This window comes from Erithacus rubecula (genome assembly GCF_903797595.1).
Source record: "Erithacus rubecula genome assembly, chromosome: 2".
Taxonomy (NCBI): domain Eukaryota; kingdom Metazoa; phylum Chordata; class Aves; order Passeriformes; family Muscicapidae; genus Erithacus; species Erithacus rubecula.
In genome coordinates this window covers 95549000-95621088 of record NC_136685.1, presented here as the reverse complement: position 1 = coordinate 95621088, position 72089 = coordinate 95549000, and the positions used below count along the sequence as shown (strand labels likewise).

The 72089-nt window shown below is 41.5% G+C and overlaps 2 protein-coding genes across 3 annotated transcripts; one reads left to right on the top strand and one right to left on the bottom strand.

Moving 5' to 3' along the window:
* Window positions 1-31656: 31656 nt before the first annotated feature.
* On the top strand, window positions 31657-54539 carry LHCGR (luteinizing hormone/choriogonadotropin receptor). Its single transcript, XM_079298659.1, has 11 exons — window positions 31657-31812; window positions 39031-39102; window positions 41595-41669; window positions 43962-44036; window positions 44572-44646; window positions 44739-44816; window positions 47213-47281; window positions 47916-47990; window positions 48868-49053; window positions 50886-50966; window positions 53169-54539. Exons 1-11 carry the CDS (start codon window positions 31667-31669, stop codon window positions 54388-54390), a joined length of 2154 nt encoding a protein of 717 aa, XP_079154785.1. The 5' UTR covers window positions 31657-31666; the 3' UTR covers window positions 54391-54539.
* A 3071-nt stretch (window positions 54540-57610) lies between these two features.
* GTF2A1L (general transcription factor IIA subunit 1 like) lies at window positions 57611-69586 on the bottom strand. Of its 2 annotated transcripts, none has more exons than XM_079329661.1 (9): window positions 69551-69586; window positions 67709-67810; window positions 67316-67439; window positions 65918-65973; window positions 64843-64936; window positions 63031-63626; window positions 61245-61517; window positions 60390-60479; window positions 57611-58574 (listed from the first exon to the last, which is right to left on the bottom strand). In XM_079329661.1, exons 1-9 carry the CDS (start codon window positions 69569-69571, stop codon window positions 58467-58469), a joined length of 1464 nt encoding a protein of 487 aa, XP_079185787.1. In that variant the 5' UTR covers window positions 69572-69586; the 3' UTR covers window positions 57611-58466. The 2 variants fall into 2 exon arrangements, with proteins under 2 accessions (XP_079185787.1, XP_079185786.1); XM_079329660.1 differs by lacking the exon at window positions 69551-69586 and adding an exon at window positions 69498-69528.
* Between the last annotated feature and the right edge of the window lie 2503 nt (window positions 69587-72089).

Genomic DNA, 72089 nt, shown 5'->3' with positions numbered 1-72089 from the left:
CCATGCTGGAGTAAATACACATTTCCACCTCGTTTTTTGACCTGAACAACAGAAAAAAAAAAAAAAAAAAAAAAAAAAAAAATTAGCCATATTAAATGTGTCATTATCTTCTGCTAAAATCAGAAATTAGAGCATCTGGACAGTTACATCTATTGCTTCCTCCAAAGATTTCACCAATATCTAATGAAAAGTGCTGGACTGAGTGGAGGTTTCAAAGAGGAAAGTGTTATCCCCAGGATTATGCTCTTGTCTACAAGTCCAGGTTTTTTTTTTTGTTTAGAAGTTCAGAAGCAGCTAAGGATCTTTGACATTTGTTTTCTGGAATACTCAGTTGGAAACAGGTCAAAGGGCTTTGCTCCTTAGAGACTGGATGATAAAATACATGTCAAAAATACAGCTCCCCTACCACATCTCTTCATCTGCACTGCATAAAGCAGCTCCTGCCCTTCCAAAAGCTTGGCCCTTGTGTCTCACACAACAACCACAAATTCCCAGTCACACCTCAGCTGCACCCCTGCTTATAGAGCTGGACCATGGGGTTGATATTTGTGCCTACAGACCAATGCTGGGCACACTGGTGCTGTGCAGAAGGGAGCCCTGCCCTCCCAGCACACACACAGAGGATCTTCCCATCCCTAATCTCTCTGGAGGCCAAATGAGCTGGTTAGAACTTTCCTACAATTTTCCACAGAGCCTCCCAGAAGCTGTAATTCACCCTATAAACCCAGTAAAATAGAGGAGATCTCTAGCTGTAGGCAGCAAGTTGAGGCACATAAATCCTGCCCCTGCAACACACACAGTAAATGAGTCCATCAGGAAGCAGGCTGTGGAAAGTCAGGGGATATCACCCATAAAAAAATCTGAGACAGCAGCAGAAAACCGATGGACCAATTACAAAAAGTGGAGAAAGAATAACTTCACGGCACTTCAAAGTGCTTCAGTTCATTTCAAGGAGAGAAATCTGAAAAAACAGAAGGGAAGAAAAAAAACACCCCCCAAAAAAGCCTAAATGATTCACCCCTCTCCACTAAATAGTATAGTGATTTAAGTAAAGCTCTATAACCCATTTCTGAAACTATTATTTCCCTGCAAAGTTGCATTGTGAGATGGGCCTAAGAGCCATCTGCTTGATTTTCCCTTCAGATCATTTATCAAAAGACATTTTTAATGTTTTAGCCTAACTAGTAAAGACTTTTGAGCTCCATCCAATCGGGGAACCCAGCTGAGTAATAAGGTGTCGGTGCTGTGCATAATCCTTCCTCATGCAAAAAAAACCTGCTTTTAAAGTTAATAGCAGCTGAAAATAGAGGAAGGAAATGAAAGTTTGGGAATTAAACCCTGGGGGCATCCCTACCTCTCTACCTACAGAGGAGGCATGGGCTGGATAACGATCATCTTATTGCCATCCACATGTGTATACTGAGGTCCATCCCTGACAGGCTGTGCAAATCAGGAAAAACCCATTCCTCCCATTTAACACTTCCCCAGAAGTACACAGGCACGCTTTATATACCTTCTGTTCAATCAGGGAAGACACAATTAAATTGAAGTATCACGCAGAATATCTGGTAAATATTTCCCAGCTATCCCTTACTCTGGAAAAGCAGATGCAGGGAAAGCTTTGGGAAACTACAATATTGTATTTTGCTGCCCACAGAGACCCAGGTTGCTGGACATTACACTTGGGTGCTCTTTAGCCATCTGACAAGCACCAGTATTTTCTTTCAACTCAATGAGCCCCCAAATGATTAAACTCGGCACGCCAGGGCACAATAATGTGAATCAATGGAAGGATTAACATGTTGCAATTTTGCATTGCTTTCCATATGAGCCTCTCAAAGCATATACAAAAATGTTTAATTAAGCCTTGCAGTGCCCACATGAAGTAAATAGGTATAATTAATCCAATGTGAGGCTTCATTACTGAACTCAGATGCAAAGGGCACAGCAAAATATTTTCTCCTGAAGATTGAATGGGGCACACTGAAGATAATGCCATTCCTCCACTGATGAGCATCCTTCCCCAGCCAAAACATCAGCTCACAACTGGTGGTGTGAGTGTGAGGACCACTCACCACTCATGCTGTTCAAAGGCCATGCACCTCCACATCCTTGCTCAGCACACAACAGCAACCACATGGTCAGTAGCCAGCAGAAAGAGTGAGTAATTTCATATCAGCATCAAAAGTCCCACCATCTGCTTCCCTGGGATCACAAGGGAAACACCTGTGACCAGCCTAACACTGCACATTCATCAGCTAAATTGAAAGAAAGGTGTATCAGCCAGATAAAAAAAGTCACTTCACTGTAGCTAACCACATTTCACACTCAAACAGGGCCTTAAATCCCAAGCAGCTCTGAAGAATTCAGCAAAACTCACAATCATGCAGTGGGCCAAAGTGACACTAACTTGGCAAAGCAAGAGAGAGCCCAGGAGACCCAGAACAGCTTGTGCCAAGTTTGTGTACATTCATATAGCTACAGGTGCATGCACAGACATGGACAGCTGTGGTTTAGCAATACACTGCAAGGCACAGCCACAATTTAGGACAGAAAGAGTAGAGCAAACCCACCAGAAACTCCATCCCCATCTGGGCATTTAGGGACATAATGCAAAAAGGAATCTGGGCACTATGTCTGGCTCTCTGCTGCTCCTCAGAGCAGGCACACACAGAATCTCGGCTTCTTCTGTCACCAGTGTCCTTGAAGATCCAATTCCATGCAACTAATCACCACCTCCCACCTTGGAAAAAGATTTTCAGCTGGAATATTTTCTCCTAAAAAAAGCATTTTCTTCAGTGCCTGGGAAAGACTGGCAAAAACTGCCCTGTGATATTCTTTTTTAGCTTGTGATTACCAGACTCCTCTCTGGGTAGAGACTAGCTAAGGTCTGGAATCCCTGGGACAGTTCAGCCATCCAAGGACTCTGGCACCACGACTTTTTTCATCTGCCTGATCACCACTTAACATCAGTGCTGGAGATTGTGGAAATTGTGGAGGCTGTGTCATGTGTAGTTTAAGAAAAAAGATAAATCACTGTTTGAAGCTGTAATTTCAGCCTTTAAGGATGCCCTTCAGTATCCTTGCAGCATTGCAGGGATCCTAGTGTTCAAGGAAGATATTCCACTCCCTCTGACCTGGCAGTTAATTAATCTTTGAAGAAATCTAACCCCACACACATTGAGGAAGAGCCAAGAGTTGATGAGGACAAAGATCTGAAACCAGGGTCTTCCTGGTGGGTGAGGAAATGCAAATTATTCCCAGGTGGTGGGTACAGAAATGAGGCACAGGTTTTACATGATGCCTGAGTCAAGGTAATATTTTTTATTATTGGACAAAATATAAACCATTTATTTAATTCATCACTCACCTTTAGAGAAGGGGAGATTTGTGTCTGTTCAATTAAAAAGAAACAAAAGAACATAGTTTGGTAAGAGCATGTGCAGCCCCACCACAGCAAGTCATGCAGTCATTTTTGTACATTGAATAAAATATCGGCCTTTTATGAAGTCTATTACATTTCTTAATTTGTTTTAGACTGTGTTCACTTCCTTGTTATTGTTTTAAATTCACAAGGGATAATTTTAAACTAATCTTCTCATCTTTTGCAGAAAACCCTCATCAATAAGCACTGAAAGGATGATTAAAATATCACTCCATGTAGAACAAACTAAGTCAAAAATTACTGTGGGGAGTAAATTACCCTAACAGAGATGTAATGTCAATGCCTTAATTTTATGAAAGATTTATTATTGGAGAGGAAAAAGAAAATGAACCCGTAGTAATGTAAGCAGGTCTTTGTCAAAACAGCTTTTTTAAAAAGAGAGGGTATAAAATATTCTGGCAACAAGGCTCCAAAGCTGAACAGTTCCTGGGCTCTTCTTCCATTCTCATCCTTGCACTGTGTTATTTTTGCTCCAGCTGCATGCAACAGCCTGTAAAGCAGGGATTTTTCCTTTTTGTTACTTTGTTGTTTTTCTTTCTATGTATCTTTTCATTTCCACCCAACAAATATTCATTTATTCTCTTGAAACTCTTCCAGGAATTGCCTGCCTAGTTGTTTACTTTTGATTTATGTGGAATCAGAGACACCAAGTTAATATGCTTGTCAAACTAATTTTTGGAACTTGTTATATTAACCTATAATCCTTAAGGATATTTTGTTTCTTTAATCTAGAGATGAATATTTGAATTCTGCTGCTATTACACCATTTTGTTCTCAGGTAAATTCCTTAAGGACACTTCCACATACCTTCCTGGTTCTAAGTGACAAAAACAATGACCACACTGAGCAGGTCTTTACTGGTACAAAATAACACATTTGGAAGTTTAGATCTAAAGACTCCTCCAGTTAAATTTTTATACCTTGAGTAAAATTTTATTCAGATCTGATGCAGCTTGCTTTATTCTGCTGCACTTAAAATATATTTATGACAAGAGAAAGTCAAATACCTAATACATTTCCAAATCTTGCTAGTTGCTGTGTTTGTAAACTGACCAAGTGCTAATTCAGCCCATCAAAGCAATTTTCAGCAGACTTTTCTTTTGCTGTTATGCAGTTGAACAGATTCCTCTGATGGACAGCTGATAAACATCTAGGGCTGGACTGACTCAAACACTGTCAAATATCTGTCATGGCAAATTATTCTATAGGATAAAAGCAAAAGGTAGGGCTGCCAATTTTTTTTTTTTTTTCTACATTTGCAGTCTAAACTGAATAAGTTATTCCATTATTCTAATGGAGTTTATTGGTGAATCAGTGACTATAGTGCTGCAGAAGCAGAACAGGCACTCAGGCAGATCCTGCCTCCAAACACTGGACAAAAAGAGCAGCACCTTGGATGAAGCACAGAGAGATAAGCAGACCAATTATGCACCACAGAGGAAATTCCCAGGAGAATCATCCATGGTGTCCAGTGCTTGTCTCAGTGGTGTGCTTCCTCCTCTTCTTCACCTCTTGTTCCACATGGATGTTCCTTGCCTTGAAACCTTCCTTCTTCTGATACATTGAATTTTCCCATTCTCCTCTGTGAAAAGACACACATAATTCACTTATTTATTCAACAATGTCTGCTGCTTCTGCTGCAAAATTACCCTTTCCATTTTGCAGAATCCTGTTGCCTCATTCACTTCTTATTCTTTATCCACTTGAAATCCCTCATTTATTTCTACTTATTGTCCAATTTTCATATTGCCTTCTCTTTCCTATTCTTATGGCTCCTTTAATATTTTCCAGTTTATCCTTTAATTTTTTCAGATCACCTCTAAGTTCAATCTTTCATCATTCATGTGTCCTTCGCTGCCGCTCCTCCTGCTTGAAAGTCACAGTTATCTGCATCCTTTTACTTTCCCAGCTCTCCTCGCAGTGCAATGGCAAAACTCCTATTGATTTCAGTGGGAATGGGTCTCTGGGAGTATTTATGGCTTTGCACAGCACACATAAGCCCTGGGCAGGGGCAGACAATGTAATTAAGCAATCGGGGGTGACAGCCGATTAATGGGTGTGCAGCGTGTGTGATAAACGTGAGCCCCTGGCACACCCGAGGTGAGCATTAATCAGCCCTGTGCTACCACCTGAAAGCTCTGATCATTATGAAATGGGTAGTTAAAACATTAAAATGCCCTTTTTTAAGTGATAGAAAGCATTAATCAGAGCAGAGATCTACTCCTGTGTCCATGGCTCCATCAGGCTGCAGTGATTTTCCATCGCTGTTCCTCTTTATGCTGCAGGAAGGAAGGTGGGACACAAGAAAAAAGGCAAAGTACAAGCTGCTTGCCCACTTCACCTGAGAAGGGATCTGTCTGAACCCAAGGAGGGATCACTTGTCCCCTGAGACCTACAGGAGCTCCTGCCTTGTACCACCATTCAGAGAAAACAGGGTCAAGTCACAGCCCCCAGGTGCTCTGGTCACACTGGGTCACTCAGAGAGGTGCACTGAGTGTGACCACACTGCAGCTCAGGCACTGCCTGCACTCTTGTTTGCACAGGACAGAACTGATGGCTGCTTTCAGAGTCAATCACTGTGGCTCTTAAATTCATTTAGCTGGGAATCACAGTTCTGCTGAAACAGTATTGAGCCTGCTTTGCACTAAGGATTACATGAGGCACCTCATCCCTGTTGGAAAACCCAGTGCTGCACGCCTCTGCTGACATCCCATTCACTCTTCTCCCACGTAGCTCAGGGCTCACCTGTACCCTCTGGTGCTTTTCTGACCAGACACCTTCAGATTCACAATCTAATATCATTTTCCTGTAGCCTTAGCCTCCCAGATGCCTTTTGCTGGGCAGACTCCTACTGCCTGCAGGCTCTGCTGTGACCATCTGCAGAGGTGGTGAGGAGGAGGGAATCCAATAAAGGGTAATGGTGAGCCTGCAGGTGTGGCACCTGCCAGAACACCCTCTGCTCCATGTTGCACTCTCTAACACTTTATGATAAACCTTTTCCTACCTTCCTTCCATCTCCTGCAGAAAAGCTGCACTCAGATGGTAAGAGAGGCTGAAACCCACACCCTGACACTGGGGGCTGAACTGCTCTCACTGGTAATTCTGATAATTCTGCTTTAAGCTATTAGACCTCCTCCTGTGAATCAGCTTTTGAGTAGGGAACAAGATAAAAAGCGAGAACAGTAACATCAGAAACCAGCCAAGAAGCAGGTCTTGTTCAACAAAGACTGAAGTTTTCTGTTGTCCAGTGCTTTTCCCCAGCACACAGAGCAATGCAAAAGACCCAGTCCTCCCAATTCCACACTTCACTAAATAGCTTCTTTCTCTCCATTCACTTTGGGAAGGGCAGTTTGATGCTATGTTTGTTTTCCAATTTAAGGCCCACGCCAACACTTTCCAAAAGTGTTGGCATTTTCATTTTGTTCAACTTAATGGAGGGTGACTCAAACCTTAAGCTGTTTGATTTTGGAAAGCAAATCAAATGTACAGTGCAGCAGAGGGTGAGGAATGATGCAGCTCTGTACCAGAGACATATTTAAAAGCAAATTTCTCTGTTTCCTTTCCAGAACAACTCAAATTCCTGTTCATCTCTGTTGTATCCATACATTTCCTTTTGGAAGGGACCTACCACAGACTTCCAGTAGCTTCACATGCCTGTCATTTCTTTCCTTTTTCTCTTTTTTTCACTTCTGTGAATCACTGACAGTTCCAACTCCCTCAAAGCCAAACTGGTGTGAGTTTCTCTATCCTTTCTATGGGTAAGCACAGCCAGAATGGCCACAGAGCACAGCAAGAGGTCTAAGCACTCCTATACATGGAGATGTTACTTCTGAGTGCTGCAAAAAGAGCACAAAAACTCACTGAGGCACAAAAACCTGAGGTTTTTGTACATATAGCAGGTTTTCTACAAGCAGGACACTGAAGTATTCCACTCCATCACTTTGTGTTATATCATGCAGGTGAACAGGTAAATTGCAGAGAGCAATCATTTTTCTAATTGGCTTTGCAGACCTGTATCACAATTAACCAGGCTGGATCCCAGCAGAGATTTTGGGGTATATATATATATATTTTTTTTTTTTTTTTTTTTCCCCATTTGCAAACTGCAGTGTTCTGGGGAAACAGTGGAACATCAGAGACAGGCACCAGACATTTTGTAACTAGACCAAAGCTCTCTGCTTTCATCAGGAGGAGAAATATTCTAGAAAAAGAGTGTGTGCCATAATTCTTCACTGTGACTGTGGTGAGGCACTGGACTAGGTCACCCAGAGAAGTTGTGGATGCCCCTGGGGGTATAAAAAGTCATGCTGAGGCTTTGAATACTAGACCACCTGGTTTAGTGGAAGGTTTCCCTGCTATGGCAGAGGGGTTGGAACAAGATGAAATGTCCTTTCCAACCCAAACCATTCTATGATTCTATGAATCAGAAGCAGAAATCTAAACATTCACTTCTGAGAGCTGAATTTAGCTATAGAGAAGAATATGATATTGTATTTCTTACAAAATAAAACCAGAAACAGCAGCTTTTGAGTGCTCAACTGAACTTTTTAATTTCTAAATGACATAACCAGCTGGCAGCTCTGTAGCTGTGCATGAGGGGCAAAACTTGCCACAGTGCAGATGGGCAGTATGATATTGAAACCTTCTCTGGAGACTCTGCTCTGGGCACAAAAGGAGCTGCACACCCAGGCACGGCCACAGCTGCTGGTGCAATTCAGAGTTATCACTAAAAAACACTGCACAGAATGAATGCAAATCACCAGAGGCCTGTCATTCAAATGGCAACACGGGAGAAAATAAAGGCTGGGACAAGTGACTAGCTAGAATTAGATCTGGGAGGATTAAAGGAGAAGCCCTACTGAAGAAGACAATTTCTGAGTGTCTCTTTGTTCAGCCTTTACCCATTTAATTTGAAATACTCAAGCCTGTTTCAAAGCATTCAATTTTGGTTTTATTTAAAAAAAAAAAACCATAAATGACTCACTCTTTTGGCTGTGACAGTCAGCTCTCCAGCTAGTAAGAAAATTTCAGAAGTTTTTGTAGTAAATAGCTTCCAGCAGAGAATGATTAGCATGAAGATTGATTGTGTGATTTGCTGTAGTATATGGTAAATGTTTTCTGCAACAAAATAAGAAGAGCATGATCCTACTCTGTGGGAGGGCTGGCTTTAACTGCTCAGAACATCCCAGGGAAAAATAGGTGCTCTTAAAAAACTATAAAAGAAGTACTAAATCGTGTTTTCTCTTTCCACCACAGAAGGTCAGCATGACCTAGCACTGTTGTGGTAACATTTTTAACTTAGAGGATGATAATTACAGGTACATTTCCACCTCCAGTGCTGAGAGAAAATGTCACACTTGGTATAAATCACACCTTCAGTACCAAGCAGCTGTGTGTGTGGCCCCCAGTGCCTTTCTCTGGCACCAGCAGACCCGTGGCAGTGGTGAAGCAGCTCATGCCTGAGCTCTCAGCCTCACACAGCTGGGTTGTGCTTCCACAGAGCTACAACAGGGCTGTATTATAAAAAAAAAAGCTGATATCTTCAAATGCACAATGAACTCTTAGCAATAGATCCTATTTCTCACCTCTTTTCACCAAAATTATAAAAAGCCTGTCTTCTATGTACCAAATACACAATTAGACACGCCCATCATGTGTCTGCTCAGCCTAGTTTCTTTAATGAAAATATATTCTGGAGAAAAGGCTCCCACACTGTTTCTCAGAACAAATATGCAAAATTAATAGCATATTTCAAGATCTTTGCAGACACAATCCCATTTTCTGTGATGGAAAGGGCCTATTTTGGAGGAAAGCAAGAAGTGAACTTGCCTGGGGTCCAAGGAAAATGTGTGAACCCTCCAGAGTATCCTTGAGAGGAGAAAAGAACCCATCTGTCTCAGGTCTCCATTTCTCACAGTGCACAAATATCACTTCTAGAAGCAGCATGGTATCATCAGAGCTGCTTTACTGCATCACTCACACTGCAACACTGCTGAGGAGAGAAGTGAGGCAAGGCAGAACCTCCAGAGCAGAGCACCTTCTGAGCAGGGAAAAAAGGTGGCAACAAAAGAGTCCTTCAATTTCTCCTCCATCTCTCTCATATTCAAAAGAGAGGGGAAGGGGAATGCTCAGACTTGGGAGAGGAGATGGGATGTGGGCAGATGCTGGAATTTACAGCAGTTGTTTGCCAGCAGGCAGCTTTTTTAAAATGCTCCATGACTCAGTCTCATCTGAGGTTTTGCAAGCAGAGGTGACACTCAAGAATACTTCAGTCATTACTTTGGATTCCCTGACTTTCAGACAGATGCACATGCTCAAAAATCGCACAAAAACATTATAATCAGTGCTGCAGAGACCCTATGGGGGATACTAAGGATGATTTCCCTGTCTGGATTTTCATTTCAGTTATCCTTCTCTAGCTGGTAGTATCTATACATTAACATTATTCTCCTTTCTGCTTTAATTTGGGCTTGGATTTGCCTTAAACTGATTTTATGCTTACTTAAGAAGCTGTGTTACTTTCAGCAAGAGATGGGTTTTACTGAGAGCATTTCCCCCAATGACTTTTTAATCTTCCTACCCTTGACCTTTCAGTTCAAAATATTAAACAAATCACAAGCTATTACTTGTATTTATTAGGCTATTAAAAGCCAAACCTCTTCTGTGCAGCACACAGAGAAATGCAACAGGTCAAAGATCTAGAAAGAATCTTCAGAAAAGAAGCAAATAAACAAACAAGTTAAAGCCACAAAAAAACCTACACAAGCTTCCAGGAGCAAGAGGTTTAAGACCAGCTGCAAGATTTGGCAGTGTTGATGGTATTTTAGATGAAGTAGCTATTGCAGAACAGGACAGTTTACAGCAATAGATAGCACACTGGTTTCCTTCTCTTTCTTCCAGTGACTACATTTCAAACAAGATTCTATTAATTTACTCTGCCATCATATTTTTTTTAAGTTCAAGTGGCCTGTGGAGAATGTGAAAGGACACTGTATATCAGTGTACTATGACAAATTCTCCCATGTCCCACACTGCCAAATAGCAGCATTTATTCACCTGCTTCTGCTCAACCCTTATATGAGGAGCTGCAGCACATTAACTTGAAATGCTGCATTTGAGCTGCTGTTCCAAAGGGCAAGAAGCTCATATCTGTGAGGGAGATGTTCTGGTGCAAGCCAATATATATTTAAGAGCATGACTTCCAAGAACAGAATCAAAGAAGGTGGGAATAAAAACTATATTTGAGGGAGGTCTTTACCAGCCTTTTAATTTGCAGTGGAGGAAGCACAGACTTTCTCAGAGCTCCTGCAAGGGCCCAAGGTGACAAGGAGCAGGTGCCTGGGTGTTTCACTCTTCCTTGCAGAGGAAGGCCAGCTTGTGGACACAAGCTAAGGCTTATTTTACAACAATACATGCTTGGTTCTCAGCCCAAAGAGAGATTTATGAGGTTTGTTGTTCAGAGGCATTAACAGATAAGGAAAGGGCTGGAATGCTCACAGGCAGGGAGCTTCCAAGTGGCACTTTCACCCAACCCCTGAGTGTCTGCAGCCTGTCCTTCTTAGCAGACTATTCACACTCTGAGGTTACCAAGTTTTACAGCGAGCCCCTGGTAAAAAGATGAGGGTGATGAACATTTTGCTTCTAAAGCAGCAAACTCAGTGTGGCACTTTCACACCACTCAGCTGAGCACACGTTACAGTGAGGTCTTGGTCTCTGTTAACAATCATAAAGAGATATCAGACATTTCCTAAGAATCAGGTTACAAAAATGTAGCTGAGAGACATGCAAGGACATAAAAATTCCAATGAGATAAAAGCATCCCTGTTTACATAGCAATTCTGCTTCATTAGACTCAATGTTGCTTCATTATATTCAATGCCATTTAGTTTTTATGTTCATTTCAAGGCTGCTTATTTATACTGAGGCAGAGAAGGGGAAACACTAAAAACTGGGCTGAATGCAATGTTGAAATGGATTTTAATATGCAATAAAATGTATATTACATGTTCTAGTTAAGAGAGCATCACTATTTGCTTACATATGTTACTGTACAAATTATATCCTAAAAATTAAGTTTGCCTTCACCAAATCCCATAAGCAGAGAAACTCTTGATTGAAGCAGCTTGGAAACTATTCAGAACAGAGATATCTTTTTCACCTATTTATGCATACTTTCTGCTAGATGACATCCACTCCTATTCAGGGCTTCAAAGGAACATTTTTTTCTCAGGGATGAATTTCACTTATTAGTATTGATGCATAAGTCCATCTGGAGTCTTTTGCCAATGGCAAAAATTCAAGGGGCATGGGCTGGTACCTTTGAGGCAGAACAGACTACTTGCCACACTGTAAAATTGCCTTCTTTCTTAAAATGCTTTTTATCAAATTTCTAATATGCAGCAGCTCAAACCCTCTAAGGGCTTAATTTTTCATTTTATTGTATGCTATTTTGCACATCTTGCTGTAGGGTTTCCCTAAAAGTGCATAAACTCATTTTAATTGTTCCCAGTGCTGACTCCCATTTAATTAAATGGTAGTACTCCAGCAAGATTTATTATACAGAAGCTAAGACTTTTTTAAAGCTGTAACAGAACATATAATAGATGTGTCACATTTTAAAAGCCTAATTAAATCTATTGTTTCTCTATGTCCTCAGCATGTCTCTCTCAAGTGCAAGGTATAATTTTAAATGGCTGAGATGTTTATTTCCATGATCATATGATATGGATCCACATTTTGGGTGGCTGCTCCTGGCAAAGTGAATGGAGGAGTCAGTAAGAGTATGTGTGGTGTGGGGCACTGAATATAACCCAGATAAGTGAAAGGAGGAGAACCAGAGCACATGTTTTTCCCTTTGTGGGTTTTATCTGATGCCCCTGGATGGAAAAGGGTGCTGAGTAAGGCTTAGGGAGGCAGGTGGAAACCCAGTCCCATTTCCTTCCAATGTGCACAGCTTTCTGGCCTTCTACACCCCCAAACTGAGCCTGAGCCCTGCAGAGATGAACAGGGAGAGCTGGACCACAGGGACCCTTCCCTGGTGTCAGCCAAGAGCCTTTACAAGCCCATCACTAGCATGGTGCAGGGGCTGGGCTTTACCTGCCTGCAGCAGGGAGCAGGGGTGGGTCTAAAATCAGCAAGGAGGACACAGAAGGGTGCAAGGAGCCAGTGCCAGCATGGGAGAGAGTAGGCATGGAATGCTTTCCTTCAGTGATGCCTCCCAGGACAGGCTGTTCTGAACTGCCCCATCCTCAGGGATGTGCCTCATAAATAAAAGGCATTTGTCTGGAGCTGGATGGGATGCCAGCTTTGGATGGCATGAGCTTCCCCCTCCTAACTCGTGGAATTCTGGAGTCTGTTTTCCTTAACCACCTCATGTGCCAGCTCTCAGATGCTAAAAGGAAAAAAATTGCAGAGATTATTAGGACAGAGCCAGGCAGGATTTTTTTCCAAAGCACCCAGCATTAAGCAGACTCTGGTCCCAGAATGGAAGCTGCACTTACAGGGGTGATTAGGCTCCTTTCTAGGAGAAATTGCCCCTTACCTGCAATCTCACAACAGAAGGGATGTGCAGCATCTCAGAGACACACTGAGCTCCAGCCAAGGCAGGATGTGAGCCTGTGAGGCCAAACTCAGCTGCCCAGTGGTGTTTGAGCAGCAAAGCAGAACCCAGGGCTCTCCTCAGAGCCATGGTAGAACCACTGCACCCCATGCCTTCTGCCCAGTTAATACAATCTCAACTCATTTTAAAGGCAATCAAACAGCCAGCCCCTAAAAACGAGAATAATAACAGGCACCAAGGGAGGCAAATTCCCTCAGAGATCATTGGAGATTATCTTAAGAGAAGAAAATTCAGTACAAGCTTGACATGAGATGTAATAACTCCTGAGAAACACTCTTTTATGGAGAATCAGAAGCACAGTGGTTATTTAGTCTTTGGCATCTATAACCTCTTATAGTGAAGAATACATTGTAATTATTTAGTCTTAAATAAGTAATCACTTTTTTCCTGCTTTAATATTCTGAAAATAATTATATTACTTGAGGTTCATTAACTGTTTCCAGCAGAATAACCAGCTTTATTTAATTAGCTGGATGAAGCTTTTTAGTTACTTATTTTCTTTCCATCACTGATTAAACATTAGTTTCAGAAGATTAGCAGCCATTTTCTTCCAGTCAGTATGCTCTCTAGTTTATAATCTTTCCATAAGAGAAAAAAAAAATTGCAGTAAATCAAACTGAAATGCTGTGCTTACTCAGAAAAGACATCAGTGAGGAATAAGGTTTGCTGGGCTCTTTCATCTGCTATCCCATCCTTTGCAGTGGAAATGGTAAAATGTTCAAAAGCAAAACGAATAACACCTTTAAGGGACCAGATTCTCTTGCTACACCTTTATTATTGAGCAAGAACTGTGCTCTGGTTATCCTCAAAGGGACATGGCCACAACATTATGCAAAAACCTGATTTAAACCCCAACCATGAATTCTACTCACCTAGATTTGATACCAAAGCACATCACTTCACAGATTGAAATATGAACTGTTGCTCTCCCAATCCAATTCCAGCACATTATGGGCATCAAACATTCAGAATTTATTCTGCTCCTTTAATCTGACTTGAGGCAATTCCTGCAACAGTCAGTTCTCTGTGTTTTCTGTAGAAGTGAGTCAAACATGCCCCTGCATACTTCAGCTGACCAAAAGGGACAAAATAAATAAGTGTGCACATACGAGACCTTTTTGGCAAAGTACAACTCCTTGTATGCTACCCTGGAAGAAAAGGGGTGTGGATGGGAGGGGAATGGTGAAAGTAAGGAAGAAAATGTCTTGGAAAGAAGCACTGCCTGTGTCTTGACCAAAAGCACCATCCAGGCAGCAAACAGCCCTGCCATGTGCAGGGAGAGGAGGGCTGCAGGCTGGGAGTAGGACCCTGGGCTGTGGGAATCCAGCACAGGCTCAGCAGGGAAAGAGCATTTTTATCAACAATTGTAAATTGTAAATTCTATGGAAAGGACCAGTCACTGCAGAAATCATCACCATCTAAACTCCACAGTGACCAAGACCTGGACCACCAAAAACAAATGATCATGTGATAGCAGCACAACTTCTGCTTTAAGAAAATCAACAGCTTTGTAGAAACAAGATCCAACCACATCAGCTGTCTACTACTGTCTTATCTTTTCCAAATTTTAGCAAACAGAACCTCCACATCTGCAAAGCCTACAAAAACAAGCATGAAATTTTACATCTGTCCTTTCAGTAGGGAAAGAAATACTGTCTCAGCTTGCTTAGCCAGTTAATTTTCATGCCCTGCACAAACTGTGGCAGTCTGCAGCAGCAAAGCCAGAGCTTTCCCACTGTCCCTGCAGCACATTCCCTTGGAAGTAAGCACAGCCAAGCAAATGCACAGCTGCAGACTTCAAAAAGATGCACTGCTTCAATTGCCATGGGCTTCAGGTAGTGGGTGTTAGCAGGGGGGTCAGGATTGGTGTATGGATCTTTAGTGAGGGCATAAACCTATTTCATCACCAGTAACAGACATTTGAAATGAAAATGCAATTTAACTTAAAATTGCAAATTTCTATAGATTTTAATATTGAATAACAAATCACTGTTACATTTCCTGTGCTCAAGGCCTTTTTTTACAAATATCATACAAACAGAGACCTAAACTCTCAAATCTCTTTACATTTGCCATCCCAAAACAACTTTACTACAAATTGTGGCTCCAGGAGGAATTCAGTCTAAATATTCCTAAAGCAAAGGATGTCCATGTAAGGACTCCTGCAGCAGAGGCAGTGGTACACCATAAATGACTGACAGGAATATTTTGGGAAAGCCTTCAGTTTATTTGCTGAGTCAATACCTAGCCAGCCAACAGTCAGAATTCAGACACCATTTAACACCTATTGCCTGTATAGTTGTTTACATTATCTTTTTGAGAGTTACATGCATTTTCATGGTAAAATCTGCCCAGATCTCAACAAAACATGCCCATTTATTGTCTAGGTGATGCAGAAGAAAGATGCAAGTTAGGTAGAGAAATGGGTTTGCATTCTTTTCAGGAAAGTGATGGGGTCACAAAGCAAAAAAATGGTTTCAGCCTCTCATTTCCTCCCTGCATAAGCAATAGTAAGTTAGAGAAAGTCTCTTTACAAAAGAAGGATTTGATGCCTGCATCTATAAAGGATTAGGGAAAACTGATAGTAGGTGCCACTTTGGTTCCCATATTCCCAGAGCAAGATTGATGTTGGAGGATCACAAATTAAGCTAAGCAAAGTTTCTCCTTTACACATAGTATAACTTGGCAGGCATTAAAATTCCCTGCAAGAGCAAATGTACTGGGGTAATTTAATTCTTTATTAGTAAAATTCTTCAATCCAAGATAGTAAAAACAAAAATTCTTCAGGATTAAAGGACAAAAATATTTTCATTTTTTTTGTAAACCTTATTATGTCAAGCATGTTATTCCATTTCCCTGTCCCTCAAAGTCTGGTTTGCAACAAAACTGAAGGAAGAAGCCAACATCTCTGAATCAGATACAGCACTGAATTTAGACACCAACTTCATTGACTCCAGTGAGTCACTCTGGGCACTACAATAAATTTGCACCAAGAGCAAGTTCACTGCTGCAGTTTAGCCAGTCTCTGAGGACAGCTCCTCATTAAGCAAAGGGATTCCTGTTTAAGAAGGACAACTAAGATCTTGATCCAGCATTAACTGGCAAAGCTTTACTAACTGCAGCTCTACAGACTTCCAAAAATTTCAGACTTGTGGCTTTGACAGCCATTCCACAGATGCTCCTTCCCTCCAGCTCTGAGCCTCTCTGCTGGCTTTGTCCTGCTTTTCTGTACTTTGCTGGCACCTCACAGCTCTGAAAACTATCACTTGCTCTAAATTCTCTAGTCCCTGCTCATAGCCAGCAACTGTGATCACTGTTGCTCCTTTTCAATTTACAGTTGTCACCTTGATTGACTAAATGGCAAATCTTTCAGTAGCTGACAAGTTTTTCAACTCACCATCCACAAAATAAGCATCTGGTGCTCAAGGTCACAGAGAGAAGATGGGAGAGCAGGAAAAAAAGCAACCCCTAAAAGCCAAACAATAGGGAAAAAAAAAAAATCCTAGAATTTACTCTTTTACATGGTGGACTGGTTTGCATGAGAGCTGTATGTGAGTTTTAACTACTGGGACTACTTCTCAGGCTGTAGATGGGTGGCAGGTTTTGGCAGCACAAAAAGTCATTACAATAAGTTTGCCTTCACTGTCCACTCAACACAACCCCCCACTGAGGACAGCTCATCTGGAAATTGATAAAATAGCTTGTCACCAAGACCAGTTCTCATCTTCTCTTTTAAATAATCGATAAAAATTGTTCTCCAACAATTTGCACCCTGCAAGAGGATTTCATTGCATCTTGATAATTTAGGATTTTCTTTCCCTGCTGTCTGCAGTTAAGGACTTTTTTTTATCTGTTCCATCTGTGAAGTGCAATGAATTTCTGATAGACTTTATAGTGACTGTCCTTACAGTTTAAATCTTCCCAGAAAACTTGTTTACCTGTGTTTACTAACCAGGCTGTGGTGCACTAAATCACTTAAATGGACTTACAATTTGGTTGTAAAACATCAAGGGATGCTGACCAAGAACACTATTACATTATAAGCATAAAACTCGTGTTATAAACATTGTTCTCATGCATTATACACAGTGCAAGTTAGATATTTTTTGCAGTAACAGAGGCAATAGAGGCATTTTTTTCTAATAATATTGTCATTCTCAGGGTAGTTCTGTACAGTGATAATGTCTTGAACCTCACAATGGGTCTGATTCTGCCCTGAATTAAGTTGTTTTCACTATGGTTCGTTTCAATTTTTGCTGTAACAAGAAAATCTGGGCACCCCTTGGGAGCTACACACATGTGTATACATTGGGTTGTATTTTAGCAGCATTTGGACAATATTACAAACCTGATACCTTTCCATGGACTCCTCCAGGGCTCCCTGGACATAGAGAAGCTGATGGGACTTGTGAATTATGCATGAAAGCCATATTCTTCCATTGAAGTAAGACCTAGAACATCCATCCAGAGGCCAGGGCATCATCGTGGCAGCTATTTTAAAATCATAACATAAAACCCCAGAAGTCAATGGCACAGAGGAAAAGGTGTTACCATCTGATCTGACAGAGGGGAAGAATTCAGCTGGCAGGCTGGGTCATCCACCCTCACACCAGGATGTGCCTCCTTATTCAGCTCAGAGTCACTCTTCACTTACATAAAATGGCAAAGCAAACACAAACACCAGTCCCTGAAACATCCCATGAATGCACTTGCATTACCCAGGAGGATGGAGCTGTCACCTCAAAGGGTGACTTGGGAGCAGGAACTGGGTCTGTATGATGTGAATGTGACCAGACCCCTGCTGAGTTACAGAGATGACAGAGCTGCACAATAGTTCTGCTCAGCCTAGAAAACTCATGTTTATGCTGTTTAACTGCTGACAGCCCAGGATCCTAGAGAATTTTGTGGAATTAGGGATGATATCCTACAGGGAAGGCCCCCTGAGATATCAGAATGAGTGGCAGCACACTGTGATACTGTGCAGGAAGGGTTTCTTAGCCTAGTTAAATTTAGCCTTTTTCTTGTGCCTATCAAGGCTTCACCAGCCATAACAGAGATAGGATTATAAGCCACAGGCATTGCAAAACTTCATCTTAAGGAGTCAAATGAGAGAATTAGGTCAAAATGATCTGAACCAAAATGGCATGAAGGAAGGAGGGCAAAATAGAAAGAAAAACAAAAAATTCATACCACACACATCTTCAGACACTGGGAAAGAGTCATGGAGGGATGAGAGCCAGCCTCTGAAGTGTACAGCAGACATGATGAGGAGATGCAATGTGGAACAGGTAGTTTTGCACCTTCCATCTGTTTCTCTGCTGCCAACAACCACCAAATGTGCATCACCACGTGCTTGTTGTTACCCTTCTGCTCAAAGTTTCCACAACATGGTCCTACAACCATTAGTTTTACTTTGGACATGTAGATAAAGATTACTACAGACTTCACAGTGAAGGGGATGAGGAAAGTTCATCTAATCCTTTACACTGACTCCAGCACATTGGCCTCAGCAGTCAGCTGGCTCAAACTGGCATGTTTATCAGACCCAGAAAAGGATATATGCCATCCCCCAACATTGCCTTTGTTCTTTATAAGCTCTGTGGACACTCCAGCCTGAATGAGAATCTGAGAGAACTCAAACAGAATAGCAGCTCTTCTTGATGAGCAAAAGTTGATTTGATTTACAGTTCTTCTACCTGAATTATAGAAAAAGCATAAGAATGTGCTAATGTGGGGTCAAAGGATGATCCTCTGGGTCAAATTCTGCTCACAGCTGTATGAAAACAAATTTGTACATCCATTTAATTGGTATTTACATCAGTGTAATCAAGTGAAGAAATTGTCTAGTCAACTCTGATGTGACTTTTACACGACGAAAATTCAAAGCACAGAAAAAACTCTTATTTAAATAGCTAATTTTATGCAAAGGGATTGGCAACCTCTGCATCCTTACAAGTCAGCAGTGCCACCTCTTAGACACCCACCATTCCTTTTTAAGTATGCACTTCCATGCTTTGTCCAATACCCACCTTATCTTAAAGGGGGATTTTCCTACACATCTCTGAAAGCCTTTTGTCCTCCTTACAACCCCATCCCAAAACTTTCCTACAAAACTGGCAGAACTAAGGGAAAAAAAAAAAACAAATCACAGCTGCAGTGCAGGTTCTGGCAAACCAAGGTCCCTGCTGCCCATGCACACAAACCATCTCCTGCAGCCATTAGCTCCTGCCCACACCTCCCTGAGCTCACTGGGATCTGTTTGTACAGCACTTGGGTACGCCAGGTCCATGCCCCATACTGAGTGTTCCTGGGCACAAGTGTAACAAGACCACAAAGAAATCATTATCAAATCACAGGGAAGCAAAAAAGAAGCAGCTTTTCACCCACTTCCAGCAAACAAGAGGGAACTCAAGCTTTCTGAAGTTCTGCTTGTACAATTAACACTGCTTCGTTTCACTTCATCATCATGGGGCATTTTCCTATTTCGAATTGTTTATTAACCTGAACCAATTTTTTTACTGTGTATTTACATTTAATCATCCAGCAAGCCTGATTATCTTGAGTACTAATAATAATCAACACATTACTAACATCACTTTAGTTTTAAGCCTTATGACTAAACATTGCAAATTAATTCCAAGTTAATCAGTTTCATTAGCTATGCAAATATGTCTTTGGCTTAAAGCATTAAATCAGATTTAATTTGCTAAGACAATATTCTCTGGGAGTTTATGCAATCCATTCTTGCTTTCTGTTAATTAAGGCACATTACACTGTGGGGTCTCTATGCAAAAAAAAAAAAAAATACTGAAAAGACAAAGCTGTAAAACCTGTGCCTTCATTTGCAACTTTTGTATTATGACAAGATTGGGGAAAAAAAAAAAAAAAAGGAAAAAAAATCAAGTAAAGGACACAAAAATTTCACAACTTCCTTGTAGCAGAAAATAGAATGGATTTAGATGCATTTAAACTTATATACATCATAAATGTTTTGTCAAGATCAATGTGTTAGGTTTTTCTTACTGCAAGAGTAGTAAGACAACATCACAGCATATAGGAGTGATCTCATTTGTGCTTTAAAGTATTTCAGTGGAAGACATGAAGAAAGCTCACTGAGGATGCTGAGGTACAGAATTAATCCTTACAGAATATGGAGATGTACAGACACAGTAGAGTTTGTGAGCAGCTAGCACTGTAGACAAACAGAGTTGGTTGATTCTTTAATTTATTTGGGTAAGTTTCCTTTGCATCAGTGGGTATTTCTCCTGTGCAGAAAAACAAATACCAATGCCTATGAGACGGGATTTGAGTACCTGGCCTACTGGGCAGGAAATTAGAGAGATTTCTAAACACCAGGTTCTTGATAGTAGAAACTATCTGGGAAATTGAGGATGTGAGAGCCAGATGAATCAATGGGCTACTCTGGAGACCTGAAAGGGCTGCAACAGACCCAGCTGTGGATGTGCTCCTTGTTGCATCACATCTGAGCCTGCAGGAGCAGAGCTGAGCACCAAGTACCAGCTCACACAGAAATCACTGTTTACCTCTGTACAATAAGGAAGAGCCAGGGATTCAAATGTTACTTGCACACCCCATGCACCATTGATGAGTGAGTTGGCATCCAGATGCCTCAGCTCTTTAACTTTTAGGTACACTGGCCTGGTGAAGAGGGATGCTTGAAGGACTGGAAAGTGCTAAATATGAAAGCACTATGGAAAAGTTTGCTATCATTTTTCAATCTGTTTAGGTATTGATAATGTTGGATTTATCCCAACAGCATTGTGGAAATAGTAGATCCACATTGGGAAGTTCTGTTTTCAGGAACACCTTGATGGAATTCTTACTTAGTCTTGTGAGTGCTGATTTGAATGGCAGCAGGGTGACAGGGAATGGTGCAAGTTATTGGTAATTATTTGCATTTTACATCACACCTTCATGTTTCTGCCCCGTGCATTTCTCACTCTTTGCAATGTTAGACATATCTGAAGGCTGGCCTAGAGCCACACAGAGGATGTGCATTTGTGTACAGCTTTAGTGCTAATGAGCAAAGAAAGAGCAGGGGCAATTAAGGATTGAACTTAGAGCTAACTTTCATTTGGATGGACTAAAACTATTATGGTATTTCAAAAGATTTTTCCATTTCAGATATATCTTGGCCTGATATGAAATTGTTTTGATTTCAGTGACAATGGGCTCTGCCTCTCAACTCTCATACTCAGTCAGACCATGAGTGGATGCACGAGGAGCTCCACACTCCACTCGTGCCACAGATATGGCCAAACTCTGCAATCACTCATCATCTACACTAACAGTGCCCTTCCATGACAAGATCCTTAGGGAAATGGATCAGGTTGGGTCTGCCTAATTTGAGAGGTGACAGAGGGATCTTCCCTTTGCACTTTTGGTATGTGAACAAGTGAAATAATGCCACATTTGAGCCCCTGTGCTGAGGTGCAGCTCTCCCATGACATCCCAAGCCAGGGGCAGAAGGGACAGGAGAGCCTCAGACTTCTCTTCATCTCCCAACCAGCTTGTGCTTTTCTTCTGGAACACAATTTCTGAATCAAGACCGAGCCTTTCCAAACCAGTGAAAAATTCCTGCTGTTCTTTTCCATTCTGCAAGCCATTTCTCACAGGCCATCTGCCTCCACTTTGGCATGAGGACAGTCTGGTTGGATCTGGGTAGGCACCAACACAATTCATTAAACCAGTGCTCTCTCAAAAATGTGTCTGCCCAAAAGGCATCTTCCTGGACCACCCATAATTCAGCTTTCTTTTGCACACCTAGACTACATCAGTTACTATATAGAAGTAAAGTCTGATGCAAGACTACACCATGGGACAAATTCCACCCTGTCGTCACAGCTATGTGAATTTGAAGTAACTGAATGCAGACAAATGGAGTGGGTAGTGAAAGTTGGGTTTCACAGCTTCATCTGGGGAGATGGAGGATGGGATATGCACCTGCCTCCCATGGCAGCTTCAGCAAGTATTTACCTCCTTAGCAGACCTTTTCAGGACAAAAGGATCCACAGGTAGCTGTGTCTTCATCATTGTTCTGGTTTGGGAATCAATCCAGGACAATCAATCATCCCCCTAAACTCAGTGGGATTCAGGCATACAACAAACTTCAGCCCTATGAATGTGCTCAGCTTGCTTTTCATGAGATTGCTCACACCCATGCAATTTCAATAATTGAAAGGCATCCCAGATATCAGATATTTTATTTTTTAAAAAAGCAAATATCTTCTTGTTGTTACAAGTACTTCACTCTTCATGCATGCTCACAAATTTAAAATGTATAGAATTAAAAAATCACTCATCTGCTTTAGTTTTTACTTATCACACTTTAAAATGTTTTCTTTTCTTTTCATTCTGAGGCCCTCACTCCCTTTAGCAGAATGCAAATCTGTAGAAAGGTTTCATGGACACATAAGGAGCATTGAAGCTCCCTCCATCTTTTCAGATTTGGCAATCAATTAAATATTTATTTAATAAAGATCAAAGCAACAATTTTTTTTTTTTTTAAGAGAATATTTGCTTATCTTTTTAAAGTTTCTCAGTTGCTCATCTAAACAACACACACATCAAAAAGTAATGAGGAAAGGTGTGAAAAGGGACTATCTTGACCTCTACATTTTTCACAACCAGGAGATGTTCTGAACAAGTTTCATCCGTGGAGCTGCAGCAATTACATATGAGCTCACAAGAAGTGCACCCTGTTCCCATTTATCTGACCCTAAAGCAGCTGAAGTGGAGGCTTAAAGCAACCAATATCCCAGAGTGGCACAACCTGGCCCCATTCTCAGAAGTTACACCAAGGAGTGCCCTCATGATGCTCTAGGATCCTGTGGCCAGCCTGCCCTTGGAAAAGGCACACAGCACACTGAGAAAGAAGAGAAAAAGCAAAATATGCAGATCCACGGAACATCTTTCTGATATTTATCCCACCCATATTCTCCTGCTTCATTTTATCTGGAAAGCACTCTCCTCTGGCAGCCACGCACACAATCCCACACTCACTCTGAGCCAGCAGGAACGAGGTGGGGACAGGAGAGTTGAGCCAAAGGGTGCTTGCTGTGTGATCTGGGCAGGCAGAAATGCTGGCTGCCTAAGGCAGAGCTCCTTCCAGCTCCCCTTCACACATGGGCTCCATCTGTGCTCGGGGGAGCCAGCAAGAGGCACGGCAGGGCAGCTCCAAACCTGCAGCTGGCAGTGCCTTTGGCTTCTTGGGCTGGTGTGGGGAGCTGGGAGAGTGAACAGAGCAAGCTGGCACTAAAGGGAGTAGGAAAGGATGCTGTGTGGGAGCTGGAAATAGGCAGGAAGTATCTGAGGGTGGCAGTGAAATGTCTCAGGGTAGCAGTGCCTGCTAGCTGAGAGGTTGTACATGGGAGAACATAGCTCAAGAAGGGCAGTGGGATATCCCAAATTAACATATAAAAGTAGAAAATTACTCCAAATCCAAACAAGTAAACAATCAGATGCACTGCACTGAGATGTCATCTGTGGCCCTTCCCCACATCATTGGGTTTGGTGATGTGTGACACCATCTGAGGGCTCAATTTTAGTCTCCTTTGGCTGGTATTCAAACAAGACTGGCCCTGGTGAGCCTGACAAAACACTTCCTTTATCCACAGTAGGCTAAGCTCAGTGGGAGAACAAGAGGGTGTCCTGATGAGAAAACAAGCTGAGAAGTGTTCTAGAGACAGCTGGTAGAGCACACATCTCAGAAGGACATTAGCAATAATAGCATAAAACAGAGAAACACAATAAAGCCACAGAAGCAAATATTTCTCAGCTAATCTGAATCAGAAATTGTAGAGAAAAAAAAGAAAAGCAAGCAAAAGTTATAGCAACCTATAAAACATAAGAAAAACTACCTCTTACCTTCCTTTACTGCAGGCAAGTTTGCAGGTGCTCAAGCTCCAGCCAAGAGCTGCACCACTCATCTGGAAGGTGGGAAGCACAAAGCCAAGTCCCCTATGAGCAGGAAAGGCACCAAACCCAGGCTCTCTTTCCCTTACAGGCAGCAGCACTTCTGCCCTTTGTGGAAGCTCCTTAAAAGCCAAGGATGAGTTTGCAAGGATTTCCTCCTCCCAAATGATAGGTGTAGTGCTTTGCAGCTCTGCATCCTGAATGGATGCAGCTGTTTGCTTCCAGAACCCAGCTCCAGGGTGAGCTGGACTTCATATTCATGTCCAGAGCTCCCTGGCTTACCCTGCATGGCTTTTTACCAGTTTGCATGACATGGGACTGTTTTTTTGGAGGGGTTCTTGTTCTTTCTGAGCCTAACAAGAAGCTTACAGACCAAACCTTGGACATGGGTGCTGCTGCTGCAGTGGTTGGATAGGTAAGAGTAGGCAGAGAATTCTGGTATCAGCCCCAGCTCTTCAACTTCAGGTGATACTATTGACTTCTGCAAAAACACATCACAGCTAAGCCCTGGTACAAAATGAAAGAATTGGGGTCAGTCATCCCTTGAGGCTGTTTCCAAGCATCACACTAACTCCTTACTCACACCAGTGAAACATCACTGAAAAGAAAGAAAAAGAAAGAAAGAAAGAAAGAAAGAAAGAAAGAAAGAAGAAAGAAAGAAGAAAGAAAGAAGAGAAGAAAGAAAGAAAGAAGAAGAAAGAAAGAAGAAGAAAGAAAGAAGAAAGAAAGAAAAAAGAAAGAAAGAAAGAAAGAAAGAAAGAAAGAAAGAAAGAAAGAAAAAGATAAGAAAGAAAGAACGAAAGAAAGAGAAGAACGAAAGAAAGAAAGAAAGAAAGAAGAAAGAAAGAAAGAAAAGAAAGAAAGAAGAAGAAAGAAAGAAAGAAAGAAAGAAAAAAGAAAGAAAGAAAGAAAGAAAAGAAAGAAGAAGAAAGAAAGAAAGAAAGAAAGAAGCAAAGAAAGAAAGAAGAAAGAAAGAAAGAAAGAAGAAAGAAAGAAAGAAAGAAAGAAAGAAAAGAAAGAAAGAAGAAAGAAAGAAAGAAGAAAGAAGAAAGAAAGAAAGAGAAAGAAAGAAAAGAAAGAAAGAAAGAAAGAAAGAAAGAAAGAAAGAGGCTAATCACAAGAAAACCAAAAGTGCCTATCATTTAGATCTTGGTTCCAATCTCCCTTCATGTTGGTGTAAATCAAAATGTCTTTTTCTTGAATTTCTGCCAGCAATCATTAAAAGGTTTACAAAATAGTCTTTCTTTAGGACTACTCTACATACAGGGAGATAATCTGGTTATCAGGATGGTTGAAAGTATTAATCTTTCTGGATTCTGGCTGGACAATGCAACACACCCACAGGTCTCCTCCAAAAATATAATATCTGCTGCAGCTCATTACCTAAACAGCTGACAGACTCTATTAATTTGACATTGATTTGGGGCAAAAAGAGCTGAATACTTTTTAAGTTATATAAGGGCAAGCAGAAATATTTCCTACATGCTTTATCATTATAATGCATTTTCTGATTGATTGCCAATTACACAAGGTCCTGCACTCTTGGAGAGCATCACTCTTGGAAATACTGATCTTGAAATAATGTAACCCTCTTGGGTGTCAGTGGAAGAGGGGAGAAAGATAAAACAAACTGAAGATGGATAACACAACTTCTTTTTGAAACGAATATCAGGAGTTGGAATTATTCTCCCTTCTAAGTCTACATATCTTTGTCTAACTCAAGCACTTCTACTTTAATGAACTTCCAGTAAAACAGAAGGATTAACTGCTTTCCAAACCATTTCATATTACAAAAAAAAAAAAAAATTAAATCAATATATTACATTTATGCATTTCTGATGTTTTAGCAACAGTTTGTGAGCTACTGTTTTTATCTAATGAACTTGTATTGACTATTAAACCAATACTTAATTATTGAAATCATTGCAGTCTTTTTAGACTGTTCTCTATCCATTTCTGCATGGGCAGAATCTCACAAGCTGTCCTGCCTTATGTAGCAATTGAAACTCAGTGTAATTGCAGCCCTTTTGAACCTGAAAGTCCATGAAATACTTGAACCAAAATCTCAGGATCGAGGCAGCATGCCATTATTTTTTTCACTCAGTATGCAAATATCATGGGAATGGCAAAGTGTAGCTCAGTGGAATTTTACCAATCTGGCATCTACTGATAGAATATAAAAAATACCCATTCTGACTCAGACCACTAAAAAGAGACCAAATTTGCCACAGGTATTTTTGTTCAAGGTGGCATCCCACAGCACAGAGCATACATATCTAAGATTAACAAGGCTGGGTGCAAAACTCCGTCTTACCTCATGAACTTTGGAAGTCAATTTTGGTCTCACTTGCAGCAATGTTAATCCAGAGTTCAATCAAATTCAAATTTATGCCATGACAAACATGAGCAGAATTTGGCTCTTAAATTACAGCAACTAAGCACAACAGATTTTGTTCCCCTTGGAGTGTTTTTAAGCTCCTGATACAGAGACAGCTTTTATGTATTTAATAATGCCTGCTTCCTGAATTCAACAAGGTAAGCATCAAACACAACCCAGAAGAGCAGGGCTCCCTTCATTTCTCACAATGCTTTTAATTTATTTTAAAATAGTCTTTAAATCAGTGCATAATATGTGCTAAAAGTGACAGAGGAATCAGGCTCAGACCTCATTGCCTAGATGAGGTGGAATGGCTCAGACCTCTTTGCAAAAGGCTGCTACACCCTCTTTTGACATTTTGAGATAACTGACAAAAAAATAAATAAAAAGGTGAAAGAAAGTCTTAGGAAGAGTGACTGTAAGACCATGCTGTACTTAATTATTGGATTTATCACCCAACTGACACATGGATTACTGGATCAAAGGCTGAGGATTTGTCATCTAGCGAATAAAACTTACAACTCATCCTACTTCAAAGCTTACCCAGCCTTTAGGCTGTGCTGTGTAACTGTACCTGGATGAATCCACAGTCTGCCTTTTCCATCCAGTGCCCCTTTCAGGCACTCAGACATTGGTGCAGACAAGGAGCCCCTGTGGCCACATTTAGCACCTGTAAGTGTACCTCACACACAGTTACAGATAAGGCAGACTTAACTGATAGGTCAGGCACAGAACTAGTACTAGGCTCAAGTGGGAAAAATCCCACTCCCCTGGCTCTGCTAATTTACCCTCCACTGCAGAGTGGTCCCACTGAGGATTAACTCCCCAGTGCCCTCACAACCTCTACATGAGGATGCAAAACACCAACAAAATGGTTACAGTCCTTTAACTCATAAAGACACGAGCACTAATCCTGTCATCATATTAATGAAGAACTGACAGCTCTTGAATTACACTGAAAGCACATACAGTGAAGTCCTGAGGCACAGAAACAATTGTACAGAGACCTGAACAGATTTAGATTATTTTCCAACTGCTTATAGATGAGCCACAGGTCTCTTTCTCTCTCAGCATCCTTCCTCTGGCCTTTACTGGAGGTAAATCACTGATTTATATACCCTAGCCAAAGCCCTTCCCAAAAATGTAATATATTTTTTGGTCAGAAATAGCCACAAATCACAGCTCAATGCTGCCAGACAAACTAGGAAGAAAGCCAATCATTAAGTAATTGGCTAAATAACAGAGACACACTTTTCTTGTTTACTTTCTGTAAACAAGCTCTCCTATTAATCAGTACTCAGGAGGATGGATGTGTTCCAAAGTTACTTGCTACTTGCTGCTTTGTGGCTGTAGTGACATATTTTTAACAGCATCTTTACAAACACGTTTCTTTTTGTAGTTTGTGTAGAACTGGAGGTTTGCATTACATTGGAGGCAGTACTTGACTAAGCTGGCTCGATCGTTGTCAGCTCTAATTCAACAGTAATTAACACAGCTCAGCACATTGAGAGGTGTATTAGTAGGGCTATATCCACTACTCTGGCCAAGTTAATCTATAGGATGGAAAATAATGAGCCACTTTAGATTTAGTTCACTAAACAGAACACAGAAAAGCACTTCATCTTTCCAGTACCACAATGGAAAAAAAACAAAAACCCTCACACAGAAAGCAGTGAGCACAAACTCCTGTGATGTGCCATGCTGCCTGTTACCTCTGTGCTGCTCCTGGTGTGGCACCTGCCCTTGGGATGAAGTGTGCACTCAGGAATTACGGGATCTCAATCACCATTGCATCTTTGTAATTGTCTGCAGCCGAAAAACCCAACATAATTCCTCCTGACAGATGTACACAGCATCAGAGGTCTCTAAGAGAGTCTGGGTAGAAGAAATACTGGAGCATCTGTGGGCTGCTCTGCTTTTCAGGCAGAAAGCACAGTCCATGCTCACTGTTATCTTCTGGAAACTAGGAAAGCATATGTTACAGCAGATGCTGCACTATGATTTCCCCCCTTGGACTCTGTTAAGGGCATTCAGCTAATTGTAGTACTGTAATTAGCTGTGTTTCGTGTCTCAGAAGCAATTCTTTCTACACAGGAGTATTCCACTGGCACCACTTCTCCAAAGAACTGTAAAAAGGCATGTTAAGGTTAATAAATGGAGAAAGAGAAGGAAAGATAGTAAATTAGAATAACTGACCTAAACTAGGTCTAAAATAACTGCAAGTTCTGGGTTATTCCTGGACAAAGTGAGCTGCAGCCCTGAGTGAGAAACCTTGTACCAGCTCCTGCAGGCAGGATCTGCCAATCCTTGCTCCACCAACCCCACATTTCAGGTCAGTGGCAGAGCCAGAGGAATAAGGACTGGGGGGGGCTTTCCTGTTGGCATTTTTTGTCAGTGCAGAGCAAACCTACAACCTACAGCTGCAGCTCTGGCAGCTGCTATCACTCCTGCAATTCCTCTGTGCAGCAGGGCTCACGTACACTTCTGCACAGTGGCCTTGAGGCAAGGATTCAGGAGAGCACTCCAACATGTGTAAAGCAATCCCTGCCTCTGCCAGCACTCCAGCAGAACACCAGGCATATCTGAAATTCCCTGTAACTTCAGTGAATCTTCGACCCATTGAATTCAAGCTCCCACTTAAGTACTGCCAGAATAAAGAGGGTTCCTTGAACCATAAAATATATATATATTGTCATTCATTATGATTATATAGCCACATAAGAATGTAGGTGTGAAACACTTTGTAGTAGTTTTGCAGTTGTTACAGAGCTGTAGAAGGTTCCTCCATGTATAAACTGTGTATAGTCCTGGATCTTTCAGTTTAGATTAAACACCTAAACACCTATGAATGAATATATGCCTATACCACAGATAATTACTGCTTCATCTTGAATAGATATTAACTCAGAAAGAGATCTGCACACAGCATGACTAATGATCGTGTCTTTCCATAAGAAATAAAGTTTTTTTGCTTACAGTTCTAATTTAGGTGTGTTTAAAAAAATTGACATCTAAACATTTTGATATATATGGGCAACATTTCACAGTTTTGGGGGCACTTTCAGGGGGCTGAATGCAAATAAGTAGACTGAATGCAATTAAGTATGTTTGTTACAGATTATTAAATGTCTTTTGCATTTGATCACAAGATATATACTCTAACACACATGAGCTTAATGGTACATATTAAAAATATAAGATTTATAATTAAGCAGCTAACTGTGATGACAAACTTGCTGAATGGGCAGGAGGAGGCTCAGAGATCTGATACAGACACCACACACTGTTCCAACACCCTCATTAAAAATATCCTCAGAGGCATCTGAGCATTAGTGAAATCCTGCAAACCATCAAATGGTGTGGATAAAATGAAGTCAGCCCATGACACCTGCTAGGCAAAGAGTGACAGCAGGGGTCACTCAGCCATGCTGCTGCCCCATGGTCTTCCAGGATGGAAACTAATTTTCTTTGTAATTTTGTTAGGTTTGGGGTATTTTTTAGGATGATACGCTACTTTGCCTGACTTTGGGAGCATAGGCAGTTTTGTGGACAGGCAAACTGTCCAGCAGAAGGGAGCTGGCTTCTTCACATCAAGGGCATGTGCAGTCAATTAGTAACCAAGCTCCTTCTTGGGACCCAGTGACTTAGCAGAAGGACTCTGGGGATGGGATTTTCTTGCTTGCCTTCTGACTGTCCTCCCCAAATCAATGTATGTGGGCACATGTAAATAATGCAAGAGTATAACCAGATTTTGCCTTGCTGATTATTCCTCCTGTAGGAAAGCCGCAGGAGCCCAGAAACCTGCTACTGTATTGGCAGCTGAGTGTCAGGAAAGGGTCAGCAGTGGCACACAGACAGATCTCAAGGAAATTGCAGGTCCTCACAAGAGCACAATGTTATCTATCCTACATTTGCCAGCTGGCACAGTTAGTTGATCCCTTGATTTCAAAGATGATGGGCAGTGGGGGGAGAAGTAGGAGAGATCAATTCAAATATACATGCTAGCTGGAATTAGGTAGACATCAGAACAACACTGCTGTAGTGTTGGATAAAAGATAAAAGGGTGTGCCAAGCATCCCAGAATACAGAGCACACCTCATAACCATTGCAAGGCCAGGATGAAAGCCAACATCACCATCAGCTAGCAGATGTGGAGCAGATGACACTGAAGGAAGAATGTTGAGTGGATGGGAGGGGTCTTGAAGGGACAGCAAAGCAGGACATTGCCACCCTACCCTCCTGTGTAAGATTTGGTTCCAGTTGCTGGTCCAGATGGACAGAGGTCATGCTGTTGAGGGCCAGTCCCAGGGAGTTCTTAGCAGCTGCTAGCTATTGCCCATGACTCAGTCCCTGCTGAGAACACATGAATGCTCCAAACCACACGCCTCATGCCTCCGTCCTGTCACATTTTATTCCTGAAATGTATAAGGCCTTATTATTTGATTCCACAATATTAAAGTTGGAAGAATTGTTGTCAGGCAAATTTCATGTGGTGCTGGGTCATTCCCTCCTTTAATCTGGCTTTTCCTGGATACACTGGAAGAGAGAGATAGGATGATGTACCCATTCATACCTTTATACTTATTTTACCAAGTGTGAGCTTGCAATTATCTTTTTGGTGGCTTGCTCCATCACTTGCCATAAATAAGGTCCTGACTTCTAACTAGCTTCTAACTAGCTTCTTTCTAGATTCTCGAAACTACTGTTGTAGTAATAAAAAATAATAACAGCAGCAATAATGACAATTTGACACAGACATTTATCCCAACCACTTCCATCTTCTAACAAGGCTGCTTGTTATACACACAATAAGCATTTATCCTGTTAAGAGAAATGCAGCATATTTTCCCTCAGGCACAAGCTCTCAGAGACGTTCACAGACAGATAAGTGGGTGCTTGCAGGGCCCACACCTCACATCTTCCCCGCTAGTAAGAGGGGCACCGGGCAGCTTTCCACTAGGAACGGGCAGCATCGCTCGTGGTCCCTCCTAGGTACAACTGTGAGGACCAGAACTTCTGAAAACCCTCTGGCTGCAAAGGTGGCTGGTAACTTTCCCAGCCGTGTCAGCCGAGCAGGACGCTCCCCGGGGAGCGCGGGGGCCGGAGCGCATCCCTCATCCCGCATCTCGCATCCCTCATCCCGCATCCTTCATCTCGCATCCCGCATCCCGCATCCCGCATCCCGCGGCGGCGGGCGGCGATCCCGCCCCGGGGCGGGCGGGGGCGGGGGCGCGGGGCCGGTGAGGCGGGTGCGGGCGAGCGGAGGCGAGCAGAGCGAGCGGGGCCGGCCATGGGGGCCCGGCTGGTGCCGCTGGCGCTGTTGCTGGCGCTGGCGGGGCCGCGGGGCGCGGACGGGCGCTGCCCGCTGCGCTGCGCCTGCAGCCACGGAGCGCTGCGCTGCCCGCCGCACCGAGCGCTGCCCGCGCCCGCCCGAGCGTGAGTACCGGCACCGGGGACCGGGCAACCGCGGCGGGACGGGACGGGGAACCGGGGAACCGGGGAACCGGGGAACCGGGGAACCGGGGAACCGGGAACCGGGGCGGGACTGCCGTGCCTTTCCACCCGCCGGGCGCGCTTGGAGCATCCCTGGCCGCGCCGAGCTGCGTTTCGAACTTTCAAAGTTCCAACAAACCCGCACGCGGAGTTTTCCCTTTGAGAAGGAGACGCGCATCCTTTCGGGACTTTTTCTCAAGTATGTCAGGGCTTTCTGTGCGCTCTCGCTGTGGCAGGAGGCATAAACTGCCTTTCCTGCTCCAAAACCAACGCCTCGTAGTGGCATTCTTAGATTTAAAGAAACTTGATTAAAATCTTGAGAAGTCACCTTAAGTCTTCTGTCAGTTCTAGGGTTTGTTGTTTTGGTTTTTTTCACAACTCTGTTGGACTTCTTTTCACCTCTTCTCCCAAAGTTTTTGCAATTAATTTTCCCTCTATCCTGAAGCATCAAAATTCTCTTCACTGTGCTCATTCTTGAAGCTCAGCTCGTTGACACATTATTGACTATTTTCTTTCCCCCCTCTCTTAGTAAAAAAGTTTTAACAGCTGTTTAGATCTCTGCGGGGTGTTCCATCATAACGTTCTGCTTAATGCTTTGCTTGGAATTTGGATTAAATTAAAATAACAAGGCATCCCTTTCCCCACTCACATACCATAGTTCAAGCTCATGATCTAGTCAACCAGATGAAATAATTGATATACATAGGTATTCAAGTGTTGTGTTGTTTATGGGCTCAGTTACAGCCCTGATCTAAACAATAATGGCGTCAAAATATGGGATTAGAGGAGCAGCTGATAGGATGGTTGTCATTTCCAGGATCCCCTGGTTATCTCTGCTTGAATTAAGATTGGGTTTTCATATTATGACCCTTTTGGTATCAAAGCCTGTGTTTTGCATTTTCATCTGACCTGTTTGTAAACTTAACTTGCTCTTGAAATTCCCTAGGGGTGACACTAACCCTGATCTCCCTTCCCCTTTCTTCCTAGCTCAAGAATGGATAGGAGCAAGAAAACCTAATTTGTATTAATCTAGAGCCGTGTGAACCATACCTCAGACATTCTAGCAAAATCTGGATTTGTTGCCTCCTTATTCTCCTGTGTGACTTTAGTGTCAGAGAAAGCAGAGCCCCTGGGAGCAGGAGACTCTCCCATCACATTTCTTCCCCAGTATTCACAGCACATGCAGAGCAGGCAGTGGATTAAGCATGTTTATTAGGACAATGCACATCACAGTACAGAGAGGTTTTCAAGAGCCCTAAACGTATGTGATGTTATTCTTTCTCTGGTTTTGTTTTATATTTTATTTCTCCCTTTTCCATCTGTCACCCCAAGAAGAAACCACATCTCAACCTCAGTGATCACATTAGGGCAGATAATGGGTTTATGGCTGCTGCCAGTTCTGCCTCACTGAGAGCAACAGGGCTAGGTAATGGACCTGAAGAGAAAAGAAGAGAAAAAAATTTTCCTTTCTAGCTTCAATATTACATTTAATCCTGGTGATTGTACACAAAGTCCTGCTATTAGGCTGACTGTATAAACCAACTTTACAGTCAGAAAAGAGTTCAACCAAGATTTAGCTTGATACTCCTACAGAAAAAATTAGACTCAAAAAAAATTCCTGTCTTTCATAGACATATCCAGCTCCTTTTGCTTCTAACCTTATTTATATTGAACCTGAACCTATGCTATTAAAATTTCCATTTCTTTGTATTTTTTTAAATAGAAAGCTTGCATTCATCATACAATTACAAAGCTGTACATATGAATGTAGTCACTAACCCTACAGGTGTACATGTGTTCTCACTCTTTTGTTTAGTTGTTATTCAACCTCTTTTACTTGTCTTTCATCTCTTCCTTTGGTTTTCATAACAGTTTCTTCTTATCCATTTAGCTGTTGCCTTCCCCTCACTCTTTCCCTTCTCTCTTATTCGTGCAGTTTTTGGAGCTTTGTTAGTGCTTATTGCCTCTCTTTCCATAATCTCCCAGTCCTCCTAGCTCTCTTCTTCCCCTGCACAGCTCTGTGTATGAAAGAGAAAGAAAGAGAATGTTAATTTTGTCCCCTCATGGCCACATCTGTACCCACCTGCACCAGGGGAATCACAGCATGGTGTGTTAATAATTTGGGATGGAAATGTTGGTTTAGGTTGTTCTGGCACAGCCTGGTTCCTGGGGTGCCACCCCCTTCCATCAGTGCCACTGTAACACAGAAACCAGACCTCAGAAAAATCCTTCTTAATTGTATGGTCAGTCAAGAAAATAAGCTCCAATATGTAACTCCAGCTATATTATCTGAGTAAAATCTGATGATCTGTAATGGTCTGTGCTTTCAAATGTATTTTTGATACTTTGTTATATCCATAGTATATATGCCATAGGGAAATGTCAGCTGTTTTTCTTTACTAAAGTTATTCTTGCCATGTGACATTGTTGCATAAATACTTTTTCAAAATTACTAGGCTTGTGTCAGGCTGCAGAATTATGGGGTTCATACAGTCCTGAATTGACCTCATTTTTCTCAAGTTCCTGTTTTTAGTTTGGACCTTACACAAACACTTTAGAACCTCCATTATTCAGACACCTTTGAATGCCCTTTGGCTACAGCAGCTATATGTCCTCTTAGTCTCACAGAAAAATAATCTTTAATATGCCATTATATTTTGAAACAAAACATGCTTTTCCTTCATTTGAGTTCTCATAAGTACTTTTGGGGTTTTAAGCAAAGTCTAGCTGGATAGGCACCCAACTCCAGCTGTGCAGCAGTAGGCATTGGATAACTTAAGGACTTTTTGCCCTGTCAAAAACTTCATTTCATGGTGGGGTTCACTTTGCTGTACCTGAACGTGTGCCCCTGTGTGCAGAGCTTCTGCAGCTGGGTGAGTGACATGTGATTAGGCACCAAATTACAAAATATCAAATGCAAGACTTCGTGGCAAAAGTTGTACCATGTCTTCATTGGGGCATATTTGGCTTGTTGGGATTGTCAAAAGAATTCAGTTTCAGGGACAAAGTGTCTTCCACAGGAGATTTTATCACCCATCATAACCTAGTGAAAAATGCTGTTTGGGTGCTTGTGTGATATCACAGTTCACATTTCAGGCAGGTAATATGTAATTATGCAATATTCAGGACTTTAAAAATCAATGTCAGCTCTTTGCACTGCCTCCCAGAAGCTGAAAAAAATCCTAGGACAATAGTGGGTTTTCAGCTGCAGTTTCAATCAATATTCCCAATCCTCCCAAATTTAAGGATGCTACAGATTAAAATGGCTGCAAACAAGAATCTCCCTTATGTGTTCACCTTTTGGGCATTAAAAAACATAAGTAATCCTATAAAATAGACATATTTAAATATGACAATCAATTCACCTACAATAACTTGTTCATACCTATTGATATTGGGCCTATGCATTTTATTTTATTGTTCAGTTCAACTAAACACTTCTTGCAAAAGGTCAGTTCCATAATACAGTGATTTCATCTAGTGGTGAGTGGGCTTGGATTTTGACTCCTCCCCAGCAGGACTGCAAGTTGTCCTGAGCTCTTGGGGCACCCAGAGCTCTCAAAAGCTTTTCTTGGAGCTCGAGTCTATGTGCTGGCAATTCCTGTCTTTCCCACTGCTCCTGGATTAAATGCATTTAGCTTGGTCATTTCAAACCTTACTGGCTAGAATTATGTACCTTGAAAACCAATCTTGATAACATAGAAATGCCAAGGGCTGCTGAATGCCAGGAAGTCTGGCTGGCTCTCCACTTCTTTCTCTCTTTTTTCCAAGGATGAGAAGTCCTGCAATTCTGTAGAGCCACAGCACTGTCAGAGCTGAATGACAGCAATGAGTACAAGCATAAAATTATGATGCATTAGATATGAAAGAAACTTTAAGGGTTTCCTTAAAAGTGCAAACATTTATCCTTTAACAATTATCTTCAAAATAGTGCAGGCAACTTGTATTAAAGATAGGTGCATCCCTCCTTTCATGAGCTACAGAAGTCAGGCCAGCAGTGTGGGCAAGTTAGATGTATAAAAGCTTTGTAGCTTTGTAAAAACATTTTTTGTCAAAAGCTTCCTCAGCTGAATGGCCATATCTGAGTTTCACAGTCTGAGTGCTGCCAGAAAGAAATCTGGCACCCCACTGAGCAGATGAGACACAGACAGAGGAACAGCCTCGCATCCACAGTTCCTGATCCTCAGGGGGGACATAAATGATGGAGTTTGAGGATCTCAGGACAGCAAGGAGGGTGCACAGCAAGCTCCTTAGCTCTGACTCAGCAGCCTTTGGTCTTTTCAGGCACCTGCTTGGCAAGAGTCCCGTGGGATAAAACCCTGGAGGGAAGAGGGACCCAAAAAAGCTGGCTGATATTCAAAGATCAGCTCCAGGTCAGGAGTGGTACATCCCAACCAAAAGAAGTCAGGCAAATCACCAGGATGAACAATGAACTCCTGGACAAACTCAAGCACAAAAAGAAGGACTAGAAGGTGGAAGCAGGTACAGGTAGCCTGGGAGGAACACAGAAAAATTAAGCAGACTGGATCAGGTTAGGAAACCCAACACTCTGATGGAATTAAGAAAAGAGGAAATACAACCTCCATTTTTACAGAGAGAAATAAGGAATACCCAAAGAAATTCATGCCACACAGCCAGTGTGGCTTCATTAAGGACAAATCCTGTGCCTGACAAATTGGGTGGTCTTCTAGGAGGACAGGGTTACAATAGTGATGATAAAAAGCCACTGATATCATCTACCTGGGCTTATGCAAAGCATTTAACACTAGCCTGCATGACATCCTTTTGTTAAAATTGGAGAGAGATGGGTTTGAAGAGTGGCCACTTGGATAAAGAGCTGTCTGTGTGGCTGCATCCAGAGAGTCAAGGCTCAATGTCTGGGTGGAGAGCAGTGACAAGTGACATTCCTCAGGTCCTCTGGGACCTGCTCTGATTTACACCTCTGTGGGCAGCGTGGTTGGTGGGACAGAGCTCACTCCCAGCAGGTTTGGGGATGGCACTGAGCTGTGTGGTGGGGAGGGACCTTGGGAGGTGGCAGAGCCTGGAAACCTTGAGGCTCTGCAAACCTCATGGAGCTCAGCCAGGCCAAGTGCAAGGTCCTGCACAAACACAGGCTGGGCAGAGAATGGACTGGGAACAGCCCTGAGAGGGACTGGGGGGTGCTGGTGAATGAGAGGTTGGACACGAGCCACCAATGTGTGCTGGCAGCCCAGAAAACCAGAAAGTATCCTGGGCTGCATCCAAAGCAGCACGGGCAGCAGGGCAAGGGAGGGGATTCTCCCCTTCTACCCTGCTCCTGTGAGAGCCCACCTGGAGAGCTGCACCCAGCTGCAAGGATTCCAGCACCAGAGGGATGTGGACCCACTGGAGCAAGTCCAGAGAGGCCACAAAATTGCTCAGTGGGCTGGAGCACCTCTCCTATGGAGACAGTGAGAAAGCTGGGGTTGTTCAGTAAATATTCATAGAACCATGGAATGGTTTGGGTTGAAAAGGACCTTGAAGACCATCAGCTGTCACTCCAAGCCATTGCCATTCCAACCAGCATCTGCTCACCCACCAGCATGTCACAGGGAGGTACTAAGCTCATGGCCTGGTGTAAGGGAAAGCCAAGATTTGGTTTTGTTTTCTGCACCTTCAGTCACATTTCCATTTCCTTTGTTTTTGCAAGCAGTTTCACAAAAGGTGTGCTTTGTTTCCCAAGCAGCCTGAGCTGATGGTGCAGTTATAGCAGTTATAGAGCAGGAATTTCCCAGCTTCTATTTTGCTTCTTCCTGAAGTTCTTTTCATTTTGTCTCAAGAGTGCTAAACAGCAGATTATTTCTACCAGCCTCTACCCTTCAAGCTGCATGACTTAGTTTCATTTCTGATTTAACCAAACCTCACACACAGCAAAACATGCCAGCATCAATCTAGAGACAGGAATGACCCAATCACAATGGCATGACAAACATGTATATCCTCATATCACCCTTGTTAGGTAGGGAAGCATTGCTATTCTCAGTTTATTGTATATAAAAGAGAGACAAGGTCCAAGGGAGCTAAATGGTTTGCCCCAAATCACACAGACTTTTTGCACATAGCTGGGAAGTGATTTCCAGGCTCCTTGGTACATTTGCAACCTTTAAACACAGTATGTATGACAGCCTGCCTTTATAATGTGTAGGTATCACATATTCTTAAATATATAAAAATATATACATGTGTATAAAAAAACTTGATGAACATTTAACATAAATATTGACAATAATAAACACATTAATGCATATAATGGATTATGATAACGATAAAAAAACAGGTTATGTGAGTAGCATGGAAACATTTCAGTCAAAAATCCTTGAGGGGGTGAGTTTAAGGATGGGAAACAAATGTCTGACTAGATATTTGTCATTCTAAAGCAAAATGGAGCAATTATCTGTTTTCACAGAGATAACATTTTGAAATATGTTAAATATTTTCCTATGGCCTTTATCAGGGAGAGTGTGGTCATGGGTAGATAAATTAGCTGGTAAAAGTACTGTGGCTTAGATTTGGAAAATGGTAAAGTGTGGCTCTGTCTCTCACATCATTGTTAATTTATCTATCAGAGAAAAAAATTAAAATTTCCACACTTGCTTTGAATCAAGTAACCACACTGATGCAATTTATTAAAAAAAAAAAAATTCCATTATACCAGCCTGATCTGAAGTTCTTCTACTCTTTGTGCACAGCCACATTCATGATGCCACACTGCAACAGTACAGGGATATTGCTGGGAAGAGCACACAGTGCAGAGAACACCAAGATACTGTTTTAATAGAGAAGGTTTCTATGAAATCCACTTCTTCTGAGATCCAACTTTAAATAGCCTGTAGCTTCCTTTAACTGTGAATGTAGCAGCCTGTGTTCATCAGGCTATAAATTTACCTAATAGGTTATGATTATTATTGATTTGGTGGTGATTACTCTCAGGTTTATGCTGTTGAGGAACTGACCCAATGTCTTTTGAATTCCATTTAACTGAGATCAATGACAAATGGATCAGACCCCAGGGGTACAGAGAACTGAGGGAAAAATAAGGTGCATTATGTTTTATTGGTTTTCTCCTTACCATAATGGTACAATTATAAGCAAGGAAATTCCATGTTTTACAACTCTTTCCTCCCTCTCTTCTTTTTTTTTCAGGTCATTTACTCATCTCCCTGTAAAAGTAATCCCATCACATGCATTTGAAGGACTTCAGGATACCTTCATCATGTAAGTTGTCAGTATTTTCAATAGACTTTTCCTTAATTTCTTACAAAAATCATATTTTTATAATAATATAAAGATGTGTGGCTAATACACTCTATTGATGAACAAAAAAAAAAACACAGGGAAAGGATAAACATAACGTTCCTTTTCATCTAAACAATATGCAAAAATCCTTTGAAAATGTGTGATTTTTAACAGCTGTTTAAAGCTCAAATAATGAAATATTAATCATGGCAGAGAGAACTGGATACAGCTCAGTAACTGATGAGAGGAGCATTTGCTTAGCAGAGGAGATAGATTTCTATCATTGAACATTACCTCTGCAATGACAGCCATGGCACTCTGAGGTTATAAATTTTTACAAGACCCAAATAAGACATTTATTCAGCATTTTGCAGTGAGAAATAAGCTTGGCAGAGGATTAGTAGGATTGAGCCCTACCTTTGATCTTTCAGTTTGCAAGGGCTGTAATTTTGCACTCCAGGTCTGTGCTGCTTCTTTCCCCTCAGCATTGTACCTATTTTCCATCAAGGATTCAGACCATAAGGCTCTTCTCACCCCTCTTGCCCTCATTGCTGCTGTCATTCCAGCTGAAATGGCATGCTTGAGTTTCCATTATTTATTATTTTGTATTTTTTATTTTGTCTGCATGGAGTGGCCTCTAAAGGACAAAGTTGATGACAGAGCAGGGCAGTGAAAAGCAGAGGAATGACCTCCCCCAGAGCCTAAGCAGCAGCACAGAAGATGCTGCTTTCTTTTCAAGGTGCACTTTTTGTACTTCTCTGCTGCACATACCCAACTGCAACACAGTATTAAAGCAGAATCCAGTGGAGCTGTATTCTTGTATCTGAATTTTTAATGAGAACTTAATCATTTTTACACTGGAGACCAACTTAAATCTACAAAATTTCTCCTACCTGTATGACTTGAGGCTACACTTTCTCAAACTGTACATGTCATGTTCTCAGTGAAGAATGGTTTGTTCTTGGATATTTTCCCTTCCATAACAAGAATTTAATTGATCTTTTTGTGTGCTTTTAATGAGTGTCTCCAAATTAACTGTGTGAGAATCAATGTATTTTTCTGAAGTTCGTTTGTAGAACACTTCATCATTTTATTGCAATTTAATGCTACTTTGAAAAATGCATATTTTATAATTATAAATCTCTGAGTCAGCTATTTGGCAACACATCATTCTCTGAAAGATGGCAAATTATTCTCATGCCATAAGTCATTCCAACATATGCAAATTAATAAACTGTGGCTGACATGGAAGAGCCATGCTTCAAACCCCAAAAAAGTCCTATGAGCAGGCACTGAGCCCTCCCAGCCTGTGAGTCTCTGAGAATTAAATGCTCAGCAGGCCACTTAGTGTACATCCCTCTTTTACTTATAACCATCCAATACCACATTCTCACTGAATTATGATGAAAAAAATCTTTGATAATTGTTGAAGACACACATTAACTGTATGATTTCTAGTGTGCATTCCCCTTTGCCATTACAAATGAAATACAGAATTAATTCTGTATTGTCTGAGGGATTTCATATCACCAATAGAGTTATCTTCTCATAATTGCAATTGAATTAAGCTAACACTCAGGACTGACAATACTGACTGACAGTGTAGATGCATTCCAGTTGTTTGGAAAACATTTTTTCTTGAGACTATAATATGAGGTTTACTTTGTGTGCCCTTCTAGTCAATTCTGCTGAGAAATTTTGAAGATCTTTCCCAATGTATGCTATTTACTTTCAGGACTGAGTTTTGCATAGCCTCTTAGATCTTAATCTAAGCATTTAACAAGCATCTAATAAGTGGATTTTGTTTTTCTGTGTCAGTATTGATTAATCTTGAGTACACATGTGGAATAGGAGCATCTGTATATCACAATCTGAGAGTGTCACCAAATACAGTCATGTTGGTCTGTGCCATGATGAAAAGAGCCACTTCCTTTCAGTTTGCATACATGTAGTGAAAACGGAATTTAAATCCAAAAATGTTCATAAAGGGTGCTGAATGCATATCTGTGTATTCTATATCTGTGGATTAGATGACTATAGTTCTCACTTGATAATATCATATGAAGCCCTGTGAACATTATCCATGTCCTCACCCCACAAATAAATTCACTAGGCAAACCCAACAATGGGAGGGAGAAAAAGGCTCACAAGGCTTGGATTTACCCTGCTGCCATTAGTTCTGGCCCTCAGTCTCTAGCTTACCTGCAATTTACTGAGGGAGTGGAGATTGGCTGTTACAGCAGTGCTTATTCCTAAGGGCTGGCTGTCCCTTTTGCCAAGACAGAAGAAGGCTGGTCTCCTCTCAAATCCCACTGGCACACCCTGCCAGGATGTCTGAGGTGAGGCATGGACAAGACTGATAGGAGGGGTTGGACAAATGTGCATTAAAAGGAGGAAATGCAAAGTGGAAAGCTGATGGCTGGGGTCTTTTCTGGTAATGTATTGCTTTGTGTCTGCTGTTTTCATTGTAGTGAGATCTCTCAGAGCGACTCCCTGGAGAGAATAGAAGCAAGTGCCTTTGACAGCCTTCCCACCTTGTCTGAAATGTGAGCACCAGTTAAAAAAGGGGATCCATGTTATGGTTTCAGGTCACTGAGGAGTAAACTGTCTGCAGAGAAGTATTCCTGGACCAAATCTGTCTCTGTTACTGTGATTGGCTTTGATTGAGATCTGTGATGAGAAACATTTCTCTCCAAAGCACTGTATAAAATAGTGATCGCTCTCCTGGCCTTGGAGATCTCACTCAGGCAGAGACTTCCCTGCACAGAGTCCCACTGCTTTCAGTGAGCTCAGTGGCAGGAGTGGAGCTCTGGCACTGTCTAAGCAGGGAAATAATTGGAGATGACAACAGACGAGAAAAATCTTTCTTTTTGAAGATGCTGTTTTCAAAGCCCTACATTATTTAAATACAGCTGCTTAGTATGCATAGCTCTTCTGTGGAGCACTAAAATATTACTCAAACAGAACACACACTGATTTTAAACCTGACCTCCATAGCACAGGCATCCGAGAGAGAGAGTTAAAAGCAGTGACTAGGAGAATGCTCTGAAATATTTAGTGGAATTGGGAACTCTAAATCTGATTGAATAGCTCATTACTGCCTATTTTGCACAGCATGACCAGTGAGTGGCTGAAAATTGTGTGACTGAGTGAGGGCAAATTCATCTCTTTTTTTTTAATGTGAACATCACTGAAGCCAGTTAGTCACATAGGCACAGGATACAGATTAATAAATCTCTGATTGAGCCCCACTTCCACTAGAATCAGTGGTGTGTTTAGGGAAGAAATGAAAGATTTGACTCCATGCATTCACCTACAGTTGTGGATAACTTGTCTTATGCCTGTCTTACAAAACCCAAATGCTGAGCAAGGCCATTAAAGAGCTACATGAAGCTGGCAAGAAAACCTCCCTGAATCTTGAGTGCTGTGCAGGACTCACACTGCAAGGGCTCAATGTCCCAAGCTGCACTCAAGTCCACATTCAATGGATGATCAGAGTAGTGAGTTCAATGGAATCCTTGAATTTCAACTTTTCTTACCATTTCACATGCTAAAACCTTTGTATTTTGTAAGTCATGCACTAGGCTACAGCTATCAGCCTTTAGGGCTAACAGAGCTTTACCAGATAGTTCAGCTGCAAAAAGTGCTCCTTGGTTTAGAGATCTGCCTGTTTTTTGAGTGACCAGTAGGAAACAGGGCTTCTCACACATTTCTCTCCCAGTTTTTGCTGATCCATTCCTACCAACCACTGCTCTAAGGAAGTCCATGGTGCTTCTAAGGGGTTAAACTATCTGAGGAACTGCCTTTCCTGGCTAGGAAGAGCATCAGTAATGTAATAGAAATGAGGGATGATTTGAAGGGATCTGACTGTGGAGCAAGGATGTCTTGGTTTAAGAGATAGGTGTTTGTTAAGAAAGGCAGAAGCCTCTCTTGAAATGGAGAATTTAAACCCTCTCCATCGAAATTATTATCATTTTGAAATTAAGGATCTCTCAGGCAAAGATATGGGAATAACAGTTCTTTACTAGGAAAAAGCATAAAAATACAGTAATACAAAAAAAGTCAAACCCAAAAATACTGACAGAGTCAGAATACAGCCTGACACACTGTCAGTCAGTCAGGGTGTTGGTAGCAGTCCCATTAAATGGTGGCTGCATCCTCCTGCAGCGACAGATGTGGTTCAGCTGGAGCAGTGCTCCTGTAGAAGGTGCAGTTTTGCTCTGAGGGTCCAGAGATGATGTAGAAGGGTCTGGTTTCCCTCTGCAATCCAGTGTAAAAAGGCTGCCTTGGTGTTCCAAATCTCAGTTTTTATCTGGGTAGGAAAGGCTTGGGTCCTCCCCCTGGTTGGAGCATCTCCCAGTGGGATGATGTAATTTTATCAGTCCCACAGTGGGACTGAATGGGCCAGCAGCAGATGATATCTGCCTGGAGGGAGGATGGGTTGTGGAAAGGATGAAGATCACTGCCCCACCTGGTTTAATAGAAGGTGATAGAATACTTACCTTTGGTTACATCCTGCTTTGCAAGCCAAGACAAAGGACCAGGCACACACACTCAGGTCCAGGTTTGGCCCCACGTCCAAGCCCAAAATGCTAACTCCCACCAGTGACGAGGATATCCAAACCAGACTAGCTCAGAGAACCATGAGAATTCAGGCAATGCTATCTTTTGTTGGCTGCCTAAAAATTGCAGGCCATTTTTATTACCAACAGTGCCTTCAAATGCATCCAGCAGCATATTTGCAAGCTATTTTCTGAGGAAGTAAATCACAAGCAAAATTCAGGGCCCTCCCAAACCTATAATGATTCTAATACTGAAATATTTTTCCCTCATTACAGATTAATCCTGAACACAAAAAATCTGTTGCACATTGAGGATGGAGCATTCAGAAATCTTCCAAGGCTAAAATACTTGTAAGAAAGAGTTCTGTTCCTTTTCTCCTTGCTTTATTTATTCTTTTCTCCAAAGGAGTAGACAAATCAAATTAAGGAGTGTGAGGAAAAAGGTTTTTCATGCATTACATTATCCCAGAAGCACGTACATTGTTTACAATAGCTTTAACCTGGAGTTAGCCAATAGTGAGGTCTTTCAGTGTACAAGAGCAGGGCAGTGATGGACAAAACAGAAATCTGCAAAGTAGTTCTGGTAAGTGCTTATTTCTAGAATAAAGCTTTCAGACTTACAGGGTACTAAAAAAACGATATAACTAAAATCTCTTTCTCGAGCTTAATGTAGTGAGAACATAGGCTGCTCTTCTAGGACACTGCTTGAGACTTCTAAAAACTTGATTTTTACAGGCCTTACAAATACCCTTGGAGCCTGATTTAAGAATTAGATTTGTCAGTCATGTTTTAAAGCACTGTTAAACTTAGACCTACCAAGCTGGCTTCTTGTTGCATCCACTCTGTGATATTTTCTTCAATAAATGGGAGTTATGCTTTTCTCTAGGAGCATTTGTAACACTGGAATAAGACAATTTCCAGACCTGACACAGATCTTTTCACTGGAAGCTCATTTTATTTTGTAAGTAGAAACTCATCCTAACCCAGCTATGAGTGTTTTCCATCTTGTTCTTGAGTCACTGACAAAAAAACCTTTTTTCTTTCCTTCCAAAGGGAGCTCTGTGATAACTTGCGTATGACAATTATTCCACAAAATGCTTTCCAAGGGATGAACAATGAATCAGTGACACTGTGAGTAAAATAATCCTAGCTCCAGTTCCTTCTGTGAGGATAACACTCCTGCTTAAGGAAAGTGGGTTGACTTCATGAAAATCTTGACATTAAGCCCTATAAAATATATATGTGTGTGTTGTGTGTTGAATTTTAAATGCCTAAGAAACATGGAGATGTTCTTCAAGATGAAGAGCAGAGTTTTATCCAAAAGATAACTTCCCTTAGGAAAGAAGATAGGACCAGGGATCTAAATCCTCATCTTCCATGCAATGTTGTTTTTAAAAATACCATCAGCAGGATATTAACTACAAAAACTGCACTGGAGGCCAAAGTCTCTGTTCTTACCTCAGGGATACAGTTGCTTGAAACAGTGATTTCAGGGACCAAGAAGTCTGAGAGAGCTGAGCTTCAGCTGGTCCCTCTGAAGAGGAGGGATGGGGACACAGAAGAAATTGGCACAAACTACAGATGCTGCTTCTTGCTCTGACTTCATTTGCCTCAGCTTTCTTTCCTATAAGATCCCTGTAAGTCTCCACACCCAAGACTTTCCTTTTAGCCAACAGTGTGTCCATTGCTGCAGCCCCCTGTGAGGTGGGGGGGTTTGATGCTATGAGAAGCCACCTGAGGAATGCAGAAAGCAGCAGACAGCCAAGGTGAGATGTCCTCTGTGTGGATTTCACAACTTGTCTGCAGAAAAACTTCCACAAAGTAGTGCTGGAAGAAGAGAAATCATGACTGAGCCACTTGGCAGGGTGTGGCCGAAATTTGGGCTTCCCAAGGAAGGCTCTGAGGCATAGAGAGCCGCAGCAGGCACCCACTGGGTGAAGCCAGCCTTCGGGGGCCAGGCTCCAGCACACACCCAGCAGCAGCCCTGCCCAAAACTCCACGGGTATTTGCACCTGCAAAGGAGCTGTGCACATCAGCAAGAGCTCAGCTGGTGACTCTCATCAGGCTGATGTGCCAGCATGGCAGCGTTTTAACCCAGATTTTATGTATTGACCAATACCTTCTGGAAACGAGAGGGGAACTGGTATAAATGTGACTGAATGCTACTCCTACACAACACTAAAGAGGAGCAATTGCTTGGATTAGTGCATCATTTCATCTTATGAGCCTCTTTCCTCCCAACAAGGTCTCAAAATAACTTCAGCAAAATTACGATTCTGCTAATGGTGCAAGAAGATGAACATAAAAGAGATGGAGAAAGGTGCTTAAAGTCTTTACTGTAACCCTAAAGTGTATTAAATGGGAGAGAGTCTAAGTCAGGAAACAGCCAAGAGTCATTTTTCTCCCATCCTTTTGTAATTGGGAGCTCAGCACAAAAAGAAAAGAATTATCTTATCAGCAGCTCCTAATTGTAGAGCTAGGTGTTAACTCCACCCTATGGGGTTAGCTGTAATTAGGTGGAGTAATTCCTCTTACTGCAGCATGGTCTGGTGAAACACAAGTAATCTATGGAGGTGTAAAGTCACCCTGCAGTCATACTTGGCACTGCAAATAGCTAATTTAGCCTTTCCAGCAGTTAATTGTGGATTGGGAAATTGATCCTACGTACTGTCATGGTCTTTAAGGCTGTCACTAATTTCAGCATTGTACTGGGGTTGATACCATCTATCAAATAGTCAGGTGCTCTCCACACTTGAGCAATGGGAGCAGGTTTCATAGGGCCAGCTTGTGCTTTCCAAAAGCAACAGAAATGTTGTTTAATTCATAAACAGCTCCAAGTTTTCTAATGGGGATTAATATTAAAGAAAAAAATAATATATACAAGTGACTATATTGACTTTCCATTGGCTACATCAACTTAATATCACAAATGGGTATTAATAGACCCATAGGTTACATCTAATGAAGGAAAAGGTGAGGGGTAGCAGAGCCCAGGCTTTAGGTCTCTGGCCCAAGGCTGGGGAATCAGGAAGCAGGGTGACATCCCATGTCCCTGTGCAGTGCAGGGGACAGCAAGGCTTCCACAGCACAAACCAAGCCTGGCAGCATCACTTTGAAGAAGCTGGTAACTCACTGACTGCTGGATGATGCACAGCTCACCCCTGCCTCTCTTCCATCTGCACCCCCTGACAGCACAAAATCCAGCTCCTCTGCCTCCAGGTTGTTGTCTGTGTGCCAGGAGATTACCTGGGCTCATGTCTTGTTTCTGGATCTCAGCCCCAGGTAGGCACAGGAGAGCTCCTCAGCAGGGGGAGGATCAGCACCTCAGCAGGAGTTCTCTAACAGAAAGGAGCTTAGAGAATTTAAACTGCACTTTTCTTAATTTAAGAGCTATAGTTGCCTTCATTCTTTATAAGCAGAACCTCTAATCATTAAAATGAATGCAGCACTGAGGTTTGAAACTTGTAGTACATAATGTAACCTCACCTTTTTCAAATCTTTTTCCCTTATATTTATTCAATCTCCAGCAAGCTGTATAAAAATGGATTTGAGGACATCCACAGCCATGCCTTCAATGGGACAAAGCTGAATCAATTGTGAGTATGCTATACCTCTTCAGTAATTTAAAGAACAAATAATTTAAATACAGAGGCTCTTCCTTCAGTTTAACTGGCTGTGTCTTCTGTTTCTCAATACCCATGAGAAAACTGCATCTTTCAGGGTCATTGTGACTCAGTCATTAATCCTGCAGCTCTCACTGCTTTTCCTGGAACAACATCCCTTAAAATAGTACAGCTTTTGTGAGAAAAGCTCATAATTCTTAAGAAAATTTTATAAATTAGGGTAAAACTTGAAACAGTAGCCCAGACTAAGAAATCTACAGTTTATGTCTGGAAACATCAATAGTTTTTTAATCCCTCTCACACGCTGGGGAACTAGTCTCTTGGTTTGGGTAAAATATATATTTGCTACTGTAGTGAAAGAACCAGCTTGGTTTTTCCTGGTTTAAATCAGAAGAATTTGGAATGTATCAGATTCAAGTGTAGATGACAATGATCTGATGGCATCAGAGGAAATGAAGGTCACTTGGGAAATACAAGCACTCCCCAGTCAGGCAGTGGAACAACCACTGCTGTGGTGGGAGAAAGAATTGAAAGAGGTGTGAAGAAGAAACCAAAAAAGCTATTTTAAAAATACAGATGTAAAGAGAGTTCATTTTTGGTTCCACAGAATCCTGAAGGATAACAAGAACCTCAGGCGGATACACAACGACGCCCTGAGAGGGGCCACAGGGCCAGATGTCCTGTAAGTATCCACTTATTCAGAATTTTTTTATAAAAGTGAACCAGCTGACTGCACACTGTTAGCTCGTGCTGAATAAAATTTGCTATTATCATCCTCACAATTATTAATCAAGGACTTACTGGAGGGCTGCCCTGGCTCTAACTCTGTGCAATAAAGTACAGTGTAGTTCTGTAAATAGCACTCTGTGCTGCACATGCTTTTTCTATGTCTTTCATTGGTGCTTTATGGAACATGGCATTACTGATATCACTTTCAGAATTGTGGGCCTTTTTTTCCTTTGTTTAATTAAACAAAGTTTCTGAGACTGACTTTGAAAATCCTCAGTCATTGATGGACTTTCTTCAGGCAAACAGCCCCTCTGAAGTTACTGTAAGCCAAACTGCTTAAGCTGGCAAGAATGACAGGTTAACTGGGTGTTTTAATTAATAGCTATTTAATTAAAACACCTAGAACAGCCTTTCAGAGCCAAGCAGAGAGCAAGGAGAGTGTCCTACCTGTCAGCTGGCTGGAGTGTCAGTATTCCATGCTCACCTTCTTCTCTCCCTGACTCTGGCTTAAAGAGGCATCCCTCACTCCATGCATGAATTTCAAATGGAGAGATCAGGACACAGACCCTGGAGTGGTGGGTTTCAGTTTACTCAGGACCAAGGGAGCTCCTTGCCTGGCTAAACCTGCTAAGCCACAGGGATGCTCTTACCCTGCTGCTCTATAATTTCACAGACCGTGTCTCTGGGATGGACATAGGTACTGAAGTGGCTTTGTTGATCTGAACCTTTGTGCAAAAAAAAACCAAAACAGTTGCTGTTACCTACTATCATGGTTTGGTGGTATTTTTATGGGGATGAAAAGAAAAGTGAATGCTCTCTTTGTTTTGCAGGGATATTTCTTCAACAGCACTGGAGTCCCTGCCTAGTTATGGGCTTGAGGCCATCCAGATCTTAAATGCAACCTCATCTTATTCCTTAAAGAGGCTGCCACCACTGGATAAATTCAGCAGTCTTCTGGAAGCTGTCCTAACATATCCCAGCCACTGCTGTGCTTTTCGAAATCTAAGGACAGAAAAGTAAGTCCAAACAGCACATGATTGTATTGTGGTGCTTCAGAAGCTCCAAAATGGCAATTCTGCTTTATTCAGCTCACAAGGTTTGATTATCTTTATTCCAATTACAGGGAAGTTGTGGTGCATTGCAAGGCCTTGCAGGAAACAGCAAATCTCTGCTAAGGCGAGGAAAATTATGTCTATTTATTATAGAGCAGAAATGGATCCCATCCTGTGCCCGCCCCAGATCTGCCAGTAGAAACATTATTCTAAGTTTGCTTAAAGCTTATGTTTTTCTTGGTATCTCAATTAAAAGCCTGGCACACAGAAGACAAACCTTTATCAACAGCAGGTTGCCCTATTTAAAAAAAAAATGACACCCCTGTAGCCTTTAGTTTAATTAATACAGGTGATATTATGACATAGTAGAAAGGACAAGCTTTCAATTACCCACCAAAATTAGGGCCTGCCACAAGCCCACAGAGAGAGGTTACACAGTTTAGTTCCAGCCATTTCAAGTAATAGACAATATTGCTCTCCCCACAACTGGAAACCAGGGCACAGAGAGAGCTTTGCATCCACAAACTTGGGGCAGTTAATCCCAGACAACTGGAGCTCACTTTTCAGCATTTATGTTTCAAAGAAACCAACCCCAGTTGGTTTTAGGCAGCCCCAGTTGGTTTTAGGCAGCAAAAGCAACCCCAAATTAGTTTAGTCTGAGCCATGAAGGGGCACAGAAATGACACACTGAGCAGTTGTGAGAGGCTTGGTTGGTGTCACTCCCCTGCCTTCACTTCAGGGATGTCCTGGAAAGGCAGGAGTAGATTCCAATTCTCTAGGATAAAATTAGGGGTTTATCTATGCTTTCTTTGCCTACATCATTTTACTGAGGAATTCTTGATTCTGCAAAAGCAGAACAAAATTTCTACTGTCAAGCATTTCCATTGCTATTGAACTTATTCAGTCACAGATCACATCTCTGAATGTCTTAAATGCAGAAGCAACTCTGACAGAGAAAAAAAGGTATTTATTCTGATAAAGATAACTACATTTCTGATTCTACTGTATTCTTTTTTGGGTGCTTGACTTTGCAGCATGAGCATGGTGTATAAAAACAGGCGTGCCTTAGTAAGTCACTTTCATATATTAAGTACCTGAGTTCTTAGTAAATAGCTGGGGAGAAAATCCCATGCAAATGTGGAAATGACTGCTCCCCTGCCAGGGGCATCAGCAATGAGGTGAGCCAAAGCCATTTCCATTCATACTGGTACTCACCTGGCTGCTACTTTCAAAGCCTTAAATGAGGAAGAGCTTCCTTCTGTGCAGGCAACCAAGCACTGGAACAGGTTGCATGGAGAGGGCATGGTGTTTCCCTCACTGGGGATATTCCAGAACTGTCTGGAATGTGCTCCAGGATGAGACAGGGAGGATGGATCAGTTGACCAACCAGGTCCCTTCCTGTGGTTCTGTACCAGTTTCCCAGCAGCTGTTAACAGGCACTTTTCCAAAAGCCAGCCTAACTGCTTCCATTCTTCCTGGTAGAGAATCTGACACACTTCAATGTAGTATTTCACAACACTAACTTTTTAACTCCAGTTCAAGTTATTCCACTATTAAAAAAAAATAAAACCAAGCTGAAAGACTATCTTTACACACCTTAGACATCCTTACACTGCCTATTTTCACAGTATTTGAAGTCCTCTCCTTCCCACTTCCACATGTCTGCAGGAACAATTGTGCTGCCTTGAGGCCAGCACTGGCTAACCTTACATGCCTGTGAAGATCATTTGCAGACAAGGCAAGGCTTTGGCCAAAATCCAGCCTGAAACTTAACTTTCTTCTCATCTTTCTTGCAGACAGAATTTGTTGCTTTCCATTTTTGACAACTTCTCCAAGGAGTGTGAAAACACCATGAGGAAACCAACTCACGAAATGCAGTAAGTGCCTCTCTGCACAGAGATGATGGAAGGAGCAAATACAGACCTCTTCCCCCTTCTGCTGTTCACATGTTTTTTACACTAAGCAGGTCTTTGCCTGCCAATTCAGTCACCCCTACAAGTTGTACAGTGGTGATTTTACTATCATTAAACCAAGATCTGGATGTTCAAAAGGAAAGGGGAATTAAAAACTCTCATGATTTCACAAGCTTTACTCATTCCAGTTTGTCTTCTGAATTCTGAAAGGATTTCAAAACAATGATTAAATATTTACAGAAGTTAGTGGCCTACATGGAGATTTTCCATTCCCCAAAATAAATGCAGTTGTTGGTGTCAAAGAAGAGCTGCTATTGTTAACTTTTTTTCCCTATAGAAAGGATAATTAGAACTCTGCATATCAATAGTTTTCCATGGTAGAATGGAGTCCCTGAGCTAGAAGTGTGATGACCCCGTGCCAGTGGTTTACTCCATTTAAACATGTCTTTTCATATCATCACATAACAATATTCAGTTTGACAATGAGAAAGGCTAAAATCAAAACTTGTGTTGGCTGTGCTGGATGACAGGCTCTAGCCCAGCTTTTAAGGGAGAAGTTTAAAGATTTGCTATTCTTCATCCCTCTGCAGCTATAAATGGGAGACCTTGGGACTTCTTAGCAGCCCTAACATGGAGCCAAAGCATTCTGAAGTCTAGAAGAAACAAGGTTGTGGTCACCAAATTCCAAGGGCTAAATACAGCTGAAATATGATTGATTCATTGGGATAATTACTTTCTTGGACATTGTCTTGTTTGATGGTTGGTGAAGCCTCCTACGCTTGCCATTTGGTTTTATCTGTCTGCTTGTTTTGGATTAGCATCTGTTGCAATCCTGCTGTGCATTAAATAGCTTGCCCAGCCCATTGGCTTCTGAAGATTTTTGCTTTGGCAAATCCCAATACCAGCAATTCTCTGAGCAGTCATTATAATAAGCAAGTGAAAGTAGGGTTATGGTTCATGGGCTTAATGTCTGCAGAACCAGAGCAGAAGTCATCTGAAAGTCCTGAGTTCTTATTAGTGAAAAAAACCTACAAAAATCCAGCTTGCACATAGCAGCACATTCACACAGCCTCTCAGAAAATCACAATCATTTTTGTAAGTAAATAGACTCAACTGTATTCCCTGCTATTTCAGTTTGAGCCAGATGAGTAAATGCAAGACATTGGGCAGTTTTCTATATACAGAGAGAAGAGTTAGGATAATAAGTTTGGGACTTGATTTGCCCTGAAGGAATAGGTGAAAAGCAGCTCAGTTTCATCTGCCAGTAAAGACCCTGCTCCAGAAATATCATTTAATGGACATGGTTCAGTAGATGTGGAAGCATAAGCATGTATTTAAGTTATCCTAAAGCTACAGTTTTCTCAAGACTTGCCCTCATTAGAGATGTTTTCCAGGTCTCACACTGCAGACTGAGTTTGCCCACCAAACACTCATAGTTGTGATGATTGGGAAGTTGGGAAATAGGCATCTGCTATTGCAGGGAAGTTCTTCTTTGATAGGCCTATCACCACACTCTAGATGACCTAGAGATTTTAGCAGTCTATTTTAAAAAACCTACATCCTATTTATTAGGAATTGGGTGCAGCCTAAATTTAATAAATTCCCAGCTATCAATGTGATTTAGTGTACCACACACTTCTACTCCTTGCCCTATACTACTGCATACAGCAAATTCCTCAACACCTCCCAGGCCATACATAGTCTCAGGAATTAGTTTTCTAAGTGCATTTCCTAAGGGTAGCAATGGTGCACAGTTAAAATCACAATTATTTTAGCATGGCCTCCACACCTGCCTGTGAAACCTTTGTGCATCAAACCTGTAATCCATCAGCCCAAGTGTTACTGTAGCTTGGACTGCAGCCAGCCAGCAGCACCAGAACCATGGCTCCTTCACGGAGCACTAAAAGTGAAGTGCTTACAAATGAGCAACTTGTATAAAAGAGAATTTCTGTGCCTGGGACTGTGACCCCTGCTGCTCTCCAAGGCTGCTTCCCAAACACAAAGCATCCTGACAAGGCTTCGTTATTTGTAAACACCCTGTAGAAACGCACGGAGGAAGTCACTGTTTTAAAACAACTGTTATCTGTTGTCTTTTGCAGAAGAATGCGAGCAGCACGTAACAAATCATTCGTTTCTGTTTGGGGGGTGGTTTTATCATGGTTACAGGGATGACTCAGTGGAGAGGAGCACGCACCCCTTTGGAGCAGAGGATGAAAGCTCTCCCTACAGCTACTCCACCATTTTCGATGACAGCGAAATGGCCGGCTTTGACTTCGAGTACGACTTCTGCCAGCCCAAAGTGCTCACATGCACTCCGGAACCCGACGCCTTTAACCCCTGCGAGGACATCCTGGGCTACAGCTTCCTCCGAGTGCTGATCTGGTTCATAAACATCCTGGCCATCGCCGGCAACTTCACCGTGCTCCTGGTTCTCCTGACCAGCCACTACAAGCTGACCGTGCCTCGCTTCCTCATGTGCAACCTGTCCTTCGCCGATTTCTGCATGGGGCTGTACCTGCTGCTCATCGCCGCCGTGGACGCGCGGACCAGCGGCCAGTACTACAACCACGCCATCGAGTGGCAGACGGGGGCAGGCTGCAGCGCTGCGGGATTCTTCACGGTGTTTGCCAGCGAGCTGTCGGTGTACACGCTGACGGTGATCACCCTGGAGCGCTGGCACACCATCACCTACGCCATGCAGCTGGACCGCAAGCTGCGGCTGCGCCACGCCGTGCCCATCATGCTGGCGGGGTGGCTGTTCTCCGTCGGCATCGCCGCGCTGCCTCTGCTCGGCGTCAGCAGCTACATGAAGGTCAGCATCTGCCTGCCCATGGACATCGAAACGGGCCTGGCCCAAGCCTACATCCTGCTGATTTTGGTGCTGAATGTCGTCGCTTTCGTCGTTATTTGCGCTTGCTACATCAAGATTTACGTCGCCGTGCAGAACCCGGAGCTGGTAGCTGCCAATAAAGACACCAAGGTCGCCAAGAGGATGGCCGTACTGATCTTCACGGATTTCACCTGCATGGCCCCCATCTCCTTTTTTGCCATATCCGCTGCCTTCAAAGTTCCTCTCATCACAGTCACCAACTCCAAGATCCTGCTGGTCTTGTTTTACCCCGTCAACTCCTGCGCTAACCCTTTCCTCTACGCCATTTTCACCAAAGCCTTTCGGAGGGATTTCTTTCTGCTGCTGAGCAAGCTTGGTTGCTGCAAGAGCCGGGCAGAGCTCTACAGGATGAACTATTTCTCTGCTTATAACTCCAACTGCAAGAACGGCGGGGCGGCCACAGCCCCCAGCAAAGCTTCCCAAGCACTCCTGCTCTTGTCAGCCTTAGAGAAGCCCTATCCTGCACCACAGGACAAGACATCTCACAAGGAAAATTAACCCAGAGTGCCAAGACATGCAGCACTTTGCAAGGCCAGTTGTGATTATCTTAGTGACTAGGGATTGTTTTACAATATTTTGAACATTTCATAATAAATAAAAATGCCAGTCAGTAATTCTTACGCAACATAATGGTTCTGACTTTCAAACTGGTGTTTTCCCTTCTCTTTCGTGGCTTCTTTTTTCATTCCTATCAGCTGTGCTGGCATTGTTGGTTTAAAAAAAGAGGCATTAAACGAGACACTTCCATTTCATCAACAGAAACTTCCAATTACACAGCCACCTACACACAGTTAAAGAAGAGCTTTCAAGCAATAGGCTGTAAAGATGTCACCAAGGAGGAAAGTTGATCTATTGAGCCTTTGTCACTGGCAATTTTGCAGTTTACATTAGATCTCAGTCTGAGCTGATGGGTAGTTTACGTAAATTATTAACCCATACACACCCATGTGCGATCTGGAAATCACAAGAGATGCAGAACTCCCCCCTTGCTGCATACAGGACTCAATTTAGGGTATTGCATGTACACACACACAAATCAGGTAATCAGGCTCCCTCTGGGCAGCAAGAGACCTGCTTCCTGCACAGGCAAGAAAGTGCTGCCTTGTTTTCCCTCCTGGGACAGTCTCAGCAATAATTTCCACCCGTCCACTCTGACATCACCAGTGCCAGTGGTATTCAGGAATGCACCAGGGCCTCTTCAGCACACACAATCCAACTCTATTCCCCAGTGATGAAGCAGAGTAGTTACCTTTCATGACAGTGTTTTCCCATTAAAATCTCTTTTTTCTTTCACTATGCATTGCCTGATGCTAAGTGATCATGCTAAATGCCTGGTCCAGATATGTGACTGCACTGCTAATTTAAGTAAGCACAGAGTCTGATACGTTAAAGAACAGTACTATTGCAATCACTTTAAAACTTCTACATTCTCCTTTTCAGCTGAGTCCTTTGCTTTCAAGTCTGTGACAGCAACCAAGTTCCAAAGCACTCCTCTTGTTGCCAAAACACTGCACTGCAAGCTAAATTTGTTTCACATGAATGAAACCAATTCTTTGTACTAGTGACTGGTCTATCATTAGTTCATAATTGCGATAATTAGAAATAGCATCTCTGACCCACTCTTACCTTCAGTGTAATGCCATGATTTCAACCAGTACAAAAGCTCTGGAGGTAAGCACAGCTGTGCTCATGAGCAGCTCCCACAGGTGGGGAATGAAGCAGGACTGAGAACAGAGCAGACTCTTCAAACTCTGTGGTTTAGCAATCAATACAAATGCCATATGATGCACCTCTGTACTCACCCCAGCTCCTGAGCTTAGCCAATGATCAAATAGGACTATGGTAAGATATTTAACTATAATAAAATCCAAAAGTACTGGTGTAAAAAAAAACAGATACTGGGCCTAAAACTTCTCTGTCACCTATCTCACAAATGATTTTTGAGATTCATTTCTTCTGACATCCCATAGCAGAGTCCTGCACGATTCAGGACATGACAGCGCAATATCTTAAGTGGGCAATGACTGATTTACTTACATTATGTTTCAACAGGACAAGAGCTTGCCAGCACACCCTCCATACCACATAACACAGTCAGGAAACTACAGGCAAGGGAGAGGAGTTAGAATTAACAATTGATAGCACCTGCCCTACAGAGCTGCAGAGGTAACAGCCAAGCAGCTAGAGAGTCTCTGGGCATTTTTGGTTTTGTACCCGCTGAAAGTGGAGTGAAATCCACCATTTACAAAATTTCAGTTAAAAAAAAAATAAAAACCACTGACATAACATTCAATGTAATTTATATACTTAAAATTTGCTTACACACCAAAGTAAGCAAATAAATAAAACTTTAATTAGAGATTTACATTCATGCCAGAGGTTCTCATACAAGTTACACTTGTTATCCTATCTCGTTATTTTTACTTTACCTTCTTTCTGGTGCAAAGTTTTAGATAGCCATTTACTGAAATATCTTTGAAGGGCATAACTGGTATTGCACACCTCATCCTGTCACATGTTCAGCAATATGTTTGCTAAATTCAAAGTAGCAGCAGTCAAAAGCATTAAGCCATAAACTATTCAGATCAAAGGCACTGATTACTGCTCAAGTCACTGGCTAGAGTTTACATTTTAGTAAGAAGCATTTTTTTCAGTATAAAAATTCCTGACTTCAGGTGTGTTTGTAAATGTCTTGTTCAAAGTTGTAATTCTTTGTTAATATTATATTTAAAACTAGCTAAACACTAAGTGCTCTTTAGCCACTTTATTCTATAGTGACCAGGAAAAACAGGTCAAATTCAGAAGCACCATTCAGAGTCTTTTTGGTGCTGAGTGAATGGTGCATATCCAGTTGTGTTCCATGGATTCCTGTGCCACGCTACCTCTGCTAGCAGTCTTTTCTGACATTGGAAATGTTCATAATGTGCACATTATGCAGAGCCTGTGAGAGAATGCTGAAACCTAAAAGCATCTATCACATGGTAAGAGCTGCATTTCTTGTGCATTTATGGGTCTGAAGTCTAGCAGCAGTGCAGCTACAAGTCATCTAAATGGGGGAAAAGAAATCATACACTGGAATATTTTAATTGCCTCTGAATACACAATTCTTCATATTCCAGCTGCAGTGCCTATAAAAGACAAAAGAAATGTAACACTTGGTTCAAGTGCTCTAGTTCAGTGTCCTGTCATTGATACTGGAGAGTAGCAGATGCTTTAAAAAAGCATGCAAGAAACTCTTCTTGTTTAAAAAATTACTTTATGCCTTATGGCATTAGCACAAGAGTTTGCACCATTATGAACAAGGGCTGGGGATTTTCCTCTTCATTTCTTCCATCCATTGGTTCTCACCCACTTTCACATTTCTATTCTTTCCCTCCTCCCAGCCTCTGCACCCTTCTCAGGGACTAGAGATATCCAAAATGCCTCACAGTGTCTCATTCCAGCAGACATGGGAGCAGCAGCCAGGGAGAGAGGCATCCCTTAGTGAAGCACTGCCCTTGCAGCAGGATGATCCTCTTCTGAGGCAGCCCAGAAAGACAAGGGCCCAAAGCTTCTTTTGGACCTTTATTTCCAGAAGAACTAACAAAAAGTTGATGTTGAGGGCTGGGAGGAATGCAGTTCTCATGGTAGAGTGAGCCACTGCCACGTGCATGCATGTACTCATTTCTCTAAGCAAAGTTTAGATTGAGGGAACACAAAAACAACTCTGCACTAGAAATGGATATGAGATGACACTTTTATTATTATGCACAATTTGTATCATTCACAGCTTACTGGTCTGTGGGCCTAGAACAAAGTGGAAATGTACAGTAGCAAACTTAAATAACTTTGTGTTGACAGTGAAAATAAATCACACTTTAATGTTACATCACACTACTCATTGCATCTCAGTAGACATCGCTAGTATAAAATAAACAATAATAATTCTCACATATTGAGAGTTCCAGGATCTTTCCCAGATACTACTTTTATTGCATCTAGAGTGCATGTCTTGAAACTGAAATCCAAAAAACACAAAGTGACTTAAAGAAAAAAGAGAAATGTGCAGCTTCAGAAATTGCCACAGGTTTCAGACATGCACAGATATTGCTTTCTTTTCAACTCAAAAGTCTTTGAAAAGAATAATTAAACAGTGTAATATTATATTTCAAGTAATACCTCTTAAAAAGAACTAAAATTTACTTAATTATAATCAATAAGTATTTCTTTACTAATTACTAAGTATTTCTTTTTAATTTCTTGAATTACAAACAGATAAAACATTTTGAATTTTAAAGCTATTAATACCAAAGATGCTTCTTCATTGGAAAAAAATGAAATAATCAGAAAAGAACAGCAAACACAGCTAAGTAGCTAACAGTACAGTGGCTTAGTTTGCAAACTAAACAGATTAACAACACAATTTAACAACATAGATTTTGCACATTTTTTATCACAGCTTTGTAGCTTTGCAGGTGTTTTGGTTTTGTTTTGATTTTTTTTTTAATAGCACAAAAATAGACAGTCCAGTTGTTTGACAGAAGGCTTATAAGGAAATAATGCCACAGTCTTCAAGGACATACTGGAGTGAGGTTTCACCACTCTGCATCTCCAGTGGCTTTTGCAAAAACATGGTCTTTACCCTCAATGGACATCACTCCATCTTTTAAGAAGAACTTCCATTTGTTCTTAGTTCGATGTATCTGATGAAAAATAATAATCAAAATTAATGCAACCATAAATATACATTAGACCATTCATTTAAAAAACAAACACACCTGGTTTTTATTTTAAAATCCTTTTGGTTCAAAATATTCAATGGAAGTATTATACTTCAATTGTTTATAAAGAACTCCATGCCCTTCCAAGAGAGAAACCTCCTGAATCTTATCCCATCCTGTCCCACTCTCTTATCCCACAACTCCCCCCTAAAAAAAGTTTTACCTATAACAGTTCAACAGCAGCAAGACAAGACAAAAATAACAGGGCAATCCCAAAGCACAGCACACCTTGCAAACCAGTTTAGCTGAAGTAAAATGCAATGTTTTCTTTCTCATATGGCAAAGCAACATGGCATGAACAGAGGTGCTAGGAGAAGGCCAAAAGCATCAAAACTTGGCTTAAAAGCAAATGCAGCTATTAAAAAACAGAAATAATTTGCATATTGTTTTTTTTTTTTAAGGCCTGTAAGGAAATACATTCTGCAGAAAGTTTTGTTTAATACTAAAAGAAGGAATTTTAAATACCTCTAGAAAATTCCTTGAATTGTCTGTATCAGTCTATTGTCAATTTCAGAAAGAAAAGAAACAGGACAGTAATTTTACCAGCAATATTGTCTTAAATGTAACAAGGTAACTTAAGATATAACTGCTTTCATCTGCTTTCTACTGGGTCTACAAGTTTTATTAAATCTGTATTCTAAAGGGGAAAGTTTCCCTAGCTTCTGTAACTCTCAATTTCTAATAACATCTGATATTAAATTTCCTATAAGACATGCCCAACACTGACCTTCCTATTAGTTTCTTCTAGATTTTCAAGCAATTTTTCAGCTTGCTTCAGACAAAACTTGCTCTAGATAACAGTATGCATTTCCTGTAGCAACTGTAATGTCTGAGTTCTGAAGCTGCAAAATTTTATACAACAGACACCAATGGCTTCATTTCAGAGGCATTTTCTACACATATCCCTATAACTTTGCAAAACAACTGGTCTCAGGAACAGTCAATCTGTCACAGTTCTATAAAAACAATTTTCTTAGGATCTCTCTGTTTCCTAAACCACAGACAACCTTTAAGATAGGCCTAGTTAGACACACAAAAAATTATGACTAGTCACTTTTGAAAGAATACTAAAAAAAAAAGTCAAGGCATACTCTTAAACTACAGCCACATCTTTCCATATTTGCTTTAAAATATGCCTTTTTTTTTTTTTTTTTTTTTGTCTTTTAAATTACTGACATGTAAGCATCCAAAACCTTACAATAGCTAAAAGGACTTAATTTGATCTGCAGGAGTTCAAAATAAGGTTGAATTTTAAACATTAAAATGAAGGAGGACAAAAAGACACTTAACTACTTTGTTTTTCAGACACAACAAAATTCTGCTAGGAAAGTCTCTCAGTAAGCACTGCAGAGACAAAAGAAAAAGTTAAAGTACACACACCTCACTTTCTGTTATCCATTTTATAAGCTTTAATTCCCAGCTGAATATCCTACATACATCCACAGAGATGCTGATCTTACTTAAAAGTTAAGGAAATAAACAAGGTTTTGCACTTTTAAAAATCATAATTTTTCCAGACTTATTGCTCCCTTTTCCTTTAATGGGCCAGAATGATTATCCTCTTTTCAGAAAACAGCAGGAAAGTCTTCAGACTATTGTCAGCTAAACACATCATTTAAACACTCTATTACAGCATTAGAGTTTCTTCAGAAGGCACTGACAGGAGAGCAGACCTGGATTTGCTGCAGATATTATTTAGGATGATTAAAGAACAAAGATAAAAGTGTATTACTGTACCTTTTCATACTGACAAACTATCACATTGTCAGTGTCAAACAAGTCTGCAATGTCCTGTTCACTGACATCATCACCAGAGTTTAAGGGGTCCTAGAGATTAAAATTCTGTTTTATACATTCTTTCAGAATAAATTTGGAATTAAACATACCCAGAACAATAAAGTTACCATTGCAAAAAATCAAGACCTGGAGGCTTGCACCAACCTTATTTACAAGTATCTTTTACACATTTGCATTCTGAAAACCCAAAACACCCTAAACAAAAACACAGGTCACAAAAGCTAAACTGCTAACTGATAAAGCAGATCCCAGTAACTGAAATACTCCTCAAGTTGTATTTATATGAAGTCCAAATGATACAAGTTGATTCACTTGTGAACAAACCCATAGAATACAAAATCTCATATCTTTAAGAAAAAGGAAAACCTAGGAAACACAAGGCATTAAACAGAGAACAATGTTCTTGAATCACATTGTTCTCTGTCTAATCCCCTTTGGTACTTCAGAAGGAAAGCAAAACCCAGATTTGTATTCTGATCTTATTTAAATAAATCTCATTTAAATATAATTCTTTAAATATCTTACTTAAGTAAAAAGCAGAACTCCATTCCACTGGGGCCAGGGTTTTACAATAAAACTTTAATTCTGATAGCTAAATATTTTAATTCATCCAATAACAGGGCTTTCATTTGGTCACACTCCTCATAATGAGCTTCCACATAATTTCCCATCAATACCTCCTGTCTTCAGAGGTTTGCAACTTCACTGTGCAACTAACCAGGAACTGTTCTAGGTCCAAAAGTCAGGAGAGATCTAATATTGTTATGTGATTCTAAAGGCTTTAAAGTAAATTACCTCCTCAACTATATCTATCTGGAGGTCTTCATTGTCCCCATCACTGCAGCTGGACTCAATGTTTGAAGAACTGTCACATTCTTCATCATAGTCTTCCTCATCATCCAGAACTCTTAGATCCTCTGAATCAATAAATCCAACTAATTCATTCTCTTCTTTATCTTTTGTATGTGGTATCTGCACGTTGGAAGAAGCATCCCCAGTGCCATCAAGCTGACTTATGCCTTCAATGTCACTGCAGAGATCCTTCTCCAGTGGTAAATCAGATTCTGTCTGTTCCATGGGACAGGAATGAAAGAGACCAGGGACAGCTTGTGAATCAGCACCACAGTGGGAGTTCAGCACAAAGGCTGACATTTTTGTTTAATAAATCAATGAGCCTGGGGCACTAATATGAGAGTTTCAGGTCCTACTGCTTATAAAAGCTGAGTACATTTGCAAACATTATGTTGCATCTAACTTAAATGGAACCCAGGTTAAATATTCCTCAGCAATACAGAAAAAAAATTTCTTACATTTTTCTCTAAATGCCCTTGTACTCAAACAACTCTAAAACAAAGACAATCAAGTGGACACTTAGAATTTCTATTGGGGAAAAAAAAAAAAAACAACCTTCCATAAAAACAAAAATGTAAACTACTCCTTCACCCCCCAAAATAGCATTTTCTATTTTTTAAATAAAAAGTCAAGATGAACTGATCCCTCTCCTTCAACTCCATTCAAAATGCTTTGTTTAAATAAGATATAAAAAGCTGGGAGAGACAGTAAATATTTCAGTAGTCACAGTCACTGTTCATAAAAGTGCTAGAATTCCTAAATAGAGCATTCATAGGAGTGTAAAAGGGCTTTAAGGTTTCAGCCATCTTCAGTTTCTCATTAAATCTTTATTGTAGCACTTAATTCCCATCCACATATACTTCCTAGCTCAAGAAAATAACACTTTGTTTTGACCTCCCATTCTCACTACAGACAGTCAGCATCATGCAGCCATCAGAGTTCAGATGAGCAATATTAACATGCTTTCTATTTACAGGCATTTGGCATTACTGTAGTTAAATTTGCATTTAATAAACTTGACTCAATCACATATGAGCACTACAACTCAAAGCCAGCCTGAACTTCAAACATCTGCAAATAATTTCTGGAACTAAAATTAGATGAGGTCAGGAAAGTGGCTTGTTAATTAAAATCATTCAAGTTTCCCACACAGCTCTAGCTGAGTTCTAGTTTGCCCAGGACTTTTTCCCCAAGGAAATACGTTTTCTTCAAGGAGATTTTCACTTATCAAATTTGACTTTTCATCCTGAATGCATTCTCAATACAACTTTAATGCTCTTTACATATTACAAGTTAAAATTAATCCCAGCTGATCCTGCAAAAGCTTTTGCCCACAGCTGACCAGTATCCATATGCAGAATGTGCATATCAGAATGACATGGAAGTTCTCAAGGAGTCTTTCACGTCTGCTTAGTTTCAAAAAAACTGCCATGATTCTCAAAAGTAATCAGTAAGTCTAACACATTCTATCTCTCCATTACATTTTTTTCACTATTTTTAAATTGATATTCTCATCAATCACAGTATTTTGGCAGTAGTTTTGACAAATTCTTAATGTAAAAACAAGCAGTCGGCTACTGCTATTCTAAACAAGCTTAAGAATGAACCATAAAAATCAAAATAACTTTTGTTCTTCTCATTTAGAGGTGCTAGTTGTCACTTAGAAATGTATCCAAACAACCATCTCTAACATATGTATTTTCATTAGCTCCTAAACAAAAGGCCTTACCTTGTCAGAGGAAGCAATGCTGCCCTGATCCTTTAGAAATGCATTTTCATCCAAACTTTCCCCTGCAATAATCAGGTCAAAGATATCATCAGACACCTGCTGCTGCAGCAGCTCTGGGTGCTCCATGTCCAGCTGCTCCTCCACATCCAGCAGGACACTGCTTGAGCTGCTTGCCAAGGAATCATCAACAAAAAGTCCTTCAGAGCATTCTGGAGTAAACACAGCTGTGTGAAGATTGTCATGCTGGAATTTTTCTGTGGATTCACTGCACTGATTCAACACTGCATCAATTTCAAATTCCTGCAGACTCACAGAAGGCTGCTGGACCAAGGTAGCAGAGCTCTCCAGGTGTTGCTTTTCCACATAACTTGGTTTGAACAGCACAGCCTGTTGGACAGCAGTCTCCTGGGGCTGCAGTGTTTCACCAGCTGCATGGGTAGCAGATGCATTCACCTGTGCAGCACTGGCAAGGCTGGTCTGCAGAACTGAAGCTTGCCCCAGGGGATGAAGCATCTGCTGCACAGGGTAATGGAGAATGCTTCCATCTCCTGAGGCCTGGGTGACCACAACAGGCATATTCACCTTGTAAAGTTGTCCTACAGAGAGGAGAGTTAAAAACTGCTTCAGCAGGGGAAACTACAGGCTCATCCAGGACACTGACCTGTCACCACTAAAAACAAGAACAAACACTCAGCAAACTATGAGAAAAAGGATGTTGGCAAAGTAAAGCTTCCCTCAAGCACAATTCCAGCTCTTGATAATCAGGCATTGAGCAGCTTTCTGAATGATGGCTTCCATTCATTCCATCATCTTTAATACCTTATTTTGGGTTTGGCCTACACAGTACCCTGTGACAGTAAGTCCAATAATTTAACTACATACTAGAATTAAAATAAATAGATAAATAAATAAAACCCCAGTTTTAAATTTTTTCCATGTAATTTCAGAAACTAAGGAATACAAGATGGAACAGTAAACTAGTCCATAGCCACATGGAGAGTTCATTCCTTTAAGGGCCTTTAGGTATTCTCTCTTTAAAAAAATCTGCCCATTTTAGTTTACAAAAAAAAAAAAAAAAAAAAAAACAAACAACTACTAATTTATATATCATTTCTTAAGAACTTAAAGACTTAAAAATTTAAGAAAACCACTGAATGCTTAAAGTTGTTATTATTATCAGTGTTAGAATGGAGATGCTTGAGCCAAGTTCCAAATTTCATTTGATTTTTCCTCTCCCCACACACATGCTCACACAGACACAGTCACTGGTAACAGTCTATATGTGTCATGGCATCAGGAATTATACCTGAAACAGATAACTAGAGACATCAGTTTTCATCAAAGAACAGCTGTTTGTGGGAAGAGTCAGTGACTGAACTAAGCCTTCCACTGATCACACCTAAGCAATACAAGCAGCTTTTGTACAAGCAGTACAGGCAGTTTTATTGCCAAAAGGATGGGATCAAAAAGGCTAATGGATACTTGGATTTTATTTGAATAAGAAATCAATTTGTCTCTGAAATACCACAGTGCCTTTAGCTTTTTGAAAACACAGAGAATTGTCCCAGAGATACAGGAAGAAGATACCTGTGTCTGGGTTGACAAGGGAAAACACTTGTTACCAGTTGTAAAACTGACACACCAAGTAATCAGTGCAGTTGCTTCCCCCACTAAGCCACTATAAACACCAAGTACAAAGAGGAGGCTCTACCCTACACTTTAACTTCTCATCTGTTTCATCTACTGTCCCTGGGACTGTCCTCCAACAGCCCCAGGGCACTGCAAGGTTTGACACCTCCTGGTTACCATTACCTGGTGCTGGCTGCAGCATCACTCCAGCTGGCATCTGTAAAGGATAAGCAACACCCGACGGGAGAGCAAGAGTCACACCCACTCGTGGGGGGCCCTGCAACACAAGAGCTGGGTTTGTGCAGGAAAGGGCACTGAGTGCCACACCTGGAATGCCCATGGGAATCAGGAGTGAGGGCCTCTCTGTGCTTACCTTCACTGGAAAGCTGCATCATGCTTTTGAGAGGTAGACAGATTAAGAGTATTCTGCACTGACAGAGGAATAGCTTGTCCCAAGTGTATCCTGCTTTCCAGCTATCACACTCCTTTTTTGTTAGGTAACATTTTCCATACCCCCTCAATGTACCCACCATCCAGAAAGGTATTTTTCTACTCAAAGTCACTTTTACCAAATTTATATATTACTCCACACAGCACAGGTTTCTCACCTAGGCCTATGAAGTCACTTCATATTCCCTTTTCCTCCTGGGAAGCAAAGAATTGGATATGCAGCTCCCTTTCAATCTAGCTGTTCTGAGGAAATCCAACTTTTAAATCAGAAACTCACATATTGCACAAACATCTTCCCAGTATTATATTTCAACTTGACAAGCTACTTAGCTTGAGGCTCAGGAGGCACTCAGTAAATTCATCAAGCTCTGGCAATTAGTGGCTGCTCCCCAAAGAAATTTTGCTATGCCCAGAGTTCTGAACTTGTCAACTATAAAAACACTCATTTTCCTTCTGGATGATTTCTACACCTCACAGATAATGCTGCTCCCAGCTTCACTAGTGGTAGTATTTCCCAGCCTATTTTAACAACCAGTAACAATTTATTTTTTTTTTAAGTATATGTAGCTGTGCATTTCCACTACTTTCATCCTATGGGCTAAATGCATGCAGCTGTGTCTTTCCAACACTTCTGGCTTTACTTCTTGCAGAACCAGCTGATACATCCCATCCTTTTTCACTGCTCCAACAGAAGCAGTAGTGTTACAATTCTCCCTTCTGAAGCCTATTAATATCTGGCAAACAATTTTAAAAATGTAGGAGTTCATCATAATCAAAATTGAAGTAAAACATCACTACAGCTACATACCAGTTTTGCTGTTGTGAAATGCTGAAAACCTCTGCCAGCTTGGATGACAAAAGAAGCTATATTTAAAAAAAAAATGTTAATTTCTTGGATACAGTTATCTATCAATAATTTACAGCAAACAAGGCTAAAACTAAAGCAATCTAACTTCATCCTCATTAGTGAGCACAAGTATTCCTTGTCAACTTGGGGAAAACATGCAAGCATTTTTTTTTACAGCAGAGCAAATCCAGTGATGCTAAAAATAGGAACAGTAGGATAAGATTTTCAAAAACACCCTACTCTGACTCCCATGGGAGAAAAAAAAAGGCAAAGGGAAAACTTTTTTTTGCCAGGATTTTGGAAGCAAACAATTCAAGTAGCCCTAACTAGTTTGAAAATCTCTATCCACAGGGCAATTCAAACCCCTTTTTAAAAACACAGATTTACCTGACTCAACAGATTGCTCTGCCTTAGTATTGCCCTTTAAAAACTTAAGGGTAAGAAGGTAATCTCATTAAATATAAAACCTCCAATAGCCTGCAAACACAAAAGTATATTCCCTTTACTCATGTGAACAAATAAAATGCCTGCCTCCAAAATCAGTTGATATTAGGAAGACTGTAAAAAACCTAAACAAACACAAAAAAAGAAAGGGAAAAGAAAAAGGAGAAGAATCCCACAGATCCATGGATAAAGAATGCCTGCCCAAGCCTGAAATACACTACAACACAGATTTTCATCAAATCATCTCATAAGCTGTTTGTCCTTCATGAGCAAAGGTCCTAACAGCCTCTCACTTTGGGATAAATCTCAGCTGAGTACTTACTACACTCTAGCACAACAATGCAAAGTGGTCAGCTGGACTTCATTGAGGAGAACAGGTCCTGATGTCAGAGCCTGTGTGAAAGCCAAGTACTCCTCTGCAACAGGAATGCTGCTTTTAGAAAAACTAACTGAAAGAAAAACTAAAAAGCTTCCTCTCTTCTGTTTGAGCAAGGGATTACATTTTAGCAATTTGAGGACCAGATTAAGCCCCAACTTGACAGCAGAACTGCATGGCACAAATGAGCCAAAAAACACATCAGGACACACACCAAAAGGAGAAGCAGGAGCATAACCCTGCAGGCTCATTTGCAACTGAAGGGCTACACTATTGGACTGCAGACAAGAAGGTTAAAACACTGCATGTTTTGCTGCTGGAAATGAGCAGCTGATCAAGAGCATGTACACAGAATTCTAGCAGTTTATTAAAGTTTAATTCATCATTTACTGGTCAAATTTTGCTTTCAAATAATTACTGTTCCACATCAAGCTAGATACATGCATAAGATATATACACAAACCAAGATTATTGCAAGTCTTCCAAAAATATCCCTGAATCACTAAAATATTCTTAAATTGTGTCCAACAACATCTGACCTGCTGAGGTCTGCAAAATGCTGTGAGAACGGTGTGGCAGCTGCAGACTGAACCGTGGAGAACAGTGGTTATGTTTGAAGAAGCCTTCTGTTGCTTTAGACTGTGCCACCTTTGTTTCCCAAAGCTGCAGGAAGATTGTTATTAAGGTCAACAAATATCAGCTTTAAAAACAAACTGCATCAAAAAAGATAATCAGGTATTCCCAGCTCTTCCAAGAGTAAATTGACTGATTCTATCCAACAAACAGGATAGTAATAACTAACCAATTTCAACTCTCAGCAGCCCCCACATGACTCACAGGATACTTGTAACTCTAAGTAAAGGCAAAAGTTTGCATGTTTTGGAGGGCAAAGAAAAATACATCTGCTATTAATGCAAGGGAACCCAACAAACCTGCTTCAAGTCTTTCAGAACCTGCTCCTCTACACCCTCCTCTGCAAAGAGTTCCCTCACACCTTCAATCACATCTTCGATAATGGACTTGTACAGTTCAGGCTACATTAGAAAAAAAATAAATATTTACAAGTTAAGATTAGCATTAAGTTATTTGAAAAGATAGCACAAAGTCTAATCTTGCTTCATAAACTGCTGTTACAAACTGAGCAGCATGAACAGGTCAGTTTCATAAACTGAATGTCAGATGCAAAGTTCTTCAACTCCACTCATTCTTTTAAATCTAACATCCCAAAAACAGTACTGGATTTGAGCCTCAAATTATTGCTTAGGCTAGCAATAATTTGGTAAATGCTTAATAAAGTCCTAGAGACATTAAAAAAAACATTGATGTGCTGTATTTTCCAACAAGCTTGTCTAACCCCATTGTATCATGCTGGAATCATTGCCCCTAACCTAAGGGCCAACCAATAATACAGGCTGCTACAAATTAACTGTGCCAGTTCCATCAGAAGCAGAATGTGAGGAACCCACAAAAAATAACAGATTTTTTTCTTTCTTTGTGGAAACAGTCTGATGTTGGATAGTAACCTAGCTGTGGAAATTTGAACTACTTTTATCAGTACAGATCATTCATTTTACATTACAATCAGACTCCAACAGAACATTTTATTCCTTTTATTCTTCTGCCCATGTCAGTGATTAAATCCTAATGCTCCAGTCAGACCTGGACAGCAGATACACGAGCTTCAAGATTCCTACACTCCAATGCAAATGTAAGATAATGAGCTTTTAGCAATTTAAAGCTTATTAATCTTGACTATCATTACCACCAGAATATCCTACACAAGGTGAAAAATGAAGCTGAGATATTTTAGGAAACCTTACAAGATTGTGGATTAATAATTTATTTTTTTAAATATCAAATTAATATTTTACTTATCTAAAGTTGTTCTAAAGTGCAAATGACAAACAATTTCTTTTCAAAGAAGGTATTAGGAAGTAATATGTTGCACTTTCTGGAAAAAGCAACCAACACAACTACTTTAAAACTATACTTAGGCAATTTCTTATCAGGGATTATCAACCTCCAAAGATTCCCCCAGCACTTTTTCAGGATACAAGAAAGATTAAGAGGAGAAAAAAAATTTCCTCTTGTACCTCTACACTAAAAGCTGTTGATCAGCCCGTATGTCAAATGCTCTGCCTACACTGCTAATCCAGAAGAGAATCTGAATGTAAATCTTGCATCAGGCCAATTCCTCTCCCCAGGATCGCCAAGCTACAGTGAGTACAAATATTTATTGTGCTATATAACAACTGCACACGGCAACTGTAAAATCCAAGCACCACATGCTTGCAAATTAGAGAAGAATGGTTCCGGCATAGACACTATTGTACTCCAGCTTAATCCCTTGACACTCCTTGGCCAGAAGCAGGCCATCCATAGCGGGAACAAACTCCTGTTTTTGAAGGAAAGGGGCCTTATCCACCCCCTCCAAGGCTCCCGGGATTCCCGTTCTTTGAGGGAGCACCTGGAGGCAGGGAGAGGCCGTGAGGCCAAGGCGGCCCCGTCCCTGCACCGCCAGCCCGAGCCACAGCGCTGCGGCCCGCTGACGGCATTGGCAACAGAAAAATTAAAATCACTAAAATATACAAATAAATGGCTTTCGATGGCCTCCTTGGGCTCCCCGCGCCCGCTCCCGGCCGAGCGGCGGCTTCCTCACGCCTGTCCCGTGTCCCGCAGGGAGGAGCGGCCAGCGCCGGCCATCCCAGCCCAGCTCCTCACCACGGGGCTGCCGTGAGCCATGGCAGCGCCGGCCGCCCAGCCCAGCTCCTCACCACGGGGCTGCCGTGAGCCATGGCAGCGCCGGCCGCCCAGCCCCGCCCGCCTTAAGGCGCGGTTGCCAGGGGGACGCGGCCCCGCCCGGGCCCTGCCCCTGCCCCTGCCCCTGCCCTTGCCCTTGCCCCTGCCCTGCCCCGCCCGGATCCGGATCCTGCCCCTGTCCTGTCCTGTCCTGCCCGGGTCCTGCTCGGGCCCCCACACCCCAAAACCCGTGAGGCTGTGCCGCTCACGGTGCTAAACCCAGCCCCTAAAACTCCGAGTGGCCCGGCCCTGCCCGGCCTGGGCTCCAGCCTGGAACATCCCCGAGTGAGCGCAGGGTTTATCGGGGTTCCCGCGGTGTGGGAAGACACCCAGGAGAGCTGCCTGCAAAAGCGTGTCAGTTTTGCGCTAATAAACGTGAAGTCGTGATTATCTCCTAAACGGGGGAGCTGGAGCTAAGTGTTGCAGTTAAGCAGCAGCAATCTGGTACAACTACTCAATTATTGCTTACATTTGCAGCAGTCTGTTCGTATGTTAATGCAGAGATCTACTAATTTAGCAGTTACTAATCTGGAAAAATGTTCATTAATCTCATATCTGTAGAAGAATATGCACTTAGGTCTTTATGCACCTTCGGTCAGTGTTGCCCTGAGGGTTCTGAGAAAAATAATCTCTTTTTCCTTTCTTTTTCCTTTGTTTTACATTTTTTAGGTAGCTATGTTGCTACAGTGCTGTTTGGCTTGTGAAAAGGAGACTCACCCATTAAGCTTTAATTTTTAAGGCTTACACATCGTGAAAAACGAAAATATTTTAATGAAAATACTGTCAGACCCTTAATTAAATAGCCAGACTAACACCTACAAAATAGAAGAAGCAACATCCTTAATAAGCTGTGTTTTTACAAGTGAGACAAATGCAATTTGCTATTGAAGTAATTTTTCTCTGCAAGAAAATATGTTTAATGACACTGCTTAAGTCTTGAATTAAACAGCAGTTGCATATTCAGCTGTTCTGTATGCCCTCCATCATTGTGAGGAAAAGGCAAGCCATGCTGCTTTGCTTACAGAACAATTTAAATAATAAACCATATTTTTTCTTAAAGCACAGTGCTCATTTGAAACTGTCTTGGCTAGTGCATACCAAAAGTGTCCTTATTCTTCTCCTGGCTGTTTTTTCCCTGTTGTTTTAGCAGAGATAGCAGGAAGGAGCTGCAGCCTTGAGGATCTGGCTGGGCCCTGAAGGTCACAGAGGGGGATCCTGCAGCTGGCTGCCACCTCCTCATCAGGCAGCTAGACCTGACACAGAGCCATGGCCCTGCCAGCACACTGTGCAGGGCTTCTACAAGGGTGCAAGTGCAGAAAGAAGATCCAGGAATGAGCTCCCTGCTTTCTGCCTCCCTCTCTTTGTCTGGGGCTTACAAAGTGCCTTAGAATCAGAACACTTTGTATACCCAGCTTCCAAAGGAAGGAGAGCTGGGGAGCTTCATACCAAAGGGCTGCTCAGCTGTCTCAGATAGTGGTCAGATATCTTTGCCTATGTCCACAGGAAAATTTGCAGACCAAAGCAGATGATCCTTACCTGCACTTGAGGCAGAGAGCATCTCTCTGTATTTGCATTCCCACAAAGCACTGTGGGCATCCCCACCTGCTCTAAATTATACCCTCTGTCCTGTGAGCAACAAAGGGCCTGCCACCAGGGCATGTCAGCTCCCTTCATGCTGGGACAGCAGATAAACCCACTTACAGTACACAGATATCACTGGGGGTAAAGTAGAAATGGGAATTGGAATATGACTTTCCAAGTTGCACAGGGAGGTTGCAGAGGGCACTTCCTGCTAACCAAGACACTTCCATTTTCACCTGTGGTCTAGCAACTCACCTGATATAATCTCTTTTGCAAATTCCTAGGGAAGGTGTGTTTTCATCCAAGCACTCTCAGCTGAACAGCATGAGAAAGCTCAGTATGCACAGAAAAAAACCCAGCCATTTCTGAACAAGAGGAAAAGTATAAAAATATCTGTGACTAGCATTACTCATACTGCCTTGGCTAGCTTTGATATGGTGAGCTTAACCTACTTTCCATGTTCTGCCAACACTGTTGTCATTTCCATGCTTATGGAAGTTTTTAACATTTAATTCCACTTCTAAGAGAAGAAACTGAGGCACAGACCCTTCAAATATCTTGCCCAAGCTCACAAATGGCAGCCAGGAACAGCACTGAGGTTTCATCTGTCTTGGTTCATCTTCCAGTCCAGCTCTTCCCACTGTAGTCTCTTTAAGACCTCACAAGATTTTTAGAGAAGAGGCTATGGAAAAGATCAGCATGCTGTTGAAACCCTCCTGATTTTTCAGGGGTTTTGTCTGCATTTGGGATAGTGCTGCTTAAGGGCACCTCAAATACTCATTTACTAGGCAGGTTTTAATTTGTAATTATTTATACTCCTTTTGGTACATGATGTCTAGAGAAGATTTATTTTTGGATGATAAGCCTTTATTAATCATTTAAAAAAAAAATTACCATTTTCAAATGTCTTCCCTCTAAGAAACAGAGAACCCT

What these genes read in the sequence shown, in the direction of transcription:
- LHCGR (XM_079298659.1), top strand. Translation starts at nt 31,667, where the DNA reads ATGGGGGCCCGGCTGGTGCCGCTGGCGCTGTTGCTGGCGCTGGCGGGG. An exon ending in CTTCAGGATACCTTCATCAT is followed by an intron (nt 39,103 to 41,594) that starts GTAAGTTGTCAG and finishes TTTTCATTGTAG; the next exon opens with TGAGATCTCTCAGAGCGACT. An exon ending in CTGGAAGCTCATTTTATTTT is followed by an intron (nt 44,647 to 44,738) that starts GTAAGTAGAAAC and finishes TTCCTTCCAAAG; the next exon opens with GGAGCTCTGTGATAACTTGC.
- GTF2A1L (XM_079329661.1), bottom strand. Translation starts at nt 69,571, where the DNA reads ATGGCTCACGGCAGCCCCGTG. An exon ending in GCATTGCTTCCTCTGACAAG is followed by an intron (nt 61,518 to 63,030) that starts GTAAGGCCTTTT and finishes CCCATGGAACAG; the next exon opens with ACAGAATCTGATTTACCACT. An exon ending in AGATAGATATAGTTGAGGAG is followed by an intron (nt 60,480 to 61,244) that starts GTAATTTACTTT and finishes TTTAATCTCTAG; the next exon opens with GACCCCTTAAACTCTGGTGA.